Source organism: Syzygium oleosum, unplaced genomic scaffold, assembly GCF_021117445.2.
Source record: "Syzygium oleosum isolate NSW1041296 unplaced genomic scaffold, Sole_v2.1 Sole_v2.08, whole genome shotgun sequence".
Lineage (NCBI taxonomy): Eukaryota > Viridiplantae > Streptophyta > Magnoliopsida > Myrtales > Myrtaceae > Syzygium > Syzygium oleosum.
In genome coordinates this window covers 7,393,945-7,459,162 of record NW_026607492.1, presented here as the reverse complement: position 1 = coordinate 7,459,162, position 65,218 = coordinate 7,393,945, and the positions used below count along the sequence as shown (strand labels likewise).

The window sequence follows — 65,218 nt, the reverse complement described above, 5'->3', positions numbered from 1 at the left end:
TTTGCCATTTACCAATGGTATTGTGACATTCCGAATTTTGGCCCATTTTTGGGATTTATAAAACGTATAATTCGTCAGTGCGCTTATAATAAAATCTCACCCGGAACTGATCACTCCTGGGTTTTTATTATTTTTAATTTAGAGATTTCGCTAGAATCGCACTCGATCGAATTTGACCGTTATTTAGAGCCCAAACTTTGGTGTCGAATTTCTCGGAGTTCCGGGACGAATTTAATTGGATGGTGTCGATATTATTGTGGCCAGCGTCGGTATTACCCGGAGTATGTGAAAAATGGATTTTTGACCGGGTACGGATTTGGACTGATAGACCTCCCTCATGGTGTGTTTTGACTTATTTTATTTTGGTCCTTTTTCCTATATTATTAATTAGGATTATTGGGGACCGTTAGATCGTTTTTGAGTTTGAACCGTGTCCGTTGGATCGCGATTATTGCGTTTGACCTTTTGGGCTTTCTCTCTCTCTCCACTGCACGCCGTGTCCCCTCCCCCCCTGCGCGCACGTCTCTTTCCCCTTCCCCCCATGCAAACTTTCTCTCTCTTCTCTCTCCTCCCTTCTCTCTTCCTTCTTCTCTTTTCTTCCTCTTCCTCTTCCTTCTCCGCCGCATCTGGTTCTGCTTCGTCCCGGCTTCTGCTCGCCCATCCGACGCCGCCCGAGCCCGCCTGACCGCCGAGCGCCTTCGCGCCGCCCTTGACCAGCTCGATCGCTGCTTGCGCCGTCCGTCGCCCACCGCCCCGACCAGTTGTCCTCGCCCCCTCCCCCTGTTCGCACAAGCGTGAGCTCGCCCCCGTGACCGCCGCGTGCCCAACTGTCCCCGTCGTCGTCGCTCGCCGGCTCGCTCTGCCGTCCAGCTCGCCGCCGTTGCCGCGGGTCGCCGTCGCCCCAGCCCAGCCAAGCCGTCGTCGCCGTCGCTCCAGCCAGCCAGCTCGCGACCGCGCCCGTAGCTCGCCGGTGCTACTCAGCCGCTCGCCGACCAGCCTTGCGTCGCCAGTCGTCGCCGCCGTGCCGCCGGTTCGCCCCTCTCCCCCCCTCAGCCCCGATCTCTCTCTCTCTCTCTCTCTCTCTCTCTCCCCCCCCTCGCCCTCCACCCCCGGCTGACCTTTCCCTCTTCAACTCGCCGCCGCGCCGCGCGCACGCCGCCGGTCGTCGCCCCCGGCCCGGCCCGGCCCGGGCCGTGGCCGGCCCGTTGCCACGCGACCCGGGCCGCGCGCCCGCTCGCCCGGCCGTGGCCCGTCGCCTTGCCCGTTCAGCCCGGGCACCTCGCCCGTCCGGCTTGCCGTGCGCGCCCGGGCACGCCGTTCGGCCACCGCGCCCGCACGCCAGGCGTGCCGTCCGGCCATTGTGCCCGCGTTGGCCGGCCACCGCGCCCGTTGGCCCGCGCCTAGTTCGGCACTGTTCACCCGGGCCATTTTGGGCCCGAGCCGACTTTTCCCGGGCCAAACTTAGGTAAGTGACTTCCTAAACCCTACCTAGTACTTTGGGTATTTTTAGACTTGTTTAGGGTGAAATTTAGTACCGGCTTAGGACTTTAATTAGGCGTGGGCTAATTAGACTGATTGTGCTTAATTGGTGAATTTGTGGCGATAATTGTGCGGCTGATTTAGTGATTGACTGAGATAAATATGCCTGACTGAATTGTCGTGGCGCTTGTGGGTGAATTGGATTATTTGAATGTGCCGACATGAATGTCGGATCGGTGGACTAATGTGGGGAGTGTGAATTAAATTGGTTGTTTTAGTGTGTCAGATTGACATTGGTGTGAGCTTGGTAATTTGATTGTGAAATGTACGACGTGTTAGATGACAGATTGTGTGGTGGTGCATGTGCATGAGAGAAATGTCCTGAGGCGTGATTACGCGGACCGAGCCCGGCTTGATCTCGAGGGCATCAACCCGAGGCGTGGTTACGCGGGTGTGGGCGGAAGGGCAAGTAATGACCCGAGGCGTGGTTACGCGGGTCGAGAGAAATGTCCTCGAGGCGTGGTTACGCGGACCGAGCCCGGCTTGATCTGAGGGCGCCAACCCGAGGCGTGGTTACGCGGGTGTGGCTAGAAAGGCAAGTAATGACCTGAGGCGTGGTTACGCGGGTCGAGAGAAATGTCCTGAGGCGTGGTTACGCGGGACTGAGCCCGGCTTGATCTGAGGGCTGGCCTGAGGCGTGTTGACGCGGGCCGTGTGAAAGGACCTGGGAGGTCGTGAGAAAGTTGCTCGGCCACGCATGCGAATTGAGTGTGATTGAATTGACTGGTTGAATTAGTTGGAGTGATTGAGTGAAAGCGTGGTTGGTGTTTGAGCGATTTGTGATGTGTTATTTAATTACTATTATTGCCTTATCACGTGACGACTAACGTGTAGAGTTGGCATGGACTTGATGGCGAGGTAAGTACAATGATGCAAATTTTTATATGTTATGGGGTAGATTGCATGTCTGACTTGTCTGGGTATGCATTGGCCTACGTGAGGTTTAGGTGGTTGCTTATTGAGACTCGTTCTCACGGTTATTATATAACCATTTCAGATCCGCGACCGTAATCGATTCGGAGACGCCGCCAGAGCACCACAGGGATTGAAGAATAGATCATTTACCCTGTCTTTTGAGTACCCCTTGGTAGAGGAGATAAGCTTGTCAACCACCGCCCCCTTTTGAAAACTGTGGTTCTAAATTGGTAGCCCGAGTTATCGTTTTGTATAGTGACTACTTTATGATGATATGCAATTATTGTTTCGTACTATCCCTTTGTCATTGTTTATTGTCTGGGTTAATTAGTTTTGCTTCCGCTTGCCTTTATTGTTGGGTGTTTCGTTTGGGTCGGCGACGCGTCCTGGGACGTCGCGTTCAATGATCGACCATCGAGGGATGACCGCGAGCTCGTAGGGTGCGGGGCGTGACAGGTATGAAGAATAATGAGGGTTGAATCCCCGAACACCTTAAGTCGAGCTACTCCCATTTCAATTGCAGCTTGTAACCTGAGGATGCATGCTTCATATTCGGCGATATTGTTCGTACAAGGAAATATCAGTTTCGCTGCGACCGGATAATGTTGTTCGCCTGGAGATATTAAAACTGCCCCAATACCTGATCCTGACAAGTTTACGGCTTCATCAAAATACATGGTCCATACATACTCATCAATTGGCGTGACTCTATCCTCTAACGGATCCAGATCCTCATTTTTCTCAGGATTTTTAGCCAAGACATCAGCAATTACTCGTCCTTTGACTGATTTCTGGGACATGAATCGAACATTAAATTCTGAGATGAGAATCTGCCATTTTGCCAGTTTTCCAACCAAAGCGGGTTGATTGAGCAAGTATTTGATGAGATCACACTCTGTCATAAGTAATATCTGATAGTGCAAAGTATATTGCCTCAATCTGTGTAGTACCCAAACCAATGCTGCGCACGTTCTTTCTACTTCGGAATAATTCATCTCAGAGGCGGTGAATTTCTTACTCAAATAATAAATCGCACGCTCCTTTCCATCCTCTTCACTTTTTTGAGCAAGCATGGCACCTAAGGATTCACTGTGGATTGTAAGGTACAGGATCAGAGGTTGCCCCGGTGTTGGTGGAACAAGCACTGGCGGATTCATCAAGTGGTGTTTAATCTTGTCGAATGCCAGTTCACACTCTTCATCCCATCTAACCAGCGCATTCTTCTTGAGGAGTTTAAAGAAAGGCTTCGCTGTCTCAGATAGCTGAGAAATAAATCTGGCAATATAGTTTAGTCTGCCCATTAAGCTACGAACTTCCTTCACCGAAGAGGGAGATTTTATTTCACAAATGGCTTTCACTTTTGACGGGTCAATCTCAATCCCTTTGTTACTAACAATGAAGCCAAGTAGTTTGCCAGAGGCTGCACCGACCACGCATTTTGCCGGATTGAGGCGCAATTTGAACTTACGAAGCCTGTCGAATAATTTCGTCAAGATTTCTATGTGATCTTCTCCACGTCGAGTTTTTGCAATCATATCGTCAACATAGACCTCGATCTCATTATGCATCATGTCATGGAACAACGTGACCATTGCCCGTTGGTAAGTTGCCCCAGCATTTTTGAGACCGAATGGCATCACCTTGTAATGAAATGTCCCCCAAGGAGTAGTTAATGCTGTTTTCAACTTATCATCCTCATTCATCAAGATCTAATTATAACTTGAGAAACCATCCATGAAGGAGAATAGTTCGAATTCAGCTGTACTGTCCACAAGCACATCAATGTGCGAGAGTGGAAAATCATCTTTAGGACTAGCTTTGTTCAGATCTCGGTAGTCAACACATACTCGAACCCGACCGCCTTTCTTCATCACTGAGACTATATTAGCGACCCATTCTGAGTATTGGGTAGTCTCAATAAATCTCACGTCAAGAAGCTTCATGACCTCTTCTTGATTTTCTTCGCCAGTTCTGGCTTAGCTCTTCGCGGCCTTTGTTTCACAGGCTCAACCGAAGGATCAGTCGGTAGATAATATTCGACGATCGATCGATCAAGACCCGGCATATCAGCATAAGATCAGGCAAAGATGTCTTGATAATCCTTCAACAACTGGGTCAAGCGTTTGGCCACATCTTCAGGAAGACATGCCCCAATCTTCACCTCTCTAGGATTCTCCGTGCCGCCAAGGTTGATCACCACGGTTTCTTCGGCGGTCAGAGGCTTAGATTTCTCATGGATTTCCAAGTTCCGTCGTATCTCTTCATCATTCGGATTAGAATCATCTGAGTCATTGGATTGGCTTGCATCACATATATGAGGGTCCACGATTCCCGTCCCTTCGCATGCCTCGAGATTAGTTCGTAGATGACAAATTTTTCAATCATTGGTTATCGTCATCGGGTATTATGAGGATGAGGGGGATCCGTGGCAAATTACCTGCAAAAAGCAACAGTGGAATAAATACGACAAGTAAGAATAACGAGTCGGTCCATGACATCCTCTAGATCCTCAAGATGAAATTTCCTTCGAACGACCGATTCATCCAGTAAATCCCGAAATTCCAAATTGCTTTATTCAATAAAAACCTGGATTGATTCCAAAATTTACAAATTATAGCTCAACGTTTTTCATGGAATTGCTCAAAATGGAAAATGTCTCAAAAGAATTCTTATAAAAATCGTTCAGCAACATTTATTACCAAAAAACATCAATAGCATGAAGTACAAATGTAAGCTAACATTCCATCCTAAAAAGAAAGAAAAACTCCCTAAACCAAACTAGAAATCAGATAGTCTTCCTCTTTTAGAGGCTATGTGATCTATAGACGAATGGGCCTTCAAGGCGCGCCGTAATCGTGCATTCTCTTCAACCAGAGCATCTGCCTTATCCTGGGCCTTCGTTGCCTTTTCTTTGCTGATTTTGATTTGAGTCTGAAGGGTATGCCGTACTGTCACGACCGGGATCTTCGGGAGTATCTCAGTAGGGATGGTATGATGCTGAATATACCGAGCTGTGGCAAAGTGACTTCTCAACCTTCCGGTGGGCTCATCCGCGGGCCAAATCAGCTTCTGAGTGGAACAATTCTGCCAAGCCTCAGAATGACGCCTAAGCTCGATTCTGTAGGACTCGTCCTTCTCGAATTGGACTTGAAATTCATTGGGCCTGAGTGGAGGTGGGACATCCTGCAGAACTCGGAATTGACGTGTAACTCGAAGGGGCTGATAGCAGGTTGCCCCATAAATGCCCATCAAAGGTACGGGCTTCTGATCGCCATGGTATAATCGAGCCTCAACCTCCCGAAACCACATAGCTTGCCAAAGGAAAATCTTAGAGCTTGGATCCTTGAACAGATGGACCCATTGTGTATAGTGCAAGCTCTTAGTTTGATCTTGTATTTGTTTGAACCTTAAAATGGGGTTATTAGTCATATCCATTTCAAATACAGTCATATTTTCCCCAAATTGAGAAAGGTGTGAGAAAAGCCAGATTTGTAAAAGCTCAATCGGGGCTCGAAAAACTCTATCTTTTCCTTTCTTGAATCGTGTCAGAGACATGAAAGTTTATGCCAGAATTGTGTTTATAAAATTAACTCCACCACATATTTGTTTTACCGTCCAAGCCATGATGGGATCAATAGCATTTTGACGGAATGGAAAAATGATGAGTCCAAAAAAGACTAAGATAAAAATCTTAGATCTCATGAGGACGGAGTTATTTTCGAAACATTCAATAAGAAAAGATAATGGGCATGCTTGACAATTACCCTTTAGCACTTTTTCAACTTCCTTTTTAGTCAAATTCAAAAATTCAGCAAGCGCTACCACAGGATCTACCTTAATGGGTGGTTCAACTATATCCAACTCAATCGATTTTCCAATGGCAATACTGTATTCTTCCAGAGTCGGTATGAGCTCAAACTTACCTCCCAACACAAATGTGGTTGTCTCGGGGCACAAAAAATGAGCGAGTGCTTGCATGATCCCGCTCTGAACATCTATGTCTAGGATTGGCAGCATGAATCCAATACGCTTGAGAACGTACTGCTGACCATCTGGCTTCAACTGGCTCCATAACTTCTTGAGCTCTAGCTTCGGAGTAGGCACGAAACGGATATCAAGGCGACCCATTCTTATATAGACCACGTGCCAAATGACTCAACCTAAATCATGGACCGACTCAAAATAAGATGAAGAAAATCAAAGATAAAGCTCGAGAAATTACCATCTTTGGGGAGAAAATGTCAATCACAGAGACATGCACATGGATCGTGATTTTAAACCTTAATCTATGTATCCTAAAGGCTTTGGCAAAATGAAATGATGAACGGAACGACATGTCGCAGCCTCGCGTACAATCATCATGACTAGTCGCAGCCTCGCATACAATAGTCATGACTAGTCGGGTCCAAACACTTCGGCTCGGTTCGGTCGACAAGGTTAACCTCCATGCGTTGTAGCCTCACGTGCATGAGGGCGACCCTTGAGCCATTTTTTGAAAAATTTTCGGGATCCAAATGGGATAACCTTTAGCGAAGTCTTACCGCCAAGGTTAAAGAACCATTTAAATACCACCTTAAAACTATGGGTGTGACCCAGGTCTGGTCACAGGTTGTGTGTGGTGTAGTGTAAATACTGTAAATCATGCACAACAGTTATATGCAAACACCGCTTCAATAGTGCAAAAATTAAATCACAATTCCACTCCACCAAGCCTGCAAAACAAAGGGTTAGCCAATCACTACTCCCCTTATAACTCCCATCTTGCAAAACCATTTAACACCTAAGAATGAGAATTCAATCAAATTTTGTCAAGTCGAGTGATTTTTCCATGAATTTTTTTTTGGCTTAAGTCCTCCTTAAATTTTCAAAAAAATTCAAGTTTTAATATCCCCAGCGGAGTCGCCAAGCTATCGCGACCTAACAAAAATCGGGTTTTCGATCTTTGGCTAATGGATTACTAGATCAATTAAATTAACTAACCTAGCTCGAGTTCTCCCAAACTCTACCAAATCGCAACTTAGGTCCAATTGTGAGCATGCAAATATTTTCAATGGGAGTCGCCACTAATCATTTAAAGTAGGTTGATTAGAAACCTAAATAAAATAGCGGGAGTACTATTTTATTTCTGCGAACCAGAAATTATAAATTCGGGGACTTGGTTACGCTAGATTCCTTAGCGCCCTTTCGGTACCAATTTCAAGAGAAATACTCAATTGGACAATTTTGATAAATCCTGACTTAGAGTTCAAAGGTGCAGAAATTTTCTTTTTTGATTTTTTTATTTATTTAAATGAAAGCTAACCTATATGTAATGACGTGCAAAAATTGACATGTGATTAATGCAACCTAACATGCAAACTATATGTCATGCGACGACGTGACCTGTTTCTAATGACGGGCATATTATTTTTTTGTATTTTTTTAATGAAATTCGGAATTAAAAATGCCAATTATCTAAACATGCAATTTCAAACTAAAGAAATTAACCTATTCTAGAGTAATATTTTTGGTATTTTTTTTTATCGAAATTCGAAATTAAAATCCAGTAAAAAAAATATAACCACTAAATCGCCTGACAGATCGATCTTAAAATTCGAAATACCCGCTATGGAAATAACTCTATCTAAAGCCTGATAGATAGATTTATTTCCACGTGTGCGGTTGCGGATTAGGAAATTTTCCTAATTGATCACATCTTGAAAAAATTTAGATATCTTAAATATCTTGGATATATTCAAAAGATTTTGAAAATTCTAAATTCTATCCAAATTTGAAAAGTAATAGATATCCAAGATTTCAAAAAAAAGAAATAAAATCCTAATTGGAATAATGCTTATTATCCAAATATGCAAAATTAGATATCAATAAGCACGAATTAAGCAATAAAATAGTCAAACCAAATCAGGATAAGATATTTACCTAATCCAAAGATTTGTTTTCAAATTTGAATCACCGGCGGATCGAAACGAGCGGCAGTGGGACGACGGCGGCGATGACACTTGCGGTGGTGCTCAGCACTGTAGGGACGCTTCGTTCAACGACGGTCGCTGTGGTATGGCCGCTCAACGGTTGGTTCGCAACTGGTGATCTCGGCCGTGAGGGTGGTGTTTGGTTCAGGGAGCTCTCGGTGGTGCTGCTCGGAACTGGGCTCGCTGACTTTACTGGTCCTCGAAGCAGGGAATGATGGAACGTGTATAACCTGTAAAGAAAAAGAGAATAATTTTTCACTTCTTTCTTTTATTGCTCTTTTATGCCCCGCCCTTTCTTCGCGTATCTTGCATGGAAAGATTGCTAGACTACACGCCAAAGGAGCTTCACGGACGCCAATTCTCGCTCAGGAACTGCACTGGTGCAACGAAGACCAAACTTCAAAGACTCGTGGCACTGGATTTGTCGGGATTTGCTTGCTGGACGCCGGAAAGACTTTGGGACTTGCTGAAGCGCGCAAAGCAGAGAGTCGCGGCCGTGGTTGGAAACTCAGCATGTGTCGGGCTGAAGCAGGACGACGCCGTGGCGAGCGCGGCGTTGGTACGAGTGATACGGGCACGGCGACGGGGCACGTGCGGCCTTCTTCTCCTTGCACTCTCAATCTCACGTTTTTGCTCTCACTCACACTTGTGTTCTCTAAAAATCACAGTAGCCTGGAAGCACCAGTCAAGCTAGAGATCTTGGAAGTCCTCGGCATTGATGAAGCTGGAAAGATCACTTATCGCAACATCGCGTGACTTTTAGTTGGCATTATCATTGAAGGTGGTCCGCTTGGTCAGTAGTATCCACAATGGGGATAGTGTACATTAAATGGATATAGTGATGTATCGGGTTTGATATGCATCGGAAGAAGACCGTTGATGGTTCAGAACATAGTTGTTGAAGTACTGAATTCCGTAGCTGAAAAATCGGATAAGATAGCAAAATAGTAGCTGACAAATTTCAAAGACAAGACTGCTGACAGTTTACATTTTGGGTAATTTGCTCTAACGGTGAAGAGACTGTAGAAGCAATCTCACTACTGGCAGAATAGCTCCCAACGTCTCTCAAATGGCTAGCTTATCGTCCTTGAAAGTGTCCAAAGGACGTATTGAAGACCGAAGTATGTATGGAGTAGTGATGACGTCAGAAGAAAAAAGTTGATAATCGATTTCCCAATGCACTGTATTTGTCGTTTGAGCTAGAAACTGTCTCTGATCTTTCTCTGTATCTGGTTAAGCACTATAATAGCTTATAGTAAAGTTTACAAGAGTAAGAGCAATGATCGTGTATCTTGATAGTGTGATTTATCAAGTAAAAGGGAACTGCACTAGCCATTTGTAACTTACATTGCTGATTACTAACAGCCTCTGTTAAGGCTGTTAGTCTAAGAGTGGACGTAGGCTTGGCTATAAGCCGAACCACTATATATCGCTATGTGATCCGTTGTCTTAACTCTGATTTACTTACCAACATCACACGCGCAAATCTGTTTGAATCACCATCTTGAGTGCTGATTGTTTGACATTCCACAATATTTTTAGATATCAACACTCAACCTATTCAACTCCATTCTAGGTTGCTTTGTTAGCCCCAACAATTGGTATCAGAGCTTTGTTGCTTGTTTATTGAAGTGCATTACTTCTGAGCATAAAGATATATTATATGGCTAATCTTGGTAGCTTCTTTGCTCTTGACTTGCATGCTCCCAACAAGTCACTTTACTTTGATGGCACGAACTATGAATATTATAAGTAGCACATGCAACTTCACATAGGATCTGTTTGGTTCAATATTTGGGGAAAGCCTTTGGCCAAATGCAAAGGCCTTTAGCCTAAAGGGCTTTGGGAAAATGCAAAGATTGTTTGGTAAACTATAACTGAAAAGGGTTTTGGGAAAATGCAAAGACTATTTGGTAAACTATAACTGAAAAGTGCTTTGGGAAAATGCCAGATTGTTTGGTAAACATATATTTGGAAAGCTCTTTGGTGTGACCAAATTAAGTTTTTTAATTTTTATATTTTAAAAATTGAAAAAAAGAAACAATGATTGTAACTTTTATATTTTCGCGTTGAGAGGAATGTAAAAGATGGATATTAAGAAATTTATAAAAAAAAATCACATCCTACAAATTTGATCGTAGCTTGCACACAAGTATTCTAATATCTCATCTCAAACAAATTTGACTAGAAGAGAGGCATTTCATTGGAAGACTAATGACCGGAATACAGAATGAACATGGATTCTGTATTACAATATTCGCGACCCCGAAGCTAAACATGTCAGACTCTCTAGTAGTTTTCCGTCCGCTTTATATTACAAACCTCCTTAACGACTTTGTAAACTCATGGCTATTTTATCACGTAAACGTGCCATGTCAGGAGATGCATTATTATTTAAAGCACTCACCCCCTCATTGGCATCATCATGGTCAATTGAATATCCATAATTGGGATCCAATTCTACTTGTTCAAAATCCGTGTAAGTCACAGCATTTCTTCGTATATAATTGTGCAAAGCCATTATCGCTACAACATTTGCACTTGTTTTTCATACGGATAACTTGGCATATGATTTAGAATCCTCCACTTTTGTTTTAATAAGCCACAAGCTCGCTTAATTGCTAAGCATAGCGATGAATGGGCACGATTAAACACTTCTCGATATCCTGTAGGTGAAGGACCTTCTCGAAACTCTGGCAAATGATATTTGACTTCTTTATATGGCCCTAAATAACCCATGGGATTTGGATATCGCATCTACTAAGTAATATTTATCTACACAAATATGTTGTAAATTTAATCAACATATGCCACATATATACATTAAATAACGAACCTCGAGGAAGATGGGAAAATGTGCATCACGTCTTCCAATGGCTTCATAAAAGATATGGGTGTCAGGAGTTTGTCCCTCCCAATCGGTACAAACGTAGGCAAATTCCATATTAAAATTACATATGGCTAACACATTTTGAGTCGTCGTTCCTTTTTGAACAATAAATGGAATTTGATCGTACGTGGGTACTACCGTTGACATATGTGTACCATCAATAACTCCAACGCAATCCTTAAAATATGGATAAAATCATCGGTCTTTCTTGATCTTCTCTGGAACTTCCCTATATTGTTGATCGGTTGGTTGGATTAAATCTTTTCCCATATCACATACTTTATCTAAAACTAATCTAAAGTGCCTACTTATGGTTTCCCCAAAGCACTGAAAGCACTCTTGTGCCAATCTGTTACCTAAACCATGTCCCAAAATATGAAGAAACATACCAACCATTTTTGCAATATTAGTATTCCTAGATCCTTGAAGATCATAGCGTGTTACTAAGTCATGCGTTAAATTATTAAATGCAACCTTATGCATTCTAAACATATTATAGCACCTTATCGGATTAGCATCTTCACCTATAAACTCTTTTAACCATGCATAACCTGTATATATTAAGGTCATGCAAGGTTGTTTGGAAAGGTACATCGCCTAACAACAAATTGTAGCTTTAGTGATTGAGACAAGATCCCAGTATTACTTTTCCTCTTGTTCACAAATTTCCCTTATGTGTGAATCATCCATAATGCTCCAAGTAACAAAATATAGAGGCGTAAGAGAAACAATGAATAATCTTGATCATCCAAGAAGAGAAATAATGTATTAACCATCATTTATGCAAACTCAACCACATAAAGAGAACATAAACCGAAAACAATTCTCAGATTAAAACATTAACAGTAATTGAGTTCACAAGGAATGCAAATAAAGATCCATTAACAGAAATAAAGTAGCATCACTCTCTTCAAACAGGAAAAAAAAGTAGCATGACTCTCTTCAAACATAAAAAAAATAAGATGCTAACATCCTATCCATGAAAACCTGGGTCTCTTCCTAACTCATACTTGAGATACTTTACTTTCTTTGTATCATCCTTTAACCTCATGAAAACCTGCCTATTGTCTATCTTTTCCTTTAAATGATAGATTGCAAAATAGTATAACGCTTCGTCTTCCACAATCTCAGGTATGGTATCCAATATATCTATTAAGTCCTTGTAAGGATCGACAACATTGGTTGATTGAGATGCAGAAGTGGTAGCGCTCCTACTTTCAACAGGTGCAACTAGCCTGTTAATTCGCGTTCCAAGCTCTTCTCTTGTGCTCAATTTCTTATCTTTCTTTCCTCGAGCTTGCCTCATTGAAGTATGCGCGGCTCTGTTACGACTCTGTGTTCAAATTGGTTCACCCATGGTTTCATCCATATGACATTCTAAATTTTCATTAGTAGATCCTGCACCAACATCGATACTAGGTTGTATGGCCTCAACATCATCATTAATACATAAACCTTGTGCATGATTTTATGTGTTTCCTCCAGTAGCAACTGTATCCCTGAATATCATATCTAACTTCTCTCCAAGATCATGATGTATACCTTTTGTACTAAAAGCCTTAAACTTTGGATTGGCCTGTTCTAATAAATCATTTGCGTAAGTTGTATCATTGAAGGTTATCCTAACACAAAAGTAAAAGAAGAAGTGAGAAAACCTGAATTTTACTCTCCCACCATTCATTACTCGCATCAATGGTTTTCTTCCTTGAATCCTATCCTAGTCTCGTTTCATTGTAAAGCAATGACCTCCGTCTTTTCCATTCTTCCTTGAGATTATCTCACTTACTCTTCATTTTAATTTTATCATACTTTTTGCATGTTAGCTCCTCAAACTTGCTAATTATATTGTCCGTCCATCCCTTTTGTTATTTGCAAGACGATTGCCTTTTTCAATTTATTTAATGCACAACTTACAAAAGATTTCTACATCTTTCGAGCTCCAAAATGTCTTTTCGTTTGATGAACTTGCCATCTACTAGTTAAGTAACATGAATAAATTTGAGAGGCAAAAACAAAAGAGATTAACCATGAAGCTACAAATAAAAACTAACAATGGCAGGCTAAGAAAACATATATGCTGTCTAATTCAAGCCTAGATAGATGATGATCATACTACTTTGACTCTGAGCACTTAGTTTGTTTTAACAAATACTATTTAAAGACAAACAACAAACTCATCCAAACTTTACTAAGAAATTGGCTCTATATCGCAAACTCAGACTAGATTGATCTACCGATAATTGTAGAGTACATTCAAATGATCCTTCTTCTAAAAGAAACGTGCAACTTAGAGCTGCTTCCACTAGGGCACTTGAAAACATCAACAAAGCAATTAACTACAAGCCCAATCAAACCTTTGTTCTGCAAATATCATTACCTCAGGTTCCAAACTTGAAAAACTTGGGTTTGTGTTTTTTTTTTCCCATCAACAAACATTTTGCATCAAGATTTTGGTCTAACACGAGGCTCCATATAAGACACCTAATTTTGTCTGGTTTTTCTTCCACTTCCAATTCTAATATAGAATGAGAGAATGCGAGGAGAATATTCAGTTCTATATGCGATAGGGTACCTCATGTCGAACATGAAGCTTTCGGTTCTACATGTAAAAATTCACGTACAAAATGAGGGACAAAATGTGGCACTAAAGAACAAACTTAAGTATGCAAAAAGTTCAGCAAAAAGTTCTCTCCTTCACTCTGCTCCACAATACTAATACCGATACAGAGAATACCAAGCAAAGCACAGAAGCAATCGAATAGATAGAACCGATTTAAGTAAAGCGAATCAACAATAATACATCCGATGACAACACACTCTCAATTTGTCGCTCAAGAACTTCATCAAGAACAACAAACAATAGACAGAGGAATCAAGCTTTTTCAAGTTATGCTCAACACGAAGTTATCCAAAAATCATAAAAACCATCATACCTTTAGGGAAGAGAGGTGAGCGGCGTCGAGAGCGAAGATATGTGGAGAGAGAGAGAGAGAGAGAGAGAGAGAGAGAGAGAGAGAGAGAGAGAGAGAGAGAGAGAGAGAGAGGAGACAAGAAAGAGAAGAGCGGCAATTTTAGGTTTGTTTTAAAAGGGGGTAAAAATGAAAGTATACTTGATAATTGAGGGTAAAATGGGAAGTTTTGAAATTTTCATTAAACGAAGGCTCAGCATTTCGAGAATGCAACTTCCCAAGGCACTTCCAACCCTGCATTGGCCTGAAGTCCTTTGGAGAGCATTGAAAATGCAATTGCATTTCCCTAAAATGAGTAAAAAAAGTTGTTAAACGCTATTTGCATTTGGCCATGGGATTTTAGAGCCCCAATGCTCATTTCAAATGCTGAATCAAACGGGGCCATAGAAGCTACTGAAATACTGATGTGGGAAGTCATCGAGGTTGGACCTGCTTTCCCAATACGAGCACCAGCTCAGCCCACACAACAAGGAGAACAAAATGCACTTGTTGCTGCCCCTGCTGTTGGAGCAAATGGTGAAGCTCAAAGGAGACAGGCCCTCAATGCCAAAGCAAAGTAAATGCTTTGTTGCTTTCTCTCTCTCTCCCCTTCTAAGTTTAATAAAATTTCTTCATGTGTTTTAGCTAAAGAAATTCGGGATCGACTCCAAGTAACCTTTGAAGGAACTAATTATGTGAAGGAAGCCAAGATGAACATCCTCATTGGAAACTATGAGTTGTTCAAGATGAAGTTTGATGAGATTGACCACCCGCCTGGGTGGCGCTGCTGGAAAGGGCACTCTTCCTCTCGCAAAAAGTTGAGTGTTCGAATCCCGGGCGCCGCAGGGTGACTTAACCGGTGCACTTGTGTGGTGGCTAGCACGTGTCGCCCCCAGGGTTTACCTCCCGGCTGTCGGCCGTGCGGGGGTTCCCTGGGTTACCAAAAAAAAAAAAAAGTTTGATGAGACTGTCATTGAAATGAACACAAGATTCACTACCATCACGAATGGTCTTGCTCATCTAGGAAAGATCTACACTGATACTAAAAAGGTGAACAAAATCCTAAGGTCATTACCAAAGGAATGGAGCCAAGTAAAAACCCCTGTTCGTGAAACCTTGATGATATAGTCTGTCACGATGGATGAGCTGATCAAAACCCTAATTTCCTATGAAGCTGGACATTTGAATGAGGATTCGAACTCAAAAGGTAAGAAAGTCATTGCGTTTACTTCTAACCAAAGTGATGCAGGTGATCATATAACATCCGATGAAGATGATGATGAAGATATGGCTCTCTTCACAAGAAGATTCAAAAGGATGATGAGAAAAGGAAGTAACTACAAAGGAAGCAAAGCACTTAGATGAGAAAAAGCACTACAAAAGCAAGGAAGAATCCAAATCAAAAGATGTGGTGTGCTATGAATGCCGAAAGCCTAGACATATCAAACTAGATTATCCTTTACTGAAGAAAAAGAATAGTAAGTTTGATAGAAAAAAATAAGCACTCAAAGCCGACACTTGGAGTGACACTAACTGCGGAAGCAACGACAAAGATGCTAATCAAGCAAATATGTGTCTTATGGCCAACTCCGTTTATGAAGTTGACACTTGGAATGACACTGAAGTATATAAGGAGTAGTGATGTAATTAGAAGAAAAAAGTTGGATATAGATTTCTCAATACACTATACTTGTTGTCTGAACTAAAAACTGTCTCTAATCTTTCTTTGTATCTGGTTAAGCACTGTAATATCTTATAGTCAAGTTTACAAAGTGAAGTGATTGTACATTCCGATAATGTGATCTATCAAGTAAAAGGTAACCGCACTAGTGAATTGTAACTTGCGTTGCTGATTACTTGTGATCCGGCCGCTGTTAAGGCTGCTAGTTTGATAGTAGACGTAGGCTTGGTTATAAATTGAACCACTATACATTGCTGTGTGATTTGTTGTCGTAACTCTGGTTTACTTACTAGCATCACACGCGCTGATTTGTTTGTATCACCATCTTGAGTGCTGATGTTTGATATTTCGCAAAAGCTTTTAGATATCAACACTCAACCTATTCAACCTTCTCTTCTAGGTTGCTTTGTTAGCCCCAACAGAAGTAACAATCAATAAATATCGATAAGTGGACCCAATTAGGAGTTGGTAATTTTTGTTTGAGCTAGTAACTTTGATATACTGATGACACCAGCAAATAAATGTTATCAATTATTAAAACAGATGGTAGTTTTGAAGCAATTAAATAAATATTGATAATTCAATGAAATAAGAGTTAGTAAAGTTGAAACAAGATGGTGACTTTGAAGAGTTGGTAGATCATTGAAATGAAGATTGGTAATTTTCCTTAAGGGTTACTTTAATACAATGGTAGCATTAGCATAAAAGTAGTGGAAAGTTATTGGAACAATTAATAATTTTGAAATGAACAAATAAAAGTGGGTAAAAGGACTTAAATAAAAGTTGGTAATTTTGTATAAAAGTTAGTAACATTAATACATTGGTGATCTGGCCAAAGTAATTATTGGTAGTTCATAGAAATAATTGGTAATTTAAAATAATCAAATACAATTGGTACTTTCACAAAATTTGTTAGTAACTTACAAACACATTATGGGGTTATTATTTCCATTTAATTATTTGTAACTTACTAACATGTAACAACCTTAATAAGTTGTCGGTCATAGTTTAGCTACCAAGGGATTTTGAAATTTATCAATGCTTCTAAAGACTTACTAGTAAAGAAGAGTATTTTATATTTTCATGCATGAAACCCTAGAAATCTACTATTAGTAAAGTGTGTTCAAGTGTAGAATAACCCAATGGGTCGCGGGTTTTTTCAATCAGTTGGCACTCTCCCTTCAATCACCATCCCTATGGAGATAGTTTACATAGTTGATAATCACTCCTCTTACTATAAGACTCTTACTTAGCCAACAATTATGTCCTACCGGACCTAACTTTTTTTGGTTTACCTCAAAATTCCCAAGATCAATTGCAATAAGAAGTGAGTTTCATCTATTGGGGCTAACAATACAACCTAGTGAGGGTTAAATATGTTGTTAGAGAACTATGAAAAACTTTTGTTGAATATAACAAGTTAAACTTCACCGGTAGCAAAAACATATTTTGATAATAATTGATAGGTAATACTGATGATGAAGAACTAGAAGATAGCACATAAAGATTTATAGTGATTGGGCTTTATCCCTAAGCCTATATCCACTCACTCTATGACTAACAACTAAGAGGGTTGGAATCCACTATTAATCTTCAAAGAAAGTTACAATAAGAAAATGTTGCTCTTATCATTTTATAGATCACAATATGAGGACACAACCATTGCTCTTACACTTGTATACTTGATTTTATCAAGATTACAATTCAGTAGCACCACACAAAGATATCATCAGCAACAGTCACTATCGACAAAAATAGAGGAAAGAAGAACACTCAAAGCAATAGACTAAATTTGTTTGTTTCCATCCAACCCCACAACTTCTCTTGAATTGAATTTATAGCAACCCAACCTTAGATGACTGTTTCCAACTTAACATCTTCAAGAAGTCGTTGGTTCTATTGTTATCAGCAACTAAACGTCTCTTTGTCACTCACCAGCATCTGAACGTCTTTCTGACAATGACAATTTTCCCAAACAAGTTAGTCTGCACTTGTCAAAGTCTTATCTTTTGCTTAAAATTGCCAGAACTACTCTTGATTAACTATGGTATTCTTGATACAAATTCCAAGCCTTGTCAATGGCTATTTTCATTATGCTTAACGTTCCAAACAGATGAGCAAGTGACCTACACCTTCTTGGACTTGATATCAGTACGATCTATTACCCATAATTAGGACTGCTCATTATCATTAGTCTGTTGGTGCTATCAATGGTCAAATCCTCATCGTATTAGACGTGTTCTCCATTTGTTGATATCTTCATTAGTCTTCACTGAGCTCACACTGGTCATTGGTATCATCATAGTCTTCCACCTCATCTAATAGAGAGAGCTACTCCTATTAATAATCTGCTGTTCTGATAACAATTTGCTGCTCTTGACAATGATTAAATCTTCTATTTTCTGGTCCTTCCAAGCATATGTACGATTATGACTACCAAGTTCACCTTCATGCTCCTTCCAAGTTTTACCATAGATTCTCGTTCTAGGCTTGTTCACCATCACTAGATCCATCCAGCTATTCACTAGACCTTGGTACCTCTAAGTCATCATGAACATCCACGTTTTTCTCGACTTGTTCACCCTCAATCAAGGTCCTTCCAAATGTTTGCCTTATTTCAAAGCCCTTCCAGCTTGTAGACATCTTGACGCCAATACCTTGCTCACCGTTGTAATTGGTAGCGTTTCCTCGATATCGGTAGAGCACTTTTGATAGTAAAAGAGCACTCCTTATAGTGGCTTGAGTATATATCACTTAGTACTACTCAACCAATACACACATAAGTAGTATTTGTTTATTTTGTTATTTTCAAACAATATAGGGGATTTTCCCAATATCATCCTATCAAGCTACAGTGAATCAATACACATTAATGAAGGGCAATGTCACTCTGGTTTTCGAAATTTGCACGCTTACCCACGTTTAACTGCCTTGTCATAATGCAACACTGAATAGTGTTTGGCAAAGTATTTTTCATGGAATAGTTTTATAAACATGGTATTAGTTGGTTGATATATAGCTAATCATTTGTAAAAAAATCTTTCTAGAAGAGTTGAATTGATGGAAGTTTCGTAGTCGAGTACAATTCCACGACCAACCAATGAACTTAATAATCATCTAACGAAAGATGAGAAGCAATTTATTCGTTTAACCACCACATTGTGGTCATGTCATTGGTGCTTCCACTGATAGTTTTCTCATGAAGGGTCAACAGTTAAGTTGGTGACTGAAGAGTATTATGTCTCCTGCCAAATCTAGAAAGAAATCTTAAGGGCGTTTATGGAGATATATAGGTTAGGGAAATGTATTTTAAAAGTTTTTTTTTTTCCTTCAAAAGTTTCAAAGTTGCCAAGGAACATGTACAATTGTGTTTCCGAAGCACTCCTCAGCAAAATGCAATTGTCGACCACGCCGCATTATAATTTCCTTATTCAATACATGATTAATGGAGGGCAGGGTCACTCTAGTTTTTGAAGTATACATCCATATTCAAGTTTTATGGCCTTGTTATAATCTCATATTGAGTAGTTTTTAGCAAAAGAATTTGTCATCGAATAGATTTTTAACATAAATATGCATGGTCTGGGGGTGGTTGATACATAGCCCATTATTTGTTGGAAGACCTTTCTTCCAGAGTTGACCTGATGGATGTTTCGGAATCAAAATCGACCAACCTATCGACTTAATCATCCATTGTAACATAAGATGCATCATTATGGTTAACCACCACATTACAGTGAAGGTCTTGCTGAGTCGTCGCTTCCAATTATTGCTTGTGAGTTGCTGAACCTCTAATGTGAAGCAATCTTCCTATAGTTTCTGAGTTTGTGTAATAAAATCATTTACTTATCGAGAAAAGAAAAAACAAACGGAAAATAGGAGCATAATATAGGTAGACGATAGTACAAATTGAATTCCAATAAGAGGTTAGATATAACTCTCATCCAGAATATGTTGTTGTTTATTGTTCCAGTTCATTACAGAGTTGACTTGATGGAGTTAGATATATGACCAGCACATCAGCAAATATAATAATCTTGGGAAAATTAGAGGATTCTTGTTACCACACCAAACCTATTATATATGATGGTACCACTCTATTAATGTGGATCAGAGTGTGCTCTTTTTGGTGATAGCGTTACTTGAAAGTTGATATATTACTACAACAAAGGTACACCAATTTCTCTTTATGGGTTGGCTGAAAAGAGTTCTCCAGGATTCTACTTCTAACTCCAGACAGAGATCTAACGGAAGCTGTGAGGTTGACGGTCGTCGTTCTTGTTCCAATGAGCCCAACGACACAGAGGTTATGGGAAAAGTGCCAAAAAAGTCATAAACCTTTTGTATTAATGCCAATTTAGTCATAAACCTTTTTTTGATGCCAATTCAGTTCTAAACCTTTTGCATTGGTGCCAATTTAGTCATAAACCTTTTTTTGGTGTCAATTAAGTCCTAAACCTTTTAAATTGGTGCCAATTCAGTCCTAAACCTTTTGTTTTTGTGCCAATTTAGTCCTTCCGGCCAATTTTGACCAGAATTTGCCGACGTGGACGCCTGCCGGCCGGCGGCCGGTCATCGGCGCGGACAACTTTAATAATATTTTAATATTTTTTGAATTTTTATTTTTTTTCGTTTTTTTCTTTTTTTTCCCACTTCTTTTTTGTCTCTCTCCCTCCTTCTTCTGGCCGATCGCCGGTCCGGCGACCGGCCAGAGGCCAGAGGCCGGCGAGCTCGACCTCGTCGGCCACTGGCAAGGGCGAGCCTCGCCTTGGTCAGGCGAGGCTTGAGCCCTCGCCGGAGGCCGCGGCAAGGGCGAGCCTCGCCATGGTCGGGCGAGGCCCGACCTTGCCAGATCTGGCGAGGTCGACGCTCGACTTCACCAGATCCGGCGAGGTCGGGCGAGCGAGGTTCGCCCTCGCCGTGGCCTCCGGCGAGGGCTCGAGCCTTGCCTTGGTCGGGCGAGGCCCGACCTCGCCGGATCCGGTGAGGTCGACGGTCGACCTCGCCAGATCCGGCGAGGTCGGGGCTCGCCTGACCATGGCGAGGCTCGCCCTTGCCACGGCCTCCGGCGAGGGCTCGAGCCTCGCCCGACCAAGGCGAGGCTCGCCCTCGCCGGGCGAGGCAACCCTCGCCAGTGGCCGGCGAGGTCGAGCTTGCTGGCCTCTGGCCTCTGGCCGGTCGCCGGACCGGCGACCGGCCAGAGGAAGGAGAGAGAGAGACAAAAAAAAAGTGGGAAAAAAAAGAAAAAAAGGAAAAAAAATAAAAATTCAAAAAAATATTAAAATATTATTAAAGTTGTCCACGTCCGCCAGTGACCGCCGCCGGCGAGCATCCACGTCAGCAAATTCCGTTCAAAATTGGCCGGAAGGACTAAATTGGCACAAAAACAAAAGGTTTAGGACTGAATTGACATCAATTTAAAAGGTTTAGGACTTAATTTGCACCAAAAAAAGGTTTAGGACTAAATTGGCACAAATGCAAAAAGTTTAGGGCTGAATTGACACCAAAAAAAGGTTTAGGACTAAATTGGCACTAATGCAAAAGGTTTAGGACTTTTTTGGCACTTTTCCCCAGAGGTAATACAAGAAGTATAAGTTGGGGCTTATTTGTTATTCTTGTATTCTTTTGTGGTTAATTCAAGGGTGGTTATAATGCACAAGAAATATAACTGTATATGTTGGGTGTTGGGGATTGATAGCTGCAATAGAACAGTGTTAAATAGTTGTAGCACCACAATGTGCAGGACGAATCAACAGAGGGCAACGAAACGGACTATCAAATCGCCCGCTTTTGTTCCTTCTCAGAATATGGTCAAGGTAAATTGGACCATGGTTCATGAAACTTCTCTTCGAGATCAACAAAAGAACAAATTAGATCCACACTGGACTGTGGTTTTATATATTCCTAAATGCATATTTCTTCTTATTGTCTGACCAAATATAAAATCCAGAAGTTGTTGCAGTCACATCGAAACCTTTCTACTCGACAATGTAACTTTACCATGTATCTCTAGTAATGCTGATTCAGTTTAATGGTGAATGTCATTCGGCGGACGATCTCTATGGAGCGGCATCAACCAAGGACTGGGTACAATATGAAGAACTGAAATGGGAGGATGAAGATGAACGACCTACCCAGTCTTTCCAACAAAGTTGGACCTTAGAATCCTCCCTTTGTGACCCTGCAAACATATTCCAACCTTTTCCGTTCTCATTTTATCCCAATAACGGGTACTTCTGTAGTCACTTTTAACTTTTTTCCCTATTCCTTACCCAATTTATTGGCGTTTCCACTGCTAGTTCTCTCATGAAGGGTCAACAGTGAAGTTGGTGACTCCAGAGTATTTTTTTTTTTTTTGATAACCCAGGGAACCCCCGCACGGCCGACAGCCGGGAGGTAAACCCTGGGGGCGACACGTGCTAGCCACCACACACGTGCACCGGTTAAGTCACCCTGCGGCGCCCGGGATTCGAACACCCAACCTTTTGCGAGAGGAAGAGTGCCCTTTCCATCAGCGCCACCCAGGCGGGTGGTGACTCCAGAGTATTTTGTCTACTGCTAAATCTAAGAAAGAAATCTTCCGGGTGTTTATGGAGATATATACACTAGGAAAATGGTTTTCAAAAGTTCCTTTTTTTCTTCGAAAGTTTCAGAGTTGTTAGGGAACAAGTACAATTCTGATTCATAAACACTCCTTCCCTGGCATGTATACAACCTGAAACACAAGCAGTAACTAGGAGCATGACACTGATAGTACAATTTAAATAGAAAATAAGACATTAGATACAACAAATGATACTGATAATACAATTTGAATAGAAAATAAGAGATTAGATACAACAAATGACTATTCGAAGATGCTGAAGATCCTTCATTGCAGCAGCTTTTTTCTGCCAAGTTCATTATAGAGATGACTTTGTGGAGTTTGATAAGTGACCAGCACATCAGCAAATATAAAAATCATGAGAAAAATTTAAGGACCCTTGTAACCACCAAACCTTTTATGGCGGTATTTCTCTATAGATTTGGATCAGAGAAGTTGTTTTTGGCGATATTGATACTTGAAAAGTGATTTACTACAACACCAGAACACTCTCCTATGGGTTGGCTAAAAAGAGTGCTCACTGTTTCTTCTTGTAAATCCAGAAAGCAATACCATGGAAGCCGTGAAGACGATGATCGCCGTTACTCTGATGTAGTGAATGACTCTGCGGTATATACATCTTCTGAATAGCAGTGCTATTGTCATTCTTGTAATCTTTTTTTCCTGCCAATTTGGGGGTTGTACTAGCGCAAAAAATTTGTAAGTTGGTGTTTGGAAAGATAGCTGCTATGAAATTGAGTCTCTCTAATATGAAATATATCCTACTCCTATCCTGACATTTGTTTTCATGAAAATGTCCTTGCATAGTGCTTAAGTTGTTGGAGAAACTCTGTGCAGGATGAATTGACGGACCGTGGTTGAGAAACATACTACAGAGTTCCCCACTCCTCCCTCGTCTCAGGAGAAGGTCAAGGTGAATTTGACGGCACTTCATAGCAATTCTTTCTGACATTATATTTCGGATATGCATTTAATGTCTGATCTTGTAGTACAGAACCTACAACTTTGCAATCGCATAAACGTTTTGCTGAGGAAAAGCAATTGTTCATCCATAGACAAAAGCCTTCTTTACCTTGTAATTATAGTGGTCCCGATTCAGATGAGTTGATGAATGAATGCTCGATATAGGAGAATATCTCTATGGAGCAGGATGGGCGACCTATGCCCCCGTGCAATATGAAGGATCAACATTGCAGCACGGAGATGAACTTTCTGAGGCTTTTGACCAAACTTTGGTCATTGGATCATCCTCTCCGTTTGACATTGCGAAAATCTTCCGACCTTCGCCATTCTCATTTTATCCAGACAATGGGTACTAAAAACACATGGTCACTTTTGTCTTCCCGAAATTCCTTAAGATTTGTGCTAGTTTTACATAACTCGACGAAAAACATTGGATGTGGGATAAAAGGAAGATCAAGTTCCTTTCACGAATACGGTTCATCAGCTTATCTTTATATACTGCAGGCCCACCTTTCAGCATCCAGAATGCATTCATCCTTACGCTTTTGACGATCCGATTATTGCTAAAAACGAGGTTTGGCTGTACACAATTTCTATTTGATTATTGCGTTAAATTGTAGTCACCGGCTTTTCTTGTATCAGAGCCAGGATCATTCCGATCAGAACATTAACTACAAGGAGCATCGTCATCCAATATGCTACGTTTGTGGGAAACCTGTGAGTGTGTTTTATTATTTCATTTACTTTATTTTCGCAGCTTTTCCTCAAGCACAATGATTGATTAAACTCATAGACACACAAGCACAATCTTCTTTTTTTGCTTTTTTTTTTTCTTGGTTACAGATTGAAGTAGATGCATCTGGTCATCTTCAATATCGGGAACATCCTTTCTGGCTAGCAAAGTATTGTCGACGGCATGACACAGATGGAACTCCTCGTTGTTTTTGCTGTGAAAGATTGGAGGTTGGTTTTCACTCAAACCCATACCTTATCTAACGGTTGAGATCATTTGGCCTCGCGTACATGAGAAGCATTTAGTCAGAAAAATGTTTTGATAGATGCCAAGCAAACCATTACCAAAATACTAGACATATACACGTACGCCCCTATCTTACTCATATTACAGATATTTCCCCCCTTGCTCTCTCTTTGTTTTTTACTCGATTTCTTTGGGGTAACTAGCACTAATCTATATCGGGTGTGGTAGTCCCTCTATCTCAACCACGCTAACTAATTACAGAGTCACACATATTTGTAAATCTTGGGGGTGGCCCCAAGGAATAGGTGGTAAGGGAGGGCGAACTTAGGACCTCTCTCTTCATAAGACGAAAATATCCTAAGGCCTAACCGCTCAACCAAATCATGAGGGTTGTCCCCTTGCTTTTGGTTGACTTTAGAGTACATAAAATTTATGTAGTGAAATAAAGTAGAAGCTAACGAGTCGTGCAATTTTAATATCAAATCCGAGAGGATAAAATTACCAAAGAAAATCAATAAAAAAAAAAGGGTCGCATTTTTTCCACTCCTCCTTTAGCTTAGACACTTCATTTTCTTGTGTTTTGACTCGACTATCCTTAGTGGGTTCATCACTTCTGGTATAACTCTACAAAAGTGATCCATTTGGTATTATTTGGTCAACTTTTTTTATTTTGTTTCTTCTTCTTTTTTTTCCATACGGGTCTTACTTTCCTTCTTCTTTCTTTCTTTCCACGCCTTTGACGACTCAGTTCTCTGCTCTTGCAAATCATCTCTGTGTTTTCTCTTTTGTAGGCCATTCTCGTCTTTCTATACCTCCCACTCCTTCTTCTTCTTCCCCAAACCCGTCGTCCTTTATTTTCTATCTATGATGCCAACCCCTTCGTCCTTCAAACTTTCACTGGCACGGGCATTGAGCTTACCGGTGACCTCCCCAACAAGCCATTTTTCTCCACCGCACACGGGTGGTGGAATATTATACCACATTGTTGTCGATCCTGTATAGTAGAACGCATTTGTTCTTAAAGCAAAAGACACGCACTGCGAGAGACCACATCACCATTTCAAAGGAGGAGTGGAAAAAGCGCCGCCCAAAAATAATAAGAACATCAAATATTTACATAGTTCAATTTGAAGAATTTCCTACATCCACGAGAAGAGCTAGCGGCAAAAAATCCACTATGAATCAAAAAATTACAGAAATGCAATCGTTCAACTCCTTAAATGTTTCTAAATCCTAGATAACACCCAAGTAAACCAAACAAATCACAAACTCTACCAAAGAACTAACTCAAAAAACACACAAAACGAGAAATCTAACTCTTATTTTGATTGCTTTAAATTGTAACCTTTGAAAATATGTCAAAATGAGTTTTTAAACACGAGTTTACGAGGGTCTATGCAATAGCCAGGCTCCTGCCTGATGGCCGGTGCCAAAAGGCACTTTCCAGGCCACTTCCCCTGCTCCGGGTTAGACTGGGCCGGTCTGCAAGCCCATGCCCAATAGCTACGTGCTACTGGGCAAGCTAGGTGCTACCGGGCACAACTAGCCGAGCGCCTGGGCCTTTGACTTGGTCATCAGTCCCTGCTCACTCGCACCTAGGGGTGTGCATGGTCCGGGTGGGCGGTTCCCACCCCGGAACCATGGACCGCCCGCTACAGGACCGGTTCCAAAAATTGGAACCGAGAATCGCCCGAGAACTGGACCGCCGGTCCGGTCTGGTTCTTGGGCGGGTCCATGGAACCGGTCTCAACAAGTTTTCCTAAACAAATAAAAAAAAAATTTGTGGACCAACATCGGATCAACGGAACAAAAGGAAAATAACATAACTTTTCATACAATTCCTACACTATGATCAATTATATTAATCACATCATCCATAAATCAAGTGGATACCCATTAATTATTGGGAAAAATGACCAAGGTATCCCAACTACACAAGAGCTTCAGACATGATAACAATTTTTCTTCTTCTTTTTTTAATTTTTTTTGGTCAGATTTTTTTAATTAAAAATTAAAAAAAATAAAATATATTATTATATTACCGGTCCGGTCCGGGTGGGCGGGTGGGCGGTTCCACACCGGGAACCGGGAACCGGCCTAAACAGTACCGGTTCCAAAAAATTGGAACAGGGAACCGGACCGGTTCCCTTGGGAACCACCGGTTCCGGGCGGTTCCGGGCGGGTCCCGGTTCTTTTGCACACCCCTACTCGCACCCAAACACCTCTAACTCGTCTCGGGTCTATTTTGTTCTTTGTGCTTTGTTCCGAACTCCGATTTGGCAAAAAATTGAGCCAATAATTTAATAACTCTCCACCTTGGCTCAATCTTTATGGTCAAGTCATATTGCTCGTCATCTATGCCGGCTCTCCTGACATTCCCATGGGCACTCAACCACCACAAACATCCTTTAAGTCTCGGTTGGGCTCGATCTTGTCTAGAGGAATGAACTTGGTCAAAATGTCCTCAGGATTTTTTGCCGCAAAAAACTTCTTCATAGTCACGTCCTTTCCTAACATTGTTATCTCTTATATCGGTCACCAATGATCTTGATTCTCCCATGATATCTTTCGCTTCCACTCGAGACAACAATTAGTCTAATGAACCACACCAACATCACTAATCAAAGTTAGGAGACCACAGTGCCATTTCAACTTCTTCCATTGTCACCATGTTTACAGCCTCAATCATCGACAATATCATCATGTCCAGCAACAACACCTTCCAACTTACAACACAACTCAAGAAGAAAAGGCATACTTATTTAGAAATCAACTATTCTTTAGGTTTTGCATGACCAAGCCTACAAACCCAGTTATTGCCACACTATCTGAACTACACCCTCTGAAACATTACTTAATATTTGTTGTTCCAAACAAGTCCAAGAGGATCCATCTCACAGCGTCACAATGTATACCTAGATTAGCCTTACACATTCTTCTAACAGTATATGAAGTATTAAGCCTAGTACTATTACATGGCATTACTTAGATAACCAACAGTTCTAGCATTTGGAGCACATGAAAAATGCTCTACTTGTACCAAAGTGTACTTTGACAATGTAAACTATTTATGATAGTATTAATACAACTGAAAACTCTAAACTAGTACACATGTGACAAATTTTCTTCAAATTAATTTTTTAACCACCAAAAACTCAACATTGGTACACCTATGACAAATTTACCCAAAACTAATTTTTTAACAACGAAAAATCTCAAACTGGTATACTTGTGACAAATTTACTCTATGTTAATTTCCGTTAAATTATATTAATACCACGAAAAATCACAAACTGGTAAACCCGTGACAAACGGAGAGTAAAATCCCAAACTAGTATACCCATAAACTGTCACGTGTCATCAAACTCAGCAGTTTAATGGTAAAATCTAACGGAAACTAACAAAGGGTAAATTTGTTACATGTGTACTAGTTTGGGGTTTTCGACGGTCAAAAAATTAGTTTGGGGTAAATTTTTCACAAGTGTACTAGATTGAGATTTTTTGTAATACTAACCCTTTATAATATGCAATAAGTGGGGGAGCTTATTGATTTCACCAACTATATGTTTAACTTTTTAGAGAATTCGCCAATATGACTCCTTGAACAGTCTTCTCTATCTACGGCTCATGAAACCATCTTCACCAATCCCCAATCATAAATCCTCTGTACATCACTGTCGCTCTAGCTCATCCATCTCTACTGACCATCACTACAAAAAAACATGAATTTTGCCACGGAAATTTGCGACGGAAATTTTTCGTCGCTAATTTGCGACGGAATTTTTTTTCCGTCGCAAATTACCGACGAAAATTATTCGTCGCTAATTTGCAACGGAATTTGCTACGAAATAAAAATCCGTCGCAAATTAGCGACGAAAAAGAGTCCGTCGCAAAAATTTGCGATGGACATCGCAAAAAGAGTCCATCGCAAATTTTCGCTCTTGCCGAGAGCGACGACGACACCACAAAGTTGGAAGCTCTGGCCCTGTTCCGCGAGATGGTCCGGGGTGGCCACGTGGAGCCCAACGGGTTCACGTTCCCTCCGGTGTTGAAGGCTTGTGCGAGGTTGGGGATGGTGAAGGAAGGGAGGCAGGTTCATGGGATGGTTGCTAAGTGTGGTCTGGATGGTGACGAGTTTGTTCTTAGTAACCTTGTCAGAATGTATGTGCTCTGCGGTGTCATGGAGGATGCTTACGTTTTGTTTGATGAGAGAATTGTTCGGAGTGGTGGAGTGGGGAAGAAGATGAATCTCAGGAGGCAAGAGGGGGACGTGGTTTTGTGGAATGTGATGGTCGATGGGTATGTTAGAATGGGGGATCTTAGAGCTGCTCGGGAGCTGTTCGATAAAATGCCTCAGAGAAGTGTTGTGTCGTGGAATGGGTGACTTTGGGTGTGTTTTTGAGATTGGCCCTGTTTTTAGGGCAGAAAACTCCTTCACACATAGGCATTTGTGTGAATTTACTGGCCTTGATGTTGAAATGGAGATTAAGAAGCACTATTGTGAGGTTGGATTGGATACTTTTTCATTTAACTGAATTTTCAGTTTAGCTTAACGAACTAAACGTTTATGTGCAGGTAATGGACATTGTGGACAAGTTGTTCGTTACAATGTTCGACTCATTGAATGCGAGTTGCAAGAAAGAACTTGAAGCTATTGGAAGACAATACCCCTTTGAACCTTTAAAGGTTATACTATGATCTTTTTTTTTTCTTTTTTGCAATCTGATTACATAAATAGTGCAACTCATGGGCAGTAACTTTTAATTGCAGTACTTGAGAAAGACCTTGTGGCTTACTTTTCAAGAAGATGTTCAAATGCTCAAGGTGAGGAAAAAATTTTCGGCAGCTAAATAGCTGCCCATAAAAAAAAAGGGAACAAATAGAGTAGCAACATATCGGTTCATTGGCACTTCTATATCATGGCTGTAAAAGTAGGACAATGAGTTCTCTTGCTGATTTTTTGTTTGTTGCTTTTAAATGAAACTGATTGTTTGTGGTAGCACTCCTCTTACCTGATGATTTGTTCTGTTGGAAGAGGAACCGCAAGAAAGTGATATTTACAACTATATGCCGTGCACGTGTACATTGGGGGCTGATTTGTTCTTGGCTTTTGTTGCTTTAGCTTGATTTTGTTGTTTGATCTGATTCAGGGCTGATTTTGTTGGTTGTTTTGATATTCGCGAAAATGGAGGATCTCGTGGCTTTGTTTGAGCCCATTGCATTGTCTCCGTCGGAGTCTTCGATAATATTGCTACTCCTGGTTTTCTCATGTTTGCTTTAAGCTGGTTTGGTTTTGTTGTCTCTGTTTTTTCTCTCTTTTGACTGTTCTCCTTTCGGCTCTACTATAGCTCATAGCATCTGAATATATTTTACTCGTATTCTTGCAATGCAAAGGAAAAGAGGCAATAGATTCTAAGAAGCAAATGTGATTTGGTATGTTAACCTATATTGGCATATTGTATTGGGCTACATAGCTTAGCTGGGTCAAAGCTGATGTGATTGGTTCCATCTTTTTCCTCTCCTTGCTTTTAGTCGTGGGGCTTGGGTTTTTGAGGATGGGAATGAATGGGGCAATCAAGAGTCCAAAACCCTTCTTTTGTCTTCTGGTCTTGGGGGTTGCACCAGGTGTTATTTGCTTTTTTGAAAATACCCTGTGGGAGAATTATGGCTTCATTCAAAATGATTGATTATTTGAATGCAGTGATACCTGCTTAGAATCATGCATTTGTGGAAAGTCATGTGTATTGTTCTTTGCACGTTGCGGGTGCTGGAAGCACTCCACTTCATTATGCTGCTCGTGGTGGAAGTGTGCAGTGTTGTCAGGTATTTTGTGGTAGCTAAAAGATGAATAGCATCCAATATCATTCTTTATTTTGTTCATGTCACTTACATAAATGTTTTTTTTGTGGTGGAAGTGTGCAGTTGTGGACAGTGAACCAATTTGGAACACCTACGTTGCACCTTTGTTTCTTTACTTCTATTAGATTTATCACTGAAAGTGAACTTCAACATTTTTCCTCTATATTTCATTTACCTTCGTTGCTTTACTTAATTAAGATTGCTTGCTTCACAGTCATTATGTATCCTTTAGAAGCTGAATATATTAACATTTAATGTGGACACAATGTCACTAATTTTGTGTCTAATTCCAGACAATTTGTGTTTTGTAGAAGAATAGCTTTGAGCAATTCTGCATAAGTTATGCAAATGAGAGGTTGCAACAACATTTCAACCGGCATTTGTTAAAACTGGAGCAGGAAGTGAGCATCTCACATGGACCGTGTCTTTAGTTTTGTTTAGTATTTTATATGATGGGGATTGTCGCTAAAAGCAGGATATTCTTTTTTGATTCAAATCTGTCGTCATTATTTATTGTAAAAGATTATTGTGCAAGATTATTTATTCTCTCATTATGTGTACTATAAAAAAAATATATATGTCAATTCTTGTGGAAAATGTAGATGAATGTATTTCATTTTCATATTATTATAATATTTTGATGTTATTAATTGCTTAATCAATGTTAAATATAAATTCCAAAAATTAATTTTGCTTTTAATTAGGATTAAAATCAAAAAATAAAATAAATTATTTTATCGTACGATCACAAATTACAAAAGTTCGTTGCAAAAATAAAATTTCGTTGCTAATTTTGTCCCTAAACGATAATCGTCGCAGAGTTCGTCGCTAAAGAATTAATAAAAAATCGTCGCTAAATTCGATCATAAATAATGTTGATGGCAAATGTAAAAAAATTTGGTGGCAAATTAGCGACGAATTTTGCCATGAATAAGTTCGCTGCAAATTACTGACCAAAATTTTTTTTTTGGCAAATTAGCGACGAATTTTGCGATGAATAATTAGCGACCAAATTTGCGACTAAATTTGTGACGAAATTTGCGTCGATATTTGCGACGAATTTTGCGACTACATTTGCAACGGAATTTGCGACGAATTTTGCGACGAATTATTTGCAACAAATTTTGCGACGAATTTTGCGACGAAATTTGCAACAGATTTTGCGACGAATTTTGCGACGAATTTTGTGACGAAATTTGCGAAGAATTTTGCGACGAATTTTGCTACAAATTATTTGCGACGAATTTTGCGACGAAATATTTGCGACGGATAGTGTTCGTGGCTAATTTGCGACGAATTATTTGCGACGAATTTTTTTTCCGTCGCAAATTTGCGACGAAAATTAATATTTTCCGTCGCAAAAATTTGCGACGACCTAGTAGCGACGGAATTTTTTCCGTTTCTAAATTCGTCGCAAAAATGATTTGCGACGGATTTTTGCGATTTTTTCGTCCCAAAATCCGTCGCAAAAAACATGTTTTTTTGTAGTGCATCTCGAAGCTTCACACTCAGCTCTTGCCTCACAACATTTGTCAGCTACTATGGATTGAGGCGATACTATATAAATTGTCACATCCCTACATTGTAATCATCTCTCTCTCTCTAACAAACCACTCGTTTCTTAACGCGGTCTAGATCTCTCTCTTTAAAATTGATGCCTCATTCCTCATTTAAAACATAGCAGATTCTTTGAAGATAGTATCTCTGTTGATTATAAATCTCGGTAAATCCTCCTCAATGCAAACTTTTATCCATTCACCCCATATGCATAGCCTCGAAATAAGTACCTCTTTGCCCCTGACTCTTGTTTGGCATCCCTCACATAAGCACAAGCAGGGAAATCGAATACTCCTACTCAAGCGTAAACATAAAGCTTACCCAACCACGTTTCCTCAAGATTTTCCTCTCGACTGTAAGTAAAGATGATTTCTTCACTAACCAATAGCCAATTTTCATTACTTTAGCCCATAATTCTTGACCTAATCTTAGCATTGGAGAGTAACAAGTGAGCCATCTTCTATATAATTTTTTTGCATAAAGACACTAAATGTGCCAAAAGTTTAGTCCGACGCTCACTTTAATGCCAAAAGTTTTTTTAGGATTAGTTAAGTGTCACTTTTAAAAAAAAACGATCATTTAAGTGCTAACTTCGATTTGGATCACCGGAAATCCGATGTGGCCATATTTTATTAGTTTCTCCGGTCAATGTTACTTGCGAGCATGCCCAGTCAGCATATAGACCCCTAAATGACGTGTCTAAACATTTGCCCCAAAATATAAACCCTAAATTGCAAGTTGAAAGAAATTCCCCAATTTGAAACCCTAACGATGAGTCCAACCCAAAATAAAAACCCCAATTTGGTTTGCCCCCAAATTTACAGCGGTTTTCTGTGATCGTTGATTGTTCAACTAGTAAAGGGGGGTCCTAGTGGCATCACTCGCTAATGATTCGGAGCCAGCAGAGGAGGATCGAATGAGCTCGAAGCACTTCAAGCTTCCAAGGTAAGAAATAGGGCAAAATAGAGCCGCTCTTCTATTGCTCTGGGATGATGAATAGTGACGGTCGGTAGTGGCTCCGGTGGCTTGAAAACAGTGAGGAAAGCCATCACTAGTGGTTGACGCTAATGAATGAGCTTCAGGTAAACCCCAAACTCTTCAAGCTTTCTTCGCCGGAAAATAGAGTAGAAACGGAATGAATTGACCGTGGCTTAGCCGGCGACCAATGAGGGTAGTGAATGGCAGGCGGCTTCGATCTATGGCCGGCCTGAGATATTGGGGACCAGTGTGGGTTAATAGTGGCCGTCCATGTCTCTGCTCGTGCTCGATTGGGTGATGCCTTCAGGAGAATGACCGAGGCGGCATGGTGATTGATGGTAGCCATACGTGGGACGACAATCGTTGTGCATCGGTGGTGGTTGGGATTTTTTTTTTTGTGGAGGGGGTGATGGATGGTGCGTAGCGAATGACAAATGGTGGTGTCGTTCAATGGCGAGCGAGTGACCGCGACGGCGAGCATTGAACAAAGGCATTTTTCACGTGTGAGTGGTTGGACGTCGTTTTTAAACAACCCAACCACGTGGATTGGTTTTTTTAAAAAAATTGCCAACTCACATTAAGCTTTTAATTATAAAAGCCATGTAATATTTTTGGCCGGAATTTCTTACCGGAGGCACTTAAGTAAGCATTATTTTCTCTGATTTGGCACTTAAGTGAGATGGTGAAAACTTTTGGCACTAAAATGAGTGTCATAAGAAACTTTTGGCACTTTTAATGTCCTTATGCCTAATTTTGTTTATCGGTTCTACAACTCCGTTCTGTTGTAACTATTAACTATATTCCCCACATCACTAATTCTTTACTTTTTAGAATTATTAGCGTATTAAAATTCTTAACTTTTCAATAGATAGTTAATGATTCCATAATGGGGACAGACATAATAGTAAAATTCCATCACTCCATATATGCCAAAGCATTAATTCTTATGTTTGGAAATAATTACTCATCATTCTTCTTATTTCACGGTTAGAAGCATGATTGTTGTAAATATAGCTACTAAAGTTGGATGGTTTTTTTGTTCAAAATTCCTAATAATACTTCCTTACACTTTGGAATGTAAAGAAATTGGATGAATATGTAAATGTTTTTTAAAACTGGACTCTAAAGAATATTCTTTCATCTACATCCGCCCATGCAAACATCACACACGCTTGAATATTTACAAATATTGGACCTAGACGACAAATCAAATCAACAAAGTAAACCTTTAAAACCAACTAAATATGTAAACTGCGCAATTTTTTGGTTTTGTACCAGAAAACTATTTTTTTTTTTTTAAAACGGCTAACACTTTCTAACACTTACATGAAATTACCAATTTGTTTATAGTTTGCAAATACTAAGTTTTCATATGGTATAATGCAATGCCTTGCGGGCCCCTTCATCAGACAAGGGCAAAACCGCCCCAGCCCCGCCTCGCACGGGATGCAGGGCAGTGGCGGGGCAAGTTTTTAGCCTGTGGTTGGGAATCGAGAACGTGATTCCCTTACCCGTCCCGCCCTTAACCGTCCCTAACATTGTCCCTCAGTGATTATTTTATGAAGTTGGTAACTTAATTGACTTTATAATACCAATCTATATGTTCATTTGTTTTAAAACCCATCCATGAGGCAATTTCTTATCATTATTTTTTTTTAATCGGGTATCATTAATTAATTTTTAATATTATTAGCTATGTAATGCGATGCCCCGCCTCCCAATGAAGGGAAAACCGCCCTCCCCAGCGGGGCGTGTCCTTCCCTATGTGGCTCCCTTCCCTATTCTCCATGTCCTATGACATCCTTCTTTCGCCTATTGACTAGCTATACATCATTTTGAATTATTTGAGATCCTCATGTCAGTAGCATACCCATTAAAAGGATTAGGTTAAATGGATTCATGTTTACCAACAGTCTGTTTTAGCTGGCGTAAACTCCCCAGCAATTAACAGAGGTCAATAACGCTTGCGAAACATTGTGCAGCCTAGAGGATCAACATATTCAACCCTGAGCGATGGTCGGCGGTTATGCCCAGAGTGGCGTGTCTCTGCAATGATGGACGTTCGGGCATTGAAAGCTCTCGAACCCAAAGTGCGAGAATTCTATGAACGCTTAGGCATGAAAGTCCACCAGCGAACAATTCCACTGCACTTGGTGAACCGGCACGAGATGAAGGAATTCCTAGCAAGAGAAGAAAAGAATGTGAGATTGAAAGTCCGTTTGTTGAACTACAATCGTACTCCTTAATCTGGCTTCCGGTGTTATGTGATTCGCTTGTTTAATGACTCGTTTACCAAATTTTGCTTCTTTGGCATCATCAATGAAATTCCACAAACTTTAATGTCTCTGATTCCTAAGCTATGGAATTGCTCCGCTCTGGACAGGGGCATCATGAACCGAATCACATTATTGGAGAGACAAATTCGATCGTCCAACCCATTTGTACCGTATGTTCTTATTTTGAGATTTTCACATTTTTCACCTTTTATTTTTTTTGGGTCAGTAGTTTTTCTCATTGTTTACTTGTGTCAATCTAGCAACAGGGTGGTAACCTTTTCTTTCTGTTGGCTCTTTGAACCTTAGACTGTGGAAGGCAGACAACATACGCTAGTCGCCCACTCAAGAATTGTATCCATAAGGTTGCGTTTGGTCGTCCGAATTTCTAAACATGATAGGACTGGATAGGATAGGATAAGAAATCCTGGGATTTCTTCATATCCTATCCGCTATTTGGTGGACTACGGATTTAAAGTCGGATAGGATAAATTTTTTTTTTTTGCTATTCACGGATCTGGAGGAGTCGGTGAAGGAAAAAAAGCCGAGAAATTTTTTTGGTGAAAGCGCACAAGGTGTGGGGATGAAGATGACGGCGAGTGGAGCGTAGGGTTTCTGGAAAAATAGACATTAGAAATCCTATCCAGGTCTATCCCATCCTCTCCTCGGATTTTTTTATTCAGGCTATATCCGGTCTATATCCGACCTTATCCTATCCTGTACCACCACCAAACACAGGATAGGATAAAACATATCCTATCCTGGCTTTTATCCGGTCGACCAAACGCAGCCTTAAGAGTTTTGGATGGTCTCCCGAGGTACTCCCCCACTAATCAAGGTCTCATTCAAAAAAGAAAATGAAAAATCAATTAGAGACTTGTCGAGAAACTCTGATCTTTTATACAGGTTGTATACAGGGAGTATCCTGGCTCATGAGATGATGCACGTGTGGCACAGACTTGAAGGTTCTACTCTTGATCAAGATGCAGTTTTTAACTCTAATTTTTCCCAGAACATGTTCAAAATATCGACTAGTCGTTTTAAAGTTAGCTTGCTAGGCTTTGTCTTCGAGTTAATTCTCGAGACTGCACTTCCATAATCCTGGGTATTGTTTCTCGCAAGATAAAAACAGAGGAAAAGAAGAAGAATCCTCATTGGGCTAGAACATTGTCATATTTTTGACAGGTTATCACCAGTGGAGTGATGAGGTCAAAGAAGGCCTCTGTCAAGTTTTGGCTCACATGTGGTTGGATTCTCAGTTGCGGTCCATGTCTAGGAGCAAAATGGCACCATCTCCACAGTTTAACTTCGAGAAAAGGTTTGCCAAGTTTCTTCAGCATGACATCGAATCAAGAACCAGTTCTCCTTATGGCACTGGATTTCAATTAATGAAAAGGGCGACGGACATGTATGGTCTTAAAGGCACAACCGACTACCTACGTATGACAGGCAGCTATCCTTGATGCTCTATATGTACTTTTTAAGAATTTTACTTGTTTATACACGATCTGTCTAATGATTAATTATGTACTTTCGATCTCCTTGTCCCGTATAAACCGAAAACATGCTATGAGTTTGGCCCAGTAATAAGATGAATATTAAGATTAGGAAAAATTTCAAATAAGGATCCGAAATACTCTCATTTTCTCAAATAAGAGCTTGAAGTGAACTTTATGTCAAATAAGGGCCTAAAGTAAACTTATGTCTTCAAATAAGGACCTGAAGTAGTTATAATAGTTTCAAATAGAGGCCTCTCCCTGCTGGCCAAATTTTCCGGCCGACCAAGGGCATTTTCGTCCAAAAAATAATTTTAACATAAATATTAGTTAAATTAGATTTAAAATTTTAAAAAAAGTAAGGAAAAAAAAAGAAAAACAGGGGGCAGGGCTGGCAGCAAGCCCTCTCCGCTTGTGGTCGCCGCCCCGTTGCCGGTGGGGTCGCCGGCGCCTCAGCGAGGGCAGCTAGCCCTCAACAGAGCCGGGGGAGGGCGGCGACCCTCTCCCAAATCTGGGCGATGGTCGCCGGCCCTCGCCCAGGTTTGGGGGAGGGCCGTCGGCCGTGTGCGAGGTCTGGCGGCCCTCCCCTAGACCTGGGCGAGGGTCGATGACCCTCGCCCAGATCTGGGAGAGGGTCGCCGCCCTCTCCCGGCTCTGGCGAGGGTTGTTGGCCCTAGCTGAGGCGCCGCGACCCCATTGGACATCGCCGCACCCCCCCAACCCCCCCCTCCCCTGGCGATGGGGCGGCGGCCACAGGTCAGGCTGGCCTCCACCTTGTTTTTTTATATTTTATTTTAAAATTTAGCTTTTTTTTTCATTTTTGAGTTTGTTTTTATGGAAAAAAACTGAAAAGAAAAAATAGAAAAAAATCAAAAAAATTAAAAGATGAAAATGCCCTTGACTCTGGTGAGGTGAGACCCTTTTTTGAGACTCAAATGACCATTTCAAACCCTTATCTGAAACAACGTTCACTTTAGGCCCTTATTTTAGAAAATGATGGCACTTCGGGTCCTTATTTGACACATGGTTCACTTCAGGCCCTTATTTGAGAAAATGAGAGCACTTCGGGTCCTTATTTAAAATTTTCCCTTAAGTTTATATAATATGTTGAAAACATTGACCAGCTTCCTTGTGATTCCATTTTCTTTTGTATTGTGTTGAGCCTTTGTGCGTGTTGCGCATTGGTTTGTCCGTGTTTACCCATCGTTTATGCTGTGTCAGTTGGTATTATAGCCCTTTGTTTGTTAGAAAACCTTTCTTGCAGGGTTGACCTGATGGATGTTTGGGAATCAAAATGGAGCCATCGACTTAATCATCTATTGTGACATAAGCTGCATCATTATGGTTAACCACCACATACGGTGAAGGTCTCGCCGAGTCGGCGCTTCCGATAGCTTGTGAGTGGCTGGACTTCTAATGGGAAGCAGTCTTCCTATAGTTTCTGAGTTTGTGTAATAATATCATGTACTTATCGAGCAAAGAAAAAACAAACAGAAAATAGGAGAATAATATCGGTACGCGATAGTACAAATTGAATTCCAAAAGAGGTTAGATATAACTAACGATTATTAGAAAATGAAGAACTCTCATACAGAATATGTTTTGTTTATTGTTCCAGTTCATTACAGAGCTGACTTGATGGCGTCAGATATATGACCAGCACATCAGCAAATATAATAATCTTGAGAAAATTAGAGGACTCTTGTTACCACACCAAACCTATTATACATGATGATACCTCACTATTAATCTGGATCAGGCTGTGCTCTTTTTGGTGATAGCGTTACTTGAAAATTGATTTATTACTACAACAGTGATACCCTTTTCTCATTATTGGTTGGCTGAAAAGATTTCTCCAGGGTTCTAATTCTAACTACAGTAAGAGATCTAACGGAAGCTGTGAGGTTGATGATCGTCGTTCTTGTTCTGATGAGCTCAATGACACAGAGGTAGTATAAGTTGGGGCTTATTTGTTATTCTTGTATTCTTTTGTGGTCAATTCATGGGTGGTTATAATGCACAAGAAGTATAACTGTATATGTTGGGTGTTGGGGATTGACAGCTGCAATAGAAGAGTGTTAAATATTTGTAAAACCGCAATGTGCAGGACGAATCAACAGAGGGCAAGGAAATGGACTATCAAATCGTCTGCATTTGTTCCTTCTCAGAAGATGGTCAAGGTAAATCGGACCATAATTCATGATACTTCTCTCCGACATCAACTTAAGGACAAATTAGATTTTAACTGGACCGCGGTTATATATCCTTAAATGCATATTTCTTCTTAATGTCTGACCTAATATAGAACCCCGAAGTTGCTGCAGTCACATCGGAAACCTTTCTACTCGACAACGTATCTTTATCATGTATCTCTAGTGATGCTGATTCAGATGAATGGTGAATGTCATTCAGTGGACAATCTCTATGTAGCGGCATCCAACAAGTACCGGGTACAATATGAAGAACTGAAATTAGAGGATGAGGATGAACGACCTACCCAGTCTTTCCAACGAAGTTGGGCTTTAGAATCCTCCCTGTGTGACCCTGCAAACATATTCCAACCTTTTTCATCATCATTTTATCCCAATTACGGGTACTTCTATAGTCACTTTTATTTTTTTCGCTTCTCCTTACCCAATTTATTGGTGTTTCCACTGATAGTTCTCTTATGAAGGGTCAACAGTAAAGTTGGTGACTCCAAAGTATGTTGTCTACCGCTAAATAAAGAAATCTTATAGGTGTTTATGGAGATATATACATTAGGAAAATGTTTTTCAAAAGTTTCAAAATTATTAAGGAACAAGTACAATTCTGATTCAGAAAACACTCCTCCCCTGGCATGTATACAACAGGAAACACAAGCAGTAAATAGGAGCATGATGCTGATAGTACAATTCGAATAGAAAATAAGAGGTTAGATACAAGTAATGACTATTAGAAGATGCTGAAGATCCTTCATTGCAGCAGCTTTTATATACCAAGTTCATTATAGAGATGACTTTATGGAGTTAGATATATGACCAGCACATCAGCAAAAATAATAATCATGAGAAAAATTTAAGGACCCTTCTAACCACCAAACTTTCTATGGAGGTACTGCTCTATAGATTTGGATCAGGGAAGTGCTGTTTTTGGCGATAGTGATACTTGAAAAGTGATTTACTACAACACCAGAACACTCTCTCCTATGGGTTGGCTAAAAAGAGTGCTCAATGTTTCTTCTTCTAAATCCAGAAAGCAATCCCATGGAAGCTATGAGGACGATGACCGCCGTTATTCTGTTGTTGTGAATGACTCTGCGGTATATGCATCTTCTGACCAGCAGTGCTATTGTCATTCTTGTGTTCTTTTTTTCTTGCCAATTTGTGGGTTGTACTAGCGCACAACAATTGTAAGTGGGCGTTTGGAAAGATAGCTGCTGTGAAATTAAGTCTCTGTAATATGAAGTATATCCTACTCCTATCCTGCATTTGTTTTCTTGAAAATGTCCTTGCATAGTACTTAAGTTGTTGGAGAAACTCTATGTGCAGGATGAATTGACGGACCGTGGCGAAGAAACATACCAGAGTTCCCCATTCCTCCTGAGTCTCAGGAGAAGGTCAAGGTTAATTCAACGGCAGTTCATAGCAATTCTTTCTAACATTATATTTCAGATATGCATTTAATGTCTGATCTTGTAGTACAGAAACGAAGACTTTGCGATCAGCATAAACATTTTGCTGAGGAAAAGCAATTGTTCATCACTAGACAAAAGCCTTCTTTACCTTGTAATTATAGTGGTCCCGATTCAGATGAGTTGATGAATGAATGCTCGATTTAGGAGAATGTCTCTATGGAGCAGGATGGGCGACCTATGGCCCCGTGCAATATGAAGGATCAACAATGCAGCACGGAGATGTACAACTTTCTGAGGCTTTCGACCAAAGTTTGGTCATCGGATCATCCTCTCTGTTGGACATTGCGAACATCTTCCGACCTTCGCCATTCTCATTTTATCCAGACAACGGGTACTAAAAACACATGGTAGCTTTTGTCTTCTCGAAATTCTAAAGATTTCTGCAAGTTTTTACATAACTCGATGAAAAACATTGGATGTGGGGTAAAAGGAAAAGCAAATCCTTTTCACGAATACGGTTCCTTAGCTTACATTTACATACTGCAGGCACACCTTTCAGCATCCAGAATGCATTCATCCTTATGCTTTTCACTATCCGATTATTGCTAATCACGAGGTTTGGCTGTACACAATTATTATTAGATTATTGCGTTAAATTGTAGTTACCACCTTTCCTTGTATCAGAGCAAGTATCATCCCAATCAGACTATCTACTACAACGAGCATCATCATCCTACATGCTACGTTTGTGGGGAACCTGTGAGTGTGCTTTATTCCTTCATTTACATTATTTTCACAACTTTTCCTCAAGCACAATGATTGATTAAAACCTTATATACACAAGCACAATCTTCTTTTTTTGCTTTTTTTTTCTTGGTTACAGATTGAAGTTGATGCATCTGGTCATCTTCAATATGGGGAACATCCTTTCTGGCCAGCAAAGTGTTGTCGACGGCATGACTCAGATGGAACTCATTGTTATTTTTGCTGCAAAAGATTGAAGGTTGGTTTTCACTCAAACCCGTACCTTACCTAACGGTTGAGATATTTGGCCTCACGTACATGAGAAGCATTCAGTCGGAAAAATGTTATGATAGATACCAAGCAAACCATTAACAAAATACTAGACATCCTACACGTACGCCCCCATCTTGCTCATATTACAGGAAATTCCCCTTGCTCTCTCTTTGTTTTTTTCTCTATATTTTTGGGGTATCTAGCACTAATGGGTTACCCACTAATCCATATTGGGTGTGGCAGTCCCCCTATCTCAACCACGCTAACTAATTACAAAGTCACACATATTCATAAATCTTGGGATGGCCCAAAAGAATGAGCGATAAGGGAGGACGAACTTGGGACCTCTCACTTCATAAGACGAAAATGACTTAAGGCCTAACCGCTCAACCAAATCATGAGAGTTGTCCCCTTGCTTTCGGTTGACTTTAAAGTACACGCAACTTATGTAGTGAAATAACGCGAAAGTTGATGAATCGTGCAATTTTAATATCAAATCCAAGAGGACGAAATTATCAGAGATATCAACAAAAAACAATAAGAACACCAACTAATTACATGGTTCAATTCGAAGAATTTTCTACATTCACGAAGAAAGCTAGTGATAGAAAATCCACTCTAAATCAAAAAATTACAGAAATGCAATCGTTCAACTCTTTCAATGTTTCCCAGTCCTACCAAACAACTCACAAACTCTCGAACACTTCTAACTCGTCTATGCCATGTTCACTTGCACCCAAACACTTCTAACTCGTCTCGGGCCTATCTTGTTAATTTTGTTCCAAACTCCGATTTGGCAAGAAATTGAGCCAAAAATTTAACAGCTCTCCACCTTGACTCAATATTTAGGGTCAAGTCATATTGCTCGTCATCTACGCCAGCTCTCCCAACATCCCCATGGGCGCTCAACCACCACAAACATCCTTTAAGTCCCAGTTGAGCTCGATCTTGTCTAGAGGAATGAAGTTAGTCAACATGTCCGCAGGATTTTCTGCCGCAAAATACTTCTTCATAGTCACATTCTCTCTTAACATTATTATCTCTGATACGGAAATATGGATCACCAATGATCTTGATTCTCCCGTAATAGCTCTTGCTTCCACTCAAGACAAAAATCAATCCAATGACCCACACCAACATCACTAATCAATCATCCCGTGATACCGATCTCTGGCTTCCATCGTCACCATGTTTGCAGCCTCAATCATCAACACTATCACCATGTCCGGCAACAACGCCTTCCAACATACAACACAGCTCAAGAAGTAAAGGCATACTTGTTTAGAAATCGACCATTCTTCAGGTTCCTGCATGACCGGGTCTACAAACCCAGTTATTGTCACACTATTTGAACTACAGAAAGACTACTTAATATTTGTCGTCCCAAACAAGTCCAAGAGGATCCATCTCACACTATCACAATGTATACGTAGATTAGCCTTACACGATCTTCTGATAGTATATGAAGTATTAAGCCTAGTACTATTACATGACGTTACTTAGATAACCAACAGTACTAGCGTTTGGAACACATGACAAATGCTCTACCTTTACCCAAGTGCACCGTGACAATGTAAATGACTTATAATATACAAGAAGTGGGGTACTTATTGATTTCATCAACTACATGTTTAACCATTTAGAGAATTTCCCGATGTGACTCCTTCGAGTCACTCGCAACATCTCAACTCACTACAAAAAAACAAGGGATTAGCGACGAATTTTGCGACGAAAAATTTGGCAAAATCCGTCGCAAATCGAATTTGCGAAGGAAAATTTCAATTTCCGTTGCAAAATTGCGACGGAAAAAAATTCGTCGCAAATAATTCATCGCAAATTAGCCATGAACACTATCCGTCGCAAAATTCGTCGCAAATTAGCCGCGAACACTATCCATCACAAAATTCGTCGCAAATTAGCCACGAACTTTATTTGTCGCAAAATTCGTCGGAAATTTCGTCGCAAAATTCGGAGCAAATTTCGTCGCAAATGTAGTCGCAAAATTCGTCGCAAATTTTGACGCAAATTTCGTCACAAATTTAGTTGCACATTTCGTTGCAAAATTCGTCGCTAAATTCGTCGCAAATAATTCGTCGCAAAATTCATCGCAAATAATTCGTCGCAAATTAGCCACGAACTTTATTCGTCGCAAAATTTGTCACAAAATTCGTCGCAAAATCCGTCGCAAATTTAGCACGAACTTTATTCGTCGCAAAATTTGTCACAAAATTCGTCGCAAAATTCGTTGCAAAATTCGTCGCAAAATGTATTCATCGCAAATTAGCCACGAACTTGATTTGTCGCTACTTATTCGTCGCAAATTAGCCACGAACTGTAATGGTCGCAAAATTCGTCTCTAAATATTCGTCGCAAATTTTACACCATTTCGGCCATCAAATCTTGTCCATATCAATAGCTACGCATTAATGAACATCATGTAATACATTCAAAACAATCAAAGGACATGAGACAATCATAGATTCCGCTTCAGAAACAGAAAACGAACAAACCAGACACAATGCCATATAATTGAAAAATATAACTGAAGGAAAGATGCTAGTCCGCAAAAAATAATGATATATGCAAAGTTGCAAAGTCTGACATGATGCTATTTGATATCCAATCTTATAATACATTCAAAACATTCATAGGAGGCGGGACAACCATAGATTCTGCTTAAAAAACGAAAAATCGACAAACCAGACACAAGATTGGGCAGCTTTGGTACTCGGCAGGACACCAAAAGCAGTCACTTTTGTCGACACCTGATGAAATGTGGATACATAAATAAAGATATTCAATCAGTCCAGAATATAAAAGAAGTGTTTATGCATGGATGTGGAACTAGGTATAAAAAAACAAGTAAAGGGGTTAACAAAAAAACGTTTCAGGACGAACATCAATGTTCTTGAATATGAGTCAACTTTGACATCCACCGTAGTTTTTTCACCCTTGTAAACCGTATTTCTGTCACCTAGGAAAAATTAGATCCTTGTCCAAACAGCATTCAACAGTTTAATGACTTAGAGAGATGAATTACCAACACCAATTCCCAGGAAGAGAGGACTCAAAGTCAATTAAGGCATGTATTTCTACAATGTTCAAATATCATGATTTTTTTAACAAGCATGTCATCCTGGGATCTCTAAATTTTCAGTTTTTCGCAAGCAAAGAACCTAGTTGTAAGAAAGTTGTGCACAAAAAGTAATTGTAGGGCAGGAACATATTGGGTGAAACTACACTTATGTCATAAAAGATTGTGAAGTAAGCTTACCCCTGATTTTGGAAATTTTAATTAGAAAGGACCGAGAAAATCATCATCATCATCAGCAATCTCAGCATCATTGTGTCGCTCATCATTATGCCCATCACCTATTGGATTGGCGGGAGGTACAGGAGGAACCTCATCGCGATTGAGATTAAGGTGTCGCATAACGATTTGCATTTGTTGTTTCAAGTCATTTATTTCTTCGTCCCTCTCTACAAGTATATTTTTCAGTTGGTTCACTTCTTGAGTCAATTGCTCGTCATGTCGTGTCCTCCTTCAACCAATCGCATTGGATGATGAAGTTCCAGCATGATTCGGCATGTACATCCTTGACAATGATCCCATCCCAAATATTTTTCCTTTTTTCATCTCACCCGTTGCCTCCACCCATAATGTCATACTGTCAACTGATGGCTCAGACGCAGCACAACCATCACTACCACTAGCATTGCTCATTAAAAGTTCATCATATTTTTCCTACATTAACAATATAGATGAAAATAAAATAACTTCATATATATATCTATCATAAATATTAAAAGCATTCACGGTTTTCATTCTAGTTTCCATAAAGCCCAAAGTATAACCTTACATACCTTAATAGCTTTTGCTCGATCGCCAGTCCATGTCTTATCTTTCTTTTGAAATGTGCGTTCAAATGTAGCTGCAAATGTCGGTTCCGTCCCCAATTCATGTGCCTACAAAATGTAAACATGAGTAATTGAATTAAATTAACTTATAACTTATTTAACAGACTTACCAATCGTTTACGATGCTCCCCAATGTTGATAGAGCCCCCAGCATATGTGGAAGACCCTTCACTAAAACTAGAAAATCGATTCTTTTTATTCTGCTCACTAATTTGCTGACTCTTTTCAGTTTCCCAATTCTGTTAATTTCTGCCCAATTGTCAGCTGTAATGAAAGCCGGCTTCACTTGCTTGATCTTCGCTCTATTCATCACATTTCGTATGTGATCACCAACTTTCTTCTGAAAAATTCTTCTCACTTCATTCTCTTCCTCTTCATCCCACCTGAACTTCCGCTACAATCAATACAAAAAAAACGGGAGAAGAACAGCAGAAGTGCCAAAAGTTGTGTACGGAGCTCACTTTGGTGCCAAAAGTTTCAAACGGATCACTTAAGTGTCAAAAGTTGTGAAAAACGATAACTTAAGTGCCACATCGCCGGAAATCCGACGTGGCATTTTTTTATTAATTTCTCAAGCTGATGTGGCTCGCCGAAGGCTGATGTGGCGTTTCTTTTCTTTTTTCGTTTCTTTTCTTTTTTTTCTTTTCTTTCTTCTACCATGGCTGGTGGCTGGAGGCCAGCCACCGGCCATGGTCGGCCTCGCCGAGCGTCGCCTTCCTCCGAGCGAGGGCCGGCCTCACCGGATTTGGCGAGGCGAGCCCCGGCGAGGGCTTGCCTCGCCAGATCCGGCGAGGCCACCGTGGCCTTGGCGAGGGCTCGCTTCGCCGGATCCGACGAGGTCGGCCCTCGCCGAGGCCATGGCGGCCTCGCCAGCCTTGCCCGGAGGAAGACGACGCCTCGGAGAGGCCGCCGTGGCCTTGGCGAGGCTCGCCTCGCCAGATCCGGCGAGGCCGGCCCTTGCCGAGGCCACGGCGGCCTCGCCGAGCCTCGCCCGGAGGAAGGCGACTCCTCGGCGAAGGCTCGCCTCGCCGATCCGACAAGGCCGGCCCTCGCCGAGGCCACGGCGGCCTCGACGGACCTCGCCCGGAGGAAGGTAACGCCTCGGCGAGGCCGCCGTGGCCTTGGCGAGGGCTCGCCTCGCCAGATCCGGCGAGGCCGGCCCTCGCCGAGGCCACGACTGCCTCGCCGGGCCTCGCCCGGTGGAAGGCGACGCCCGGCGAGGCCGGCCCTGGCCGGTGGCTGGCCTCCGGCCACCGGCCATGGTAGAAGAAGAAGAAGAAGAAAGAAAAGAAAAAAGAAAAGAAAGAAAAAAATCAGAAAAAAATATTTAAAAAATTGAATTATACACGTGGAAATGCCACGTGTCATTAAAATTTAAATATAAAAGTCACGTATTAAATTTGGTCGGAATTTCTCGCCGTTGACACTGAAGTGATCATTTTTTCTCCGATTTGGCACTTAAGTGATTGCCGGCGTAAACTTTTGGCACTTAAGTGATCCGTTTGAAACTTTTGGCGGCAAAGTGAGCTCCGTACACAACTTTTGGCACTTCTGCTGTTCTTCCCCCAAAAAAAAACTAAAAGTTATTAAGATGGTCACATATCCATTACCATGCACCAGACAATTCGGCGATAGATTTTGTAAATTTCATCTCGGGGAAAATATCCGGTCCCTTTAGTACCGAAAACTAAAGAGTTGTTCTGGTCCCTTTACATCATTCTTGACTATCAATATACTACACCGAACTTAGTTGGTGAGAAAATAGAATATCTAAAACTTACCTTGAACTCATTCCACCACAAATTTTTCACTTCTTGTGGAACACTTCTGTAATTAATATACTGCCCCATCCAATAGTTTTTGACTATTTTATTCAGTCCCCTTACAACAAACAGAGCATCCGTGAATCTGCAAACATACGGATATTGTGCAACATCGACAATTCAGTTGACATCCATATCTAAAGCCATAAATATTACATATACTAAAAAAAAATGAAGTACTTACGAATCTCCAAATGGGCATATCATGAATCGGTTATCTTCTTCACCTGTGTTTCCGTCATTATTCGATTGTTGCGCTGAATAATAAGGTGGAACGGAAGGAGATGGATCTAAAGGAGATGGAACTGGAGGAGATTCAGTTTGCATGTGGCCAAGTCCCCTAACATGTTCTTGAGTGTTGGAGGAAGGGCCAACGTGTCCATATTGTCCATCAGCATATAGTGGTTGAGGGTTAAATGAAAGGACAGGAGAAGAGGAAAGGGACGGGGACGAGGACGAGGAAGGGGCTGGTCTTCTATGCATGTGACCTCCACGTTTATACTGACAAGTAGGAAGGTTAGACAAATATGTAAAAAAATATGAACACGTATTACGGACACATAATGACGTACATGACGAAGCTTACCATTTTGGTTCAGAAGCAGAAAGTGTTCCCTCTTAATTAGCCAATGCCGAGTGTTTATGACGTACAATTTCCTACGAACAAATATACTATGAATCGCACTCATTTTGATATCAAACATCAATATATGAGCACGATATGCCATGCTAAGCCGACAATAGCCATAATTAACCACACGATCCACTTTCAAACCACACGATAATTTATCAAGTACAAGAACAACCATGAAACATCAATTTCAGCCACATGATCATCAATCAAAGTGGATGGCCACAGACATTATAAGCCATTCTGTGATTTATGAAATTTTTGATTTTTTTAATATTTTTTGGGCACCTAAACAAATTGAAATTTCACTCAAAGTGGGTGGCCACAGATATTCTAAGTCATTCTGTGAAGTTTTGAAATTTTTTATTTTATTTATTTATTTATTTTTTTTTGCACCTACAAAAATTTAAATTTCACTCAAAGTGGGTGGCCAGAGGTATTCTAAGTCATTCTATGAAGTTTTGAAATTTCTTATTTTTTTTATTTTTTAATTTTTTTGGGCACCTACAAAAATTTAAATTTCACTAAAAGTGGGTGGCCACAGGTATTATAAGTCATTCTGTGAAGTTTTAAAATTTTTGATTTTTTTAAAAATTTTTTGGGCACCTAAACAAATTTAAATTTCACTCAAAGTGGGTGGCCACAGGTATTCTAAGCCATTCTGTGAAGTTTTAAAATTTTTGATTTTTTAAAATTTTTTTGGGCACCTAAAAAAAATTAAATTTAACTCAAAGTGGGTAGCCACAGGTATTCTAAGCCATTCTGTGAAGTTTTGAAATTTTTTATTTTATTATTATTTTTAAATTTTTTTTGCACCTGAAAAAATTTAAATTTAACTCAAAGTGGGTGGCTACAGGTATTTTACATATTTTCTAAAGTTTTGAAATTTTTTATTTTATTATTATTTTTTAATTTTTTTGGGCACCTAAAAAAAATTAAATTTCACTCAAAGTGGGTGGCCAAAGTTATTTTAAGTCATTTTGTGATATTTTGAGATTTTGGTTTTTTTTTATTTAAAAAAAATTCACCAAATTTAATATTTTCCCAAAATCTGACTTTTTTTAATTTTCTGGAAATTTTTATGAATTTATCTAGAATTTTTTAATTTTAATGCATTTTCTGAAAAAACGCTTAATCAACCACACGATCATCATTGAACGCTTAATCGGCGACGTAATCGACAAATTAACCAGGCGAACATCGATCAAAGCCACATGCAATCCTGAAATCGGCCCCTAACTTAGCCAATCAATCCGACACTAAACAATCCCTAAACAAGTCCGATTAATACTCATTATACTAGGTAGGGTTTAGGGAGTCGCTTACTTGGTTCAAGGCCAAGTAAAACCAAACAATAATAATATTTTGGCTGGTTGGCCAGTGGCGGGCTCGGCGCGGGCGCGGGCCTAAGTGGTGGCTAGTCGGCCAGGCGCTCGGCCGCGGCCGGGCGAACGACAAGAGCCGCGGCATCGTGCTGGCGGCGGCCGGGCGGGCGGCGGCGACGGCGGCTTGGCGGCTGGCGGCTAGGCGACGACGGCGTCCGGCGGCGTCCGGCGGCGGCTAGGCGCTACGACGACGGCTACGAGCTCGGGCGAGGCCGGGTGGGGATGGCGTCGGACGGCTGGCCGGGCGGCGACGGCGTTGGGCGGCCGGGCGGTGACGGCGTCGGGCGGCCGCAGGGCGGCGGCGAGCTCGAGCGAGGCCGGGCGGCGACGCGCGCGGCGGCCGCCGGGCGGCGGCGAGCTCGAGCGAGGCCGGGCGGCGATGGCGTTGGGTGGCTACTGGGCGGCGGCGAGCTCGAGCGAGGCCGGGCGGCGACGGCGTCGATCGGTTCTTTGGGGGCTACAAGGCGGGCGAGCGAGGCACGCGGGCGAGCCGGGCGGCGGCGAGCTCCGCCAAGCGACCGGCAAGCACATGCGCGGTAGGCTACGACGGCGTCGCCGGCTGTTGGGGGTTGCGAGGCGGGCGGGTGGGCGAGGCGCTCGGCGAGCGAGGCGGGCGGCGGCGAGCTCGGCCAGCGAGCGGCGAGCACACGTGCGGGCAGGCAACGATGGCGACGGCGGCGACGGCGACGGCGGCTGCGAGCTGTCGGGCGCGCAGGCGACGAGGGCGACGGCGGGGTGGCGGTGAGGTGCAATGTACTCGGCGACAACAACGGGAAGAAGAAGAAGAAGAAGAAGAAGAGAAAGAGGAAAAGAAAAAGAAAAAAAGAAGGGAAAGGTCTGACGACAAAAGAAAGAAGGGACGTGACCGGGGGCATGTGCGCGGGCAGAGGGGGAGAGAGAGAGAGAGACGGGCGCAAATATTTGAAACGTGCGCGAATGTGATTGCGACGGAAAAAAAATCCGTCGCAAATTTGCGACGGGAAAATAAATTTGCGACGGAAAAATAAATCCGTCGCAAATTTGCGACGGATTTAAAAAATAAATGATCCGTCCCAAATTTGCGACGGATTCCAAAAAAATAAAGGGCATTTTCGAATCCGTCGCAAATTTGCGACGAACCATCAATTTGCGACGGAATAAATTCCGTCCCAAATTTGCGACAGACGATATTTGTCCGTCGCAAATTTGCAAATATTTGAAACACAATACATATATTGTGTGTTTCCGACGTTTATTTGTAAATATTTGACACACAATACATATATCGTGGAGGTGGTGGTGCTATTACAAATATTTGACACACAATACATACTTGTTGGAGAAGGAGCCGCCTTCCCGACGTTTTTCTGGCCAACTCGAGTATGTTCGGCACCTATCTAGGTTAGAGAGACACGAAAGCATATTTCCTTTACTCCATGCTGCTAATGACAAGAAGACAAATGGAGAACTAGATTTTGTGATGGCTGAATTTGCAGGTCTTGTAATTAGTTTGAATAAACTTTCATTAATACTCTAGTACTGATTCAAATTTCGTCTCATAAATCTAGCCTTGATCTCCTATTTAATTGTAAGCCTTGAATCTATATTTTATGTCCTTTATGTAGCAGAAGTCACTGGGCACAGAAGGGAGAATGTGAATTTTGACTCTACTCCTAAAGCTTCAGACAAGACAGTAAATAAGAAGACAGGACTGCCTGGATCTGAGGGAGCTACTTCCACATCTGGAATTGCATCTCAGACTACTTCAGGTGTGCTATCTGGTTCTGGCGTTTTGAATGCTAGACCAGGAAGTGCAGCTTCATCAGGGTTGCTTTCGCACGTGGTCTCAACTCTGAATGCAGATGTAGCTCGACACTACCTAGAAAAGGTTGCTGACCTTCTACTTGAGTTTGCGCAAGCAGATACAAATGTTAAATCACACATGTGTAGCCAGGGTTTGCTCCTCCGTCTTTTCCAGATGTTTAACCGGATAGAGGGCCCCATTCTTTTGAAGGTACACTTATCGCGCACATACTTGTCCACTTATTAAATTATTATGCTCCTTAGGTGTCATGAACATGCTAATAATTGTCCGTCTTCATTTGATCTTAAAGATACTGAAGTGCATAAATCATCTGTCAATGGACCCAAATTGCTTAGAAAGTCTCTAGCGTGCAGAGGCAATTAAATATCTGATTCCAAACCTTGAACTTAAAGACGGGCCACTTATATCGCAGATACATCACGAGGTATGGACTCATTCCAAACCTTGAACGCAAAATCTGCGACGGACAATATTTTTCTGTCGCAAATTTGCGACGGACAATAATTTCGTCGCAAATTTGCGACGGACAAAGATAGTCCGTCGCAAATTTGCGACGGAAAAAAAATTTCATCCCAAATTTGCGACGAATATTTTTTCTGTCGCAAATTTGCGATGGACAGATATTGTCCATCGCAAATTTGCGACGGAATTTTTATCCGTCGCAATATTTGTTCGTCGCAAATTTGCGACGGAATTTTTTTTCCCTGTCCGTCGCAAATTTGCGATGGAATTATTTTTCCGTGGCAAATTTCCGACGATTTATTTCGGATTCCAAAAATAAAGGACATTTTCGAATCCGTCGCAATGCGACGGATTCGGAAAATTTGCGACTATTTTCCGACGATCAATTACATTGATAAAATTAATCGACAACAACAATAATAACAACAACAATAATGATAATAACAATAACAATAATAATAATTATGACAACCAAAATAACACTTGTCGCAATAATAATTACACATCATTAGTGTTTTGTCACAAAAATTTTAATCTTCATCTTCGTCTTCGTCTTCTTCCTCGTCTTGATCTTGATCTTCTTCATGAGCATCATCTTCATCATCTGTCTCAAAATCAGATTCTGAACCATCTTGTGCATTTAATTCGCAAATTTCAGTTGGATCCACATCTATCATTGCTCCACATGGATCTCGTAAAGTTGGAATGTTATATTCCTCAGTTTCAACCGTGTTACAAACTTCCTCTTATTGATAGGCTCTATCCTTCCAGTGTTCCTCGATTTTTCTCCGTGCTTTGATTTTACATACAGCCCACCAATCAGCTTTGTCACGTTTCAAACTAGGATATGATGCATAACATACTTGAATTGCTTGTTGTGCCAAGACAAATGGTTCATATTTCATATACCTTTTCTTATGATTTATTTCAACCAAATTAAACTTCGTATGCACCTTCGTTCCTTTGACGGGGTCGAACCACTTGCACTTAAATAACACAACCTGCATCATTAATGGTCCAGGGTACTCTATCTCAATGATTTCATCCAACAAGCCATAAAAATCATCTTTTGAACTGCCACCATTAGATGACCGAACAGACACACCACTATTCATTGTGGCTTTTCCCATTCCATATTCTTGAATGTGAAAATTATATCCATTTATGAAATATGCTGGCCAACTTCGTACTCTTAACTGTGGACCCCATGACAGATGATATAGCAATCCTTGCTCTCCAAGTTCATCATGATTACTGTGAACCTAAGGTTACACACGCAAAGTCAATAATATATATTTTAATAAATGATGTATAAAATTTTAATAACTTGGTTTTGGTCCATAGGCAACTTACATGTGTTTTGAACCATGCTACAAATTGTTCATCGCACAAACGGTCAAACTCATTTGGTGGTAGTCCATACATTGAAGTTTGGAAAATCCTAGTAATAAATACCATTTATATATTAGCAAATATTTGACACACAATACATATATTTGCAAATTTACACTTACCCGAAGTATGGCTCGACTTCTGGGCAGTTCAGTAAAATATATGTATGGGCTGCATGCAATTCTTCGCCTGTTAAGTAACGAAACTGACATGCGTCGCTTGGTCGACCCAGATAATTGAAAATAGAGAATGCTTTGCAATTGGGATCAATGGAGCCCTCATCATTTCTGCCTGCTCTCCGCCTCTTGCACTGCACGTGCGGCTCAAAATAATATGATGCAAATGTTGTCACTTCTTCCACAATATATGCATTACAAATTGAAGCTTCAACACATGCCTTATTCTTCACTTTTTTCTTCAAATGATATAAGAATCTAGTTGCAATAGAAAGAAACTTATCGGAACATAATATATAATAAAGTAATTTGAACTTTATTTTTTTAAAAAAAATTACCTCTCAAATAGATACATCCATCGAAATTGGACGGGACCTTCAACTTTGGCCTCATAAGGCAAGTGAACTAAGAGATGCTCCATCGAATAAAAAAACGATGAAGGAAATATCCTTTCTAAGTTGCAAAGAATAATTAGAATATCTCTCTCTAGTTTCTCCATGTGCGATGCTTTTAACACCGTCGAGCAAATATCATGCAGGAAATTGCTTAACTCTATAATAGCGCCCCATACAAAGTTCGGTAGAACTTCCTTGAAAGCTATTGGAATTAGTCTTTCCATCAATATGTGACAATCATGACTCTTCAAACCTGTCAACTTGTATTCATTCAAATCAACACATCTCCCGAGATTCGAAGCATATCCATCAGGAAACCGCACAGATTTCAACCATTGACAAACAACTCGCCTCTGCTCCTTATCCAATATATAAACTGCTTTTGGTTTTGGTCCCCTGCTGCTTGCATCCACATCTAGTGCTGGCCGATCACAAATATCTCTCATATATTTTCTTGCGTTCAAGTTGTCTTTTGTTTTTCCGGTGACATCTATCACAGTATTTATGACATTGTCGAAAACATTCTTTTCTATGTGCATGACGTCAAGATTATGATGAATAAGATGGGCCTTCCAATATGGTAGATCCCAAAATATACTGCGTTTTGTCCACTTATGTGTACTTCTGTACGCAAAAGTCGTGCCGTGAGAGTTCTGAACAACAGCTGGAAAGTCTTGCACCCGCTCCCAAATTTGATCGCGGGTCAACCTCAATGGTGGACGTGTTCTTTCAGTCCTATTCTTGATGAACTCTTTTTTATTCATTCTGAATGTATGATTTATCGGTAAAAATTGTCTGTGACAGTCAAAATAGCTAGGCTTCTTTCCATGTTTTAATCTAAATAACTTTGATCTCTCCAAACATATCGGACATCCTAAGATCCCAGCTGTACTCCATCCAGATAACATTCCGTAAGCTGGAAAGTCATTTATCGTCCAGAGAAGAGCAGCCTTCATTACAAATGTTTGATCGGTAGAAACATTATATATAAGGACACCTTCCTCCCATAGCCGTTGTAACTCTTCAATCAATGGTTGCATATAAACATCTATTAACTTTTTCGGATTTTGCGGGCCAGTCATGATCAATGTCAAAAACATATAAGGTGTCTTCATGCACATACCAGGTGGAAGATTGTACGGCGTTAAGATAACTGGCCAACATGAATAACTTTTTCCCGATTTCCCAAATGGGGCAAATCCATCAGCACATAGACCTGACCTGATGTTTCGAGGCTCTATTGCAAACTCAGGGTATGTTCTATCAAAATGTTTTCATGCCTCTGCATCTGAAGGATGACACATTAGACCCTCTTCTGTTTCATGATTTGCATGCCAAGTCATGTGTTCGGCAGTGGCTTGAGACGCATAAAGCCTTTGTAATCTGGGGATTAAGGGCAGATAAAACATTTGCTTGCATGGTCTATGCTTCTGATTACGACCCTGCCTCCTGTTAATCTTGTACCTAGGTTGGCTACAGAATTTGCAAGATTCTGCATTTTCATCATCTCTCCAATATAACATACAACCCCTACTACATACATCAATCCTTATAACCGGAAGACCTAAGTTATCCACTAGCTTTTTCATATCGTAAAAATCACTTGGCATGATGTTATCACGAGGCAGTGTTTTTCACGCATTACTTCAACAAAAGAGTTGAAGCAATCCGCAGACATATTATGCTTTGCCTTGATATTTAACAGTCTTGCTGTCACTGATAACTTAGTGTGGTTGTCACAACCCGTCCATAAAGGTTCATCTGCTGCTTTCAACACTTCCCAAAACTGATTAGATGAAAAAGTTTCATTACATACATTCTCATCAAAACCCGGTACTCCTATCTCTTCCAATTGTGATGCATGACTAGTACCTACCTGTTCAAGTGTAGGAGTAAAACTAGTACTTGCATGGTTCGATTCCGAAACAAAATTCTGACCAGCTGCATCAATCACCATCCTCTCGTATGGGTTCAATTGGTCATAATAGCTACATTCTTCCCTAACTAAAAATTGGTCACTTATTCGATATCCTTCATCAGATATAAATGGTTCACCATGGCAAGTTCAATTATAATAATTCGGAGTAAACCCAAATCTACAAAGATGTTCTCTAACTTTATCACACACATTAAATTTACCATTACTGCACTTTTTACACGGACACCTTAACTTATTTCCATCCATGAACTCATATTTACTACTAGCAAAGTCCAAAAAAAGTTCCAACCCAGTACGAAACTCATCGGTCAATCCTCGACGTCAAGGTAAGTTCTTATTATACATCCAAGCCCTGTCTCTTTGCATTGTGTCTGTATTAAAATAAAAAAATCTCGTAAAATATTTAAAATATCATATCTACTGTTCTTAATTAAAACCATAAAATTATGAAAATTAAACTTTTGTTTTTCACGCAACAATTACTTTGAAATTGAAAAAATTGAAAAAATTACCATGTAAAGAAGACATACCCAAATATTTGACTGAAATCTTGATAGTAGAAAGTGGTCAATTTGATGAGAATTGCAACCTTCACTTGGATTGCGAGACCTTCAATTGGACACGTACCTAAATAAAAGAAAAATCACTTAACATTCATTTTTTAGTAATTTTTTTTATCTGAATTTTTTTTAATTTTTTTTTCCCTTATATTTTTCTCCGATCGCCGGTCTGGCGACCGGCGAGTTCGACCTCGCCGGCCATGGGCGAGGCCGCCGGTCGACCTCGCCGTCGCCTAGATATGGGCGACGGCTAGGTCGACGGCCATGGGGGGAGGCCGAGCGGTCTCGCCATGGCCGCCGGTCGACCTCCCCGTCGCCCAGATATGGGCGACGGCTAGGTCGACGGCCATGGGGGGAGGCCGAGCGGCCTCGCCATGGCTGCCAGTCGACCTCGCCGTAGCCCAGATCTGGGCGATGGCGAGGTGGACCGGCGGCCATGGCAAGGCCGCGCCGCCTCCCCCAGATCTGGGCGAGGCCGAGCGGCCTCGCCGTGGCCGAGCGGCCTCGCCGTGGCCGCCGGTTGACCTTGCCGTCGCCCAGATTTGGGCGACGGCGAGGTCGACCGCCATGGAGGGAGGCCGAGCGGCCTCGCCCGCCATGGAGGGAGGCCGAGCGGCTTCGCCGGCCATGGGGGGAGGCCGATCGGCCTCTGCCCATGGCCGGCGAGGCCGCTTGTCCTCCCCCCATGGCCGGCGAGGTCTCGCCGGTGGCCGGTCGCCGCTCCGGCGACCGGCGAAGAAGATACACAAAAAAAACAAAAAAATAGTCAATAAAAAAAAAATTCCAATCCAGCGATGAATAGTTTTGCGACGAACCGTATTCGTCGTCAATTAGTCACGAAATTAGCTACGATACTTACCGGTAGAAAAGCTTTACCGAGATTGATTTCTGCGCGCAAGGATTATTGAGAGAAACGAAAGAGGGAGAAGGCAGGAGAAAAGCGGGGGGATGTGAGGAATCGGTACAGAGAGAGAGAAATTGACGAGTGGGGTGGATATGACGAAAGTTATTTTCCGTTATAAATTACAAATTAGCGACGAATCCATTTTCGTCGCAAAATCCGTCGCTACTTTCGTCGCAAAATGGTAAATTTCGTTGCATAAATTAGCGACGGAATTGTCGCAAATTTTCGACGGAAAATTGGTCATCGCTAATTTGCAACGAAATTAGTGTCGGAAAATTGGTCGTCGCTAATTTGTGACGGAAAATTTTCCGTCGCTAATTTGCGACGGAATTAGTTTCCGTCGCTATTTTGCGACGGATTTATAAATCGGTCGCAAAGTTCGCCGCAAATTAGCGACGAAAAATTCCCCATCGCAAATTTCCGTCGCAAAATTCATGTTTTTTTGTAGTGACTGTCTTCTCTATCTACAACTCATGAAACCATCTTCACTAATCCCCAAATTATAAATCTCAACCTTTGTATATCATTGTCGCTTTAGCTCATCCACCTCTGATAACCACCTCGAAGCTTCACACTCTGTTGTTGTCTCGAACATCTATCTGCTACTATGGATTCAAGCGATACTATAGAAATTGTCACATCTCCTACATTGTAATCATCTTGCTCTCCCTAATACTCCACATATTTCTTACACTGTCTAGATCTCTCTATACAATGATGCCTCACTCCTCTTTTGAAACATAGCAAATTCTTCGAAGGTAATAAATCTTATGATTATAAATCTAGGTAAATCCTCCTCATGCACCACAACTTTTATCCCTTCACCCGCATGCATAACCTCGGAATAAGCACCTCTTCGCCCTTGGCTCTAGCACGCCATCCATCACATGAGCAAAAGCAAGGCAATCAATACTATTAGTCCGGTTTAAACAGAAAGCTTACCCAACAACGTTTCCTCAAGAGTTACCTCTCAATTGTAAGTAATGGTGATTTGTTCACTAACCAATAGCCAATTTTCATTACTTTAGCCTTAAATTCTTGACCTAATCTAGCATTGGAGAGTAACAAGTGAGCCATCTTCTATATAATTTTGATCATCAGTTCTACAACTCCGTTCTGTTGTAGTATGTCATAATAGTGATGTGTTTCATGATGCCTTTCGCTACACAAAACGACTAAGTTCTTCATAATAGAACTCCAACCTTTTGTTAGTTATCAGGGACATGATCTTCCGTTTATCCGCTTTTCGTTCATTGTTTTCCATGACCTGAACCAACCAAGCACCTCAATCATGTATTTATGAATACAAATCCAAACTTTCCTTGAAATGTCATCAAAAAAGGACAACATATACTTGGCACCACCCTTAGATGGTAGAGATGCCACACATCATGCCCAATTCCTCAATAGGTAAGGCCTCATTAATGTTCTTCAAATCCATTATGAAGATGTTAAACACATCTAAATGGGCTTTAATAAATATGCCTTCAGTCATCTGGGATTAAAACATCATTATGAGCATAAACAAGCAATTGTTCAAACCTTTCTTCAAATAAAAGGCCTCAAACCTGCGCACAACATTTGAGACATCCACTTCAATCAAAATATCTTTCGATAGACTCACCAAGATTATGCTATTCGCCTTCTTCTTCAGCTCAACCTTATCGACCTCTTTTATCTTTTCAAGTATCCTTACCATCCGAAGCCTTCGTCAAACCTTGGGTTATTTTTTTTACTCAAAACCTTGGGTATTACCAAGCACGTTTCTTAATACTACACAACCAAAGTTATTCCTTTCGTTGAACTTCTCAATTTCAATCCTCACTCTAGGCATGATTGCAAAACACAGTATTCTCAAATAGGTATCATATAAGGAAAGGGCCCAAATCAACTTTAGAAACCCAAATACATGCATGCTTTGATACTAATTTTCATGAAATAACGAGAAAGTTTAATTACGAATTGTGCAGTACAATATCAAATGCTAGAGGACCAAAATTAATAGAGAAAATCAACAAAGAACAATAAGGACATTGGAGATTTATGCAGTTCGGTCCCATTTAGTAACTACATCCATGGGGAGATAGGCACAAAGAATCCATTATGAGTGAAGGAATTATAGAGTTACAATCATTCAAGCCCTCAAGTGCTTTCTAGCCGCTTGACAGGTTATCACATATTGAGCGATGAGGTCAGAGAAGGCCTTAGTAAAGTTTTGTCTCCGCAATTCGACTTCTAGAAAATGCTTGCCAAGTTTCTTCAGCATAAAATCGAATCAAGAACTGGTGATGAATATGGCAATGGATTTCAATTAGCGAAGAGGGCGACGGACATGTACGGCCTTAAAAGCACGCTCGATTACATATGTATGACGGGAAGCTTTCCTAGGTGATCTATAAATATTTTCAAGAAATTTTCTTGTTTGTGTATGGTCTATCTAAGGATTGATTATGTACTCTCGATCTCTTCGACCACGTATAAACCAAAAGCATGTTTTTGAGTTTGGTTCAGTAATAAGATGAATGGGTTTGTAAAAGATGCTAAAAATATTAGCCGGCTTTCTTGTGATTTTCTTTTGTATTGTCATGAACCTTATTCGGTACATCTAAGAGTTGCTTGAGACATCTTCTCTGCATACAATCCTAAGAAAGGGAGATGCGCATGTGTGGATTAAGAGCAGAACAGAGATGTGGTTCCCATAACACTAGATGTAGACATGTCATATTTAGGTCACCCTGTCGAGTTTTCACCTCATATATTATCTAGCTCATTAGGTTAGCAGGAGTTTCCATCAGCTCGGGGATTACCTGCTTAGTTGATCTTCCTAGTTACAAAATATTGTTCTTGACGAATAGGGAAATTTATCAATTGATTAAGCGGATGGGCAACAACTATCCAAAGGTATTATTTTGTGACGTGGACCTGGCTGCTAATGACTTTTGGAGTGTTCAGATAGACAGATGATCAGCTAGGCCGGCTCGGACCATGGGTTTACACAGTGTTCGGTAAATAAGCTATAACTTTTGATCTAGCAAGAGTTCTAGGAGCCATAATACCAATTCGGAAAGCTTGTTTTGAGAAAAATGCTGTGGCGAAAAGGGTTCTACATTTGTTGTCATTTCGGGCCTCAAAATCCGTTAGTGTTAGAGCAGTATTTCTGCCCTCAGTTGAAGCTTGATGTTGGAGAAATGGTGTAGTTTAATCTTGTCAAACAACGGTAGATGCTTGGTACGGGTTTTTACACTCCCGTGTAGTGTCGTTATGTTTCTGGAAAAGTTTGTGGTATTTGTTTGGTTCGTCCGTTGATTAAAGTAGCACAACTCACCCACAAATGAACGGCCAAATTGATGCGGTTAACAAAACTTTCGGAAATTCGATCTGAAGTGTTTGTGGTGGTGAAACCAAACAATGGGAATTCGCTTTAGCTCAGGCAGAGTTAGCAGACAACAGTGTGATTCATTCAGCTACTGGGAATATTCTTTCTTCGTTGCCTACACAAAATGTCATCGCCTTGTGCTAGACTTGCATACTCCACCCAGTATGTCAGAAAATTGGGTGATAGAAAGCGATTAAAAATTGGGAAAATGTATATTGCTTTTGTATATCGATATTATACAATTGCAGTCTTATTTATAGCACATAGGGTCAAACTAATTAAAGAAAAAGAAGATATATAGAACAAAGGAAAATCAATTTCCTAATACAGCAGAAGTGCCAAAAGTTGTGTACGGAGCTCACTTTAGTGCCAAAAGTTTCAAACGGATCACTTAAGTGCCAAAAGTTTACGCCGGCGATCACTTAAGTGCCAAATCGGAGAAAAAACGATCACTTAAGTGCCAACGGCGAGAAATTCCGATCAAATTTAATAAGTGGCTTTTATATTTAAATTTTACTGACACGTGGCATTTCCACGTGTATAATTCAATTTTTTAAATATTTTTTTCTGATTTTTTTTCTTTCTTTTCTTTTTTCTTTTTTCTTTTCTTTCTTCTTCTTCTTCTTCTACCATGACCGGTGGCCGGAGGCCAGCCACCGGCCAGGGCCGGCCTCGCCTTCCGCCGGGCGAGGCCCGGCGAGGCGGTCGTGGCCTCGGCGAGGGCCGGCCTCGCCGAGGCGAGCCCTCGCCAAGGCCACGGCGGTCTCGCCGAGGCGTCGCCTTCCTCCGGGCGAGGCCGCCGTGGCCTCGGCGAGGGCTGGCCTCGCCGATCCGGCGAGGCGAGCCTCGCCAAGGTCACGGCGGTCTCGCGAGGCGTCGGCTTCCTCGGGCGAGGGCCGGCCTCGCCGGATCTGGCGAGGCGAGCCCTCGCCAAGGCCACGACGGCCTCGCCGAGTCGTTGCCTTCCTCCGGGCGAGGCCCGACGAGGCCGTCGTGGCCTCGGCGAGGGCCGGCCTTGCCGGATCCGGCGAGGCGAGCCCTCGCCAAGGCCACGACGGCCTCGCCGAGGCGTCGCCTTCCTCTCAGGCGAGGCCGCCCTCGCCCGAAGGAAGGCGACGCCCGGCAAGGCCGGCCATGGCCGGTGGCTGGCCTCCGACCACCGGCCATGGTAGAAGAAAGAAAAGAAAAAAAAGAAAAGAAAAGGAAAAAAAATGAAAAGAAATGCCACATCAGCCTCCGGCAAGCCACATCAGCTTCAGAAATTAATAAAAAAATGCCACGTCGGATTTCCGGCGATGTGGCACTTAAGTGATCGTTTTTCACAACTTTTGGCACTTAAGTGATCCGTTTGAAACTTTTGGCACCAAAGTGAGCTCCCTACACAACTTTTGGCACTTCTGCTGTTCTTCCCCCCAATATTCTAGTTTCCCATCAATGTACTAATCAGCATCAATTACGATCAGTATCCGGAACAGAATCAATTAGGATTAGTATCTGGATTGGGATCAATCAGTCGGGGCAACAGTATCTTCAACACTCCACCTCAAGCTGGTAGTCTATACACATCAAGGACACTTAGCTTGCTTTATAGGTATGTATGTTGCCTCTAACATAGGGGTTTAGTGAAGATGTCCACGGGTTGTTCCATTGTTCTTATCCCTCTTGTTTTGATTACTCCATCTTGAATTTGTCTTTGATAAAATGACAATCAACTTCTATATGTTTTGTCCTTTCATGGAAAACCGGATTTACTGCAAGTTTAAGTGCAGTATCATTATCACATAATATGATGGTTGGTTCCTTCACGCATATGCCGAGATCTTGAAGTAATCCTCTTATCCAAACTATCTCATAGGTAGTCTTGACCATTGCCTGATATTTCGCTTCGGTAGACGATAAAGACACAATCGACTATTTCTTTATTTTTCAGGAGAGTAATGAGTTGCCCAATTTGATGCAGAATCCTGTGACAGATTTTCTACTCATAGGGCAAGTAGCATAATCTATATCACTATACACTATCATCTCCATGTTGTTTTCTCGAGAGAGTAGTACTTCACGACCTTCGGTGCAGCATTCACGTGCGACTGTTTCGAATTATGCATGAATTGGCTGAGAATATGCTCAGCATAACATATATTGGGTCTAATCATGGTCAGATATGTGAGTTTTTCGACAAGTCTCTGATAAGAAGAAGGGTCTCTGAGTAAAGGGTTGTCATTTAGGGGTGATAATCCCTTGTCATACTCAGTTGTTGTTAACCTAACATTCTGTTCAATTGGAATAATTGCTGGTTTGGATCTCGAAAGTCCTTATTCTGATATGATTTCTATGACAAATTTGCGTTGGCTGCGACAGATTCCCTTATCCGATCGTGTAATCTCTATCCCAAGAAAGTATTTGGGAGGTCCTAAATCCTTAATGTGAAATGTAGAGTGTAGATACTTTTTAAGTTTCTTGATGGTATTTTCATCATTTCTCATAATAAGTATATCATCAAAGTATATAAGCAATTAAATTGATTATGTACCTCAACTCCATGTGAATATAGCATAGTCGTGTCTGGATTGCTGGAATTTTGCAGCTGTAAGTGTAGTGGTGAATTTGGCATACCATTGATGAGAAGCTCGTTTGAGTATGTATAGCGATTTGCGGAGAACATACTCTCTCCCCCTGTCTGCGTAAATCCGGCGGAAGGTCCATATAGATTTCCTCTTCTAGATCCCCATGAAGAAATGCATTATGAACATCCATTTGATGAAAGGGTCAATCACGAAGAGCAAAAATGGAAAAGAAAGAATGAACGGTGACTTCCTTCGCCACTGGAGAGAATGTTTCGGTAAAATGAAAACCTTCTCGTTGTGTGAACCATTTTGCCACTAATCTTGTCTTATAACGTTCAATGGAACCATCCACCTTATATTTAATCTTATAGACGCACTTGCAGCCAATAGATTTCTAATGTGAGGGTATACGAACAATATCCCAAGTCTTATTTTCCACTAGGGGTCATAATTCATCTGCCATTGCTTGATGCCAACGAGGATCTTTTGCAACTTCATCATATGAATATGGTTCCTATCCTTCATATATTTTACTAATGCAGTACCGGTGCTGAGGTGAAAGACGACCAAAGCTAACATATGAAGGAACAGGATATTGTGTACCAGATAACTCCAAGGTAGGACAACATGTGGGCGGTCACGTAGTACGACTGGAATGTCATGGAGGAGTTGGTGCGGTGGATGAAATAATCCCATGTGATTTAGAAGAGATATCACCTGAAGATATAGGTGATTGAGAAGTTGTAGGAAACTCTGATGTGACATCTGTAAAATACTAGGCCGTATTGTGTGTACCTAAGGATGATGCTTCATCGTATTCAGGAGTCGGAGATGCTATGGGAGATGATATATAAGGAATCATCATCAGTTAAGGAGGTAAACAAGTTTCTTTAGTCAAAAATGGTTGGTGATCAGTAGTCGTATTAATCTGTTGATGAGAAGATAACTCCTCCTGGAAAGGGAAAATATCTTCATGATAGATAACATCTCTATTGACAAAGAAACGCTCGGTGGATGGTTCATAAACCAAATATCCCTTTTGAAGAGAAGGATATATCATGAATACGCATTTAACAGCACGAGGATCCAACTTGTTCTGAGAGCCCACTGTAGACACATAACATAAACAGCCAAAGACATGAAGGTGGTGAATGTCTGGGCATTTCTCAAATAGTAATTCGAAGGGGGTTCTTCCATTAAAGACTCGAGACGGCATCCAATTGATTAAGTATGTTGTCGTGACCTCACAATCTCTCCGGAACATTTCCGAAATAGAAGCTCGATATTTAAGCGCGTGGGAAACTTCTAGGAGGTGACGATGTTTTCTTTCAACAACACCATTCTGTTGAGGGGTACATGTGTAGGAGCTCTCATGAAGGATACCATTGCAAGTGAACAGTGAAAAACATTCATGATTGAAAAACTCTCAGGCATTATCAGTGCAAACTCGTTGTATGGATATATGAAATTGATTTTTAATAAGGGTGAAAAAATTTTGAAGATGGGAAAGAACTTGGGGCTTTGATTGCATTAGAAAATCCCAAGTTCTTGTGTGATCATCCACAATTGTGAGAAAGAAATGAGAAACATCACGATGTGAAGTGTGGTATGGTCCCCAGATGTCCATATGTAGGAGAGAAAAAGTTGTATTGGCACATGAAGTGCTTTGTGGAAAAGGTAGATCTGATCGTTTAGCTAGAGGATAAATAAGACACCTTGGGTGAGGAAAGGAAGCACTATGGCCTAAATGCTGATAAGATAAAAGAAATATATTTAATTTATGCCGGCATTACATAAGGTGCCCTTATTTAAGGGAAGCGAAATATCAAAGTTTTGGGAAGAGTAATTCAAAAATAGAGTCCCCTTATGATTGTTACCCAGGCCCATTAGTTTTCCAGTTGAAAAGTCTTGGAAAAAGCAGATGTCAAAATCGAAATGGACCCACTAAGAGTTGTCTTCACGGAGTTTGGAGACAGAGATGAGGTTAAATTGGAATTCGAGAATGAGTAAGACATTTCTTAGAGTGATAGAGGGATTTAAGTTGAACATTCCCAATTTTGGTGACAGAAGTGTCATCTCCATTGGGAAGGCGCACTAAGGTATGTGGAGATGATTTATTAATATTGGAAAGGAAATGTTCATTGCAGACTATCTGATCACTAGCACCCAAATCAATAATCCATGCTTTATTTGAAATGGAGCTTAAACAATGAGAAGTACCTGCATAGTAGGTCATTTTATCCTATGTCCCCAGCTGGCTTAGAGCTCTCATTATATGTTGGAATTGGTTCTTATTGACAAGCTAGTGGGCTTTGGCATGTGCTGCGACTGAAATATCTTACTCTTTCTTTTCTCGGTCCCCTGGCTTTCCATTTAATTTTTAACAATTTTCTCGGGTATGGTAAGAACTTTTGCAATAATTACAAAATCTACCTTTCCCTTTGCTAGAATTTTGTGATTTGTAGGAAGAATTTTGGCCATTAGATGCCTTCCACACGGATGCTAATGTGGCTTGGTGCGCACCGTCCGATATGAGTGCCACAAGAATGAAACCTGGACCGTCTAATCGCGTGGGATAATGTGAGCCGTCTAATCGTGTGATCAA

The 65,218-nt window shown here is 41.0% G+C and overlaps 3 protein-coding genes and 2 pseudogenes across 8 annotated transcripts; all 5 read left to right on the top strand.

The window, feature by feature from the left end:
* The first annotated feature begins 20,131 nt into the window (after nucleotides 1-20,131).
* Nucleotides 20,132-24,512, top strand: LOC115686113 (protein DA1-related 1-like; annotated as a pseudogene).
* A 3,973-nt stretch (nucleotides 24,513-28,485) lies between these two features.
* LOC130138801 (pentatricopeptide repeat-containing protein At5g48910-like) lies at nucleotides 28,486-28,872 on the top strand. Its single transcript, XM_056313934.1, has one exon. It carries the CDS (start codon nucleotides 28,486-28,488, stop codon nucleotides 28,870-28,872), a length of 387 nt encoding a protein of 128 aa, XP_056169909.1.
* LOC115687392 (aspartate--tRNA ligase 2, cytoplasmic-like) lies at nucleotides 28,873-30,847 on the top strand. 6 transcript variants are annotated; one of them, XM_030612935.2, is made up of 4 exons: nucleotides 28,873-28,993; nucleotides 29,064-29,174; nucleotides 29,259-29,312; nucleotides 30,659-30,809. In XM_030612935.2, exons 1-4 carry the CDS (start codon nucleotides 28,967-28,969, stop codon nucleotides 30,776-30,778), a joined length of 312 nt encoding a protein of 103 aa, XP_030468795.1. In that variant the 5' UTR covers nucleotides 28,873-28,966; the 3' UTR covers nucleotides 30,779-30,809. The 6 variants fall into 6 exon arrangements, 5 of the variants coding, with proteins under 5 accessions (XP_030468795.1, XP_056169638.1, XP_056169640.1 ...); XM_056313663.1 differs by lacking the exon at nucleotides 30,659-30,809 and adding an exon at nucleotides 30,411-30,634; XM_056313665.1 differs by lacking the exon at nucleotides 30,659-30,809 and adding an exon at nucleotides 30,404-30,634.
* Nucleotides 30,848-34,936: 4,089 nt separating this feature from the next.
* Nucleotides 34,937-41,268, top strand: LOC115686107 (protein DA1-related 1-like; annotated as a pseudogene).
* A 9,101-nt stretch (nucleotides 41,269-50,369) lies between these two features.
* LOC115666789 (MAP3K epsilon protein kinase 1-like) lies at nucleotides 50,370-51,265 on the top strand. Its single transcript, XM_030588447.2, has 3 exons — nucleotides 50,370-50,516; nucleotides 50,649-51,034; nucleotides 51,135-51,265. Exons 1-3 carry the CDS (start codon nucleotides 50,501-50,503, stop codon nucleotides 51,189-51,191), a joined length of 459 nt encoding a protein of 152 aa, XP_030444307.1. The 5' UTR covers nucleotides 50,370-50,500; the 3' UTR covers nucleotides 51,192-51,265.
* Nucleotides 51,266-65,218: the final 13,953 nt, after the last annotated feature.

Bases quoted from the DNA above. Each gene is read 5' to 3' on its own strand.
- LOC130138801 (XM_056313934.1), top strand. From the start codon at position 28,486: ATGGTCCGGGGTGGCCACGTGGAGCCCAACGGGTTCACGTTCCCTCCG.
- LOC115687392 (XM_056313663.1), top strand. From the start codon at position 28,967: ATGGAGATTAAGAAGCACTATTGTGAG. The intron at 29,175-29,258 runs GTTATACTATGA...TTTTAATTGCAG, and splicing joins ACCCCTTTGAACCTTTAAAG to TACTTGAGAAAGACCTTGTG. The intron at 29,313-30,410 runs GTGAGGAAAAAA...GGAAGTGTGCAG, and splicing joins AAGATGTTCAAATGCTCAAG to TTGTGGACAGTGAACCAATT.
- LOC115666789 (XM_030588447.2), top strand. The intron at 51,035-51,134 runs GTACACTTATCG...TTGATCTTAAAG, and splicing joins AGGGCCCCATTCTTTTGAAG to ATACTGAAGTGCATAAATCA.